The 64,427-nt window shown below is 39.8% G+C and overlaps 1 protein-coding gene and 1 pseudogene across 4 annotated transcripts; one reads left to right on the forward strand and one right to left on the reverse strand.

Moving 5' to 3' along the window:
- Window positions 1-824: 824 nt before the first annotated feature.
- RALBP1 (ralA binding protein 1) lies at window positions 825-55,520 on the reverse strand. 4 transcript variants are annotated; one of them, XM_077899967.1, is made up of 10 exons: window positions 55,380-55,520; window positions 24,095-24,393; window positions 21,748-22,206; window positions 18,185-18,534; window positions 15,704-15,865; window positions 14,566-14,697; window positions 9,627-9,734; window positions 3,508-3,629; window positions 2,939-3,062; window positions 825-2,714 (listed from the first exon to the last, which is right to left on the reverse strand). In XM_077899967.1, the coding sequence occupies exons 2-10, from the start codon at window positions 24,336-24,338 to the stop codon at window positions 2,475-2,477; spliced, it is 1,941 nt and encodes a 646-aa protein (XP_077756093.1). In that variant the 5' UTR covers window positions 24,339-24,393; window positions 55,380-55,520; the 3' UTR covers window positions 825-2,474. The 4 variants fall into 4 exon arrangements, with proteins under 4 accessions (XP_077756093.1, XP_077756095.1, XP_077756092.1 ...); XM_077899969.1 differs by having other exon boundaries at window positions 55,384-55,508; XM_077899966.1 differs by lacking the exon at window positions 55,380-55,520 and adding an exon at window positions 54,923-55,077.
- LOC144315100 (glyceraldehyde-3-phosphate dehydrogenase pseudogene) lies at window positions 38,155-39,485 on the forward strand (annotated as a pseudogene).
- Window positions 55,521-64,427: the final 8,907 nt, after the last annotated feature.

Here is a 64,427-nt window from a genome sequence, read left to right on the forward strand (position 1 = left end):
AACAGGGTCTTTGTTCACTGATTTGGGTCTTGGGGACATGGCTCCAAAGTACACTTCAAATACTGGGAATTCTCCTGCTTATGATCCCCGTAGCTCCTGGTGCACTCCAAAGCTTTAAATCCACATCTGCACCACGGGCCACCATGCAAATGATCTCCCCAGGAATATAACCTCAGGAAGGGAACAGTGAAAGGCTAACTTGAAGAATATGAACCCAACACTGTGCTCTGTGGATGCCACACACAGACTGGGCGAGAGCTGCAAGAATGCCAGAATGGTGGCAGAGTGTTAGCCTTAAATCCTAATCCCAGCTCTCAAGGCGGAGCGTCTCATCAAAAGGGGGGTTACTGTCAGAAATCAGATGCCCAAACAGAGTCACTTATGCTAAGCCCCATGTGGGCAAACACAACGTGATGATAGGTTCAGCTCTCCCAGCAGTGGCGTCATAACCAATGCTAGTTAGATGATCAGACGCCCCTGCCAGCCCCTAAAGGAAAAGGACTTTGCAATAACCGACCTGCTATATTGCCAAGTTGGGCTGACTGCCCCGTGCATGGTTTCGAAGGGCACTTTCCACTGTAGGCAGGACGTCGCTCGCAGAGCCAGCCACAGCCCCGATCCTGGTCAGCAGCCGGCACCCACTCGAAGCACAGCGAACCCTAGCAATGGGCAAGGGGCATCCGGTCCGAGTGAGCAGCAGGCAGCGAGTTAAACCAAAGGTTAGTATATGCTTGGACCTTCAAGAAGGTAGCCCACCAACTCCTTGCCAGCCGTGGGACACTAACTCCTACAAAGAGAGAATGTGTACAAAAAAGACACTGCTGTTTTTTTCCTCAAATGGCTGTTGAATTTATTTGCTTGATCAATAATGGTCCTGGCAAAAATTAGTTAACCAATGCTGAGACAACTGTAATGAAATACTAATTTTAAAAATCCATGACACCTTGATAGAAATTAAGAGTTTACACAAACAAAAAAGAAACCTTCAATATTGCCAGCAAATATGAAATGAATGTAATATGACCGACAGGACAGCAAGAAGGCTTTTATACGTTTATATTTGACACCTGACCATATCTGCAGTCACCATAATATCTTCTCTCCAGATTTAAAAAAATAGTATGCTGATTTCTATAACAAAGCTTTTTCTCGTACAAAAATCAAACAATGGCCAACAAGTCACAACAGTGCAATAGGTAGAGAATAAAAAAACCGCATCAAACAGGTGCTGAAAATAAATAGTAACTAGGAGAGGACAGAGCCCTCGTGGGGGTTTGTTTCCATCACCTTGAGTGTGTGGGGTATGTCTTCACAGCCATGAGAGCTCACCTACCTCATGGGTGCCGTTTACTCAGACAGGGTGACCGATCCCAGGTGCCTGAGAGCTGACCTCCCAGATGCCTCAGTCACCAGACAAGCTGTAGAAGCAAGAGGACGGGGTCAGGGATCACAGCTATCACTTAAAGGGAAAGTGTTTTTCTATTGCTCAATCTCGTCAATCGGGAGTCCATCAGCAGGTTCGCGGAGATGATACAGGGAACTGAAGACTTGTGTTTAAGAGCATATATGGCTTATTCAGGCAAAGAGACTTTTACATTCTAGCCCAAGCAAGCAATCTACGTCCTTCTGTGTTTAATGGCAGGTCAGTCAGACAGATTTCTGGGTTAAGCAACAGATCCTCTGCATGGACGTCTTAGGTCAGGCAGCTACCTTCGACCGACCCAGTGAAAAGCACGCGCTGATCACCAGCAGCGAGAAGCCGGCAGGAGGCGGCGGCCACGCGAGCCACGCTGCCTGGGGCGGGCAGGCAGGCTCCCCTGGCAGTTCTGTCTGTGACTGGCTGGGCCATCCCGTGACTCAGGCCCATGGACTGTGGTTTAGGACTGTCAGAGGAGAGGGTGACAGGGTGGGTAAAGGTAACCTCCATAAGAGCCATTGTGGCCAGTCAGGAAATATGAGGCAGCTCCCCATTATATAATCTGCACCGGAAAGGTGTAAAAGGCACAAGCAGGAGTGACTAGTAAGCAGAGATCCCGGACGGTGAGGCTATGGGGCAATCCACAAGGCGGAAACAGTATTTACCTTGTTTGGCTCTCCCCCACCCCCACCCCGAACGAGAGGAAGAGATCCTGATTCTGCTATAATAAAAAAGCAAAGAAAGACAATTTTTGGTTTAAAAAGAAGCCACTCAAGGGTTAAAATAGTTTTAGTTAACAAAATTAATCTTCAAATAAGCTGACACTATCTGGAAATCTCATCTGTCCCCTACAAGCCCACAATGCGTGCACTGCTCTGTCCTCCTGTGTAACCTGAGCCTGACGCGGAGAAGTCATACGTGTGAGAGAAGGAAGAGTCTGAGAAGGAAAGACATCTTTACAGAATGTACAGCGGAGAGTTGTGCACTCTGACTCTCGGGATTACAGTAAGATGCACAGGTCTCGTCGGGTCTGGAGGTTCCGTGACGCTCGGGCCGCTCAGATGGGTGTCTCCTTTCTGTCTCTGCTTGGTGACGGCTTGGCCTGCTCCTTGCCTGCCTTCGGCTGCTCCTTAGCTGCCTTCACCTCCAGGGCGCTGTCTCTGGGCAGCTCGTCATCGTCCTGTCCCTGCGGCTCGGGCCTGGCTCGCTGCAGCTGCAACAGGCGGAGCTGTACCCGCAGTTCGATGATGGCCTCCCGCTCCTCGTGAACCGCCTGATTCAAGTGATTGTTCTTTATCTGGAGGGGTGACAAGAGAACAGCTGTCACTTAAGAAGGTCAAGATGACAATGATTCAGGAACAGAGAACGGCTAGTGGGGGCCTCCTACACAGGAATCTGTTCTCTGGGGAAAGGTCCCCTAAATTCCTCTCTACTCAGCTGCCTCACTGTTTCCCAAGGAAAGGAAGACCACTTCCAAGGGGAAGAGGTGGCCTCTAGGAGTTTCTGGAAGCTGGTACTTACTTCTAGCTCTTCATTCTGCCTCTGTAAGTCCTCCAGGATGATCTGCAGCTCCTCTTCATCCTCACTCTCACTCTCACTGTCGGAGGAGTACTCCTCGGTCTCACTGCGGCCATGCTGCTGACGGCTGCCAAGAGAAAAGGACCAGTGATCAGAGGAAGGAATGCTGCTCCCTCCCCACCCTTCCTTTAGATTCACCAGGTTTCCTTGAATTTGCTTAATACAGCACCATTCTTAAGACTTAAGAAGAAACTCAGGGCCACCTGGGTGGCTCAGTCGAGTGAGCTTCTGACTCTTGGTTTCAGCTCAGGTCATGAGCTTGGGGTCATGGGATGGAGCCCAAGGGCTCTGTGCTCAGCAGAGAGTCTGCTTCGGATTCTGTCTCCCCTGCAACTGCATGCACACACTCTCTCAAATAAATAGATTTTTTAAAAAGAGAGAAAAGAAGAAACTTAAAAATGACTGATACAGATGCCTAGTTCTTGCATATGAAAGTCTGAGAGCTGAAACAATTTTATGTTTATATTTCAGTAAACATTCTTGCAAACTCAAAACCTTCTGCTTTCCTTTACCTCTGAATTTCAGCAATCTCAGCTCTGAGGCGTTCAATCTCTTCTTTTTCTGAGGCAATCTGACGGCGCAGAAACTGCTCCATGGCTAGAAGCTCTTCCTGTTCAGTCAGGATCTCATTCTCCTGAAATAACAGTTACTGGATGAACACCTTTGAGAGTATGAGTCTAAGAAATGTCACTTTTCTGGGGTCCCCTATGTTCCCTTGAATCCTTTAGCCCCATACATACATAACACAAGTTATGAGAAAGCTTGTACAGCAAAGCCTGTCTCCTGTTTCCTTAATGTGAAGAAAAGGTTCTCTGAGAAAAGATAAGACTAAGTTACTTGGGAGGAATGTCTAGATTTTTCTCAAGACATAAAATGCCAACCAGGAATCCCTCATTTTGCAAAGGCTCTCTATGAGGCCATCACAATGGGCCAAAGGTCAAGTGTGTGTGTTTTTGACTCCCAGTCCCCCCTGAACGTCTTCCCACCTCTCAGTAAAGGGAGTGTCTCAGGGTCAAGATGGCCCCTGACCGTGCCACTGGGAAAAGGACCCAGGAGATACACAACTGATGTCAATATCACCTTAAAGCAGATCTAGTAAAGATGTTCCCAGAAGAAAACCTTTCTCCTCCTCAACCCATATCCCCAGGGATAAATAGTAAATGAACAATACATATTCTGCTTTCACAGATTATGCATTTCTAAAACTGGATCACCAAAGGGGGGGCGGGGGGGGGGACACAAACCCTCTCTGTCCAAGATCTACCTAGCCCCTCCAACCTATAGAAAAGAACCAAAGCAGATTTTCAGAGACAGAAATGTATGGCTATGAAAACGAGGAGTTGGAGGCAAGGCCCTACAGCACGTTCTTCCCAACTCCAGGTATCCAGAGGATAAGCACCTGTGATTGAACCTGAAAGACTTGGTCAAGTTCTAGACTTGGCAGGCACGAGCAAGCCCTTGGAGAGGGAATATGCAGTGTTCCTTCCCCAGGGGTTTCTGAACACAGATGTTCCCTTTACCCCAATACACCTAGTAAAGCTAATATGCCGAGGAATATCAGATTGAAAAACTGAAATAGATATGATCTGGGACTTGATCCTGTCTGCTATGTGTCCCTGCTGGACAAATCAAGGTGAGAAAAGGACTGGAACTCGTCCAGCTTTAGGTATCCCACATCCATGAATTTCTGGGAGTGCAGACTCTGCCGTCAGAGCCTAGAACTTCATTCTTTAAAAAAAAAAAAAGATTTTATTTATTCATGAGACACACAGAGAGAGAAGCAGAGACGTAAGCAGAGGGAGAAGCAGGCTCCCTGCAGGGAGCCCCACGTGGGACTTGATCGCAGGACTGTGCGATCATGCAGCAGCTCACCTGCTGAGCCACCCAGGCGCCCCTAAAACTTCATTCATTTCTGGTTAAGCTCTAGGAAATTCCAGAACATAGTAAGGCTGAGAGAAAGAAAGGAATTCATCTTCAGCTCCATGCTTGGAATACAGTAGATACTCAAGAGCCATTTGTCAAATCAATGAGTGAATAATAAAACAATTCCAACAACTTGCACTCATAAAAAATTAAAAATCAAAATATCTAAACAGGTGTTATCAGTAACAACAATCAGATAAAATCTGTATGGTTACATTTCAAGATAAAATCTGTATGGTTACATTTCCCAAACTCTGTGGTCAGAAAGAATATGTTTTAAAATCTTTATTAAAGTCCAATCTCATTAATATGGAACAGGTACAACTAATCTAAAGTTAGTGAAAACACCTATACTCAAACCTGTATGTGGATAAAATGAGGTCAAGTAAAGCATCTGGAATAGTGTCTAGTAAAAAGTAATCAGTAGAAGGTAGTTTCTTTCTCCAGCTGAACACTTAAGCAAACACCACATACAGGTAAGACCTGTATGATTCCTCTAAGGCTGTTAAATCAGCTTATAAGTTTCTTTAAAGAATTCACACCTCTGTAGTTGAGCTTCTCAAATTTAATAAATGATGACCATTAAGAGTCTTGCAACACGCTGAACAACCAACAGGTCAAAGAAGAAATCAAATTTCTAGGGATGAATAAAGTGGAAAGACAAAAATATCTGAAACAACCTATCTCTACACTTCAAGGTGTTAGAAAAAGAACAAATTAAACTTAAAATTAGAAGAGAGGAAATGATACAGAGCAGAGCAAAAATAAACAGAGGGATCCATGGGTGGCTCAGCATTGAGCATTTGCCTTTGGCCCAGGGCGTGATCCCAGAGTTCCGGGATCGAGTCCCACATCGGGCTCCCTGCATGGAGACTGCTTCTCCCTCTGCCTATGTCTCTGCCTCTCTCTCTGTGCCTCTCATAAATAAATAAAATCTGGGCAGCCCCAGTGGCTCAGCGGTTTAGCGCCACCTTTGAAAGCCCAGGGTGATCCTGGAGACCCGGGATCAAGTCCCACGTCGAGCTCCCTGCATGGAGCCTGCTTCTCCCTCTGCCTGTGTGCCTCTGCCTGCCTCTCTGTGTGTCTCTCATGAATAAATAAAATCTTAAAAAAAAAAACTATAAATGAAAAAGGAAACATAATAATTGATACCACAGAAATACAAAGCATTATAAGATACTACTATAAGCATTTATATACCAACAAACTGGATAACCTAGAGGAAATGGATACGTTCTTAGAAACATACTACCTACACCAACACTGAATCATGAAGACAGAAAATCTGAACAGAGCAGTACAAAGATTCAATCAGTACATCAAAAATCGCTTAACCAAGCAAAAACCAGGACCAATTAGCTTCACAAGTGAATTCTACCAAACATTTATAATAATGCCAATCCTTTTCAAATTCTTCTAAGAAAACTTCTAAGAAAATGCTGCCAAACTTCATTCTACAAGGCCAGCATTACCCTCACCCCAAAGCCAGAGAAAGATACTGCAAGAAAATTACAGGATAATATTTCTGATGAACACAGATGTAAAAATCTTCAACAACATACAAGCAAACCAAATTCAACACATTAAAAAGATCATATAACATGATGTAGTGGAATTTATCTCTGGAGTGCAAGGATAGTTCAACACATGCAAATCAATAAATGTGATATACCGCATTGACAGAATGAAATATAAAAATCCTATGATCATCTCAATAGATGCAAAAAAGCATTTGGAAAAATTCTAATTTTTCCTTACATGATAAAAAGTCTTAACAAAGTGGGTTTAGAAGGAACATACATCAAATAGCCTTTTATTAAAAAGGCTCATAGGTAACATCATACTTAACAATTAAAGGTTAAAAACATTTCCTCTAAGGTCAGGAACAAGACAATCATGCCACTTCTATTCACTATTCAGTACTAAAAGTCCTAGCCAGAGTAATTAGACAAGGAAAAGAAATAAAAGGTATCCAAACTGGAAAGAAGTAAAATTGTTTCTGTTTGCAGACATGATCTTATATATAGAAAAGCCTAAAGACTCTACCAAAAACAACAAAAAACAAGAAACCTGTTAGAATAAACCAATTCAGTAAAATTGCAGCATCTAAAAATCAACATAGAAAAATCAGTTGTTTTTATACACTAGCAAACTATTTGAAAATTCAGAAAATTCCATTTACAATAGTATCAAAAAATAAAATACTTAGAGTAAATTTAACCAAAGAAGTAAAAGAACTACTCAAACTAAAACACTGATGAAAAATACTGAAGACACAAATAAATGGAAAAATATCCCATGTTTATGGATCAGAAGAAATAATATTGTTAAAATGTCCATACTACCCAAAGAGAGCTAAAGATTCAAAATTCCAATGGTGCTTTTCACAGAAACAGGAAAAACAATCTTAGAATTTATAAAGAACCAAAAAAGACTGCTAATAGTCAAAGCAATCTTGAACAAAAGGAACAAAGTTAGAGGTATCACACTACCTGATATCAAAGTATACTGATTTCAAAAGCTATAATAAAACAGTATGGTACTGGCAGAAAAAGACACAGACCATTAGAGTGGAGCACAGTCCCAAAAATAAATCCACACATTTATGGCCAACTGATCTTTGCAAAGGTGCCAAGAACACATAGGGAAAGGACCATCCCTTCAATAAATGGTGTAGGGAAACTTGTCTTCCACATGCAAAAGAATAAAACTGGACCCTTATCTCACTCACTCTATATATACAGATAAACTTATAATGAGTTAAAGATTTAAATAGAAGACCTAAACCACACAACTATTAGAAAAAGAAAACTCATGGAAAAGGTCTGTTGACACTGGTCTGGGCAATGAATTTTTTTTTATTTATTATTTATTTATTCATTCATTCATTCATTCATTCATTCATTTTAAATATGACCCCAAAAGCAGGCAACTAAAGCAAAACACAGACAAATGGGATGGCATCAAACTAAAAAGCTTCTGTACAGCAAAGGAAGAAGTCAACAGAGTGAAGAGACAACCCATAGAATGGAAGAAAATATTTGCAAACCACACATCAGATGAAGAGTTAACATCCAAACTATAAAAGGAATGCAACGGATTCAATGGGTTGAAAACAACCAACCCAATTCAAAAATGAGCAAAGGATCTGAATAGGCAGTTCTTTCTTTCTTTCTTCCTTCCTTCCTTCCTTCCTTCCCTCCCTTCTTTCTCTCTTTCTTTCTTTCTTTCTTTCTTTCTTTCTTTCTTTCTTTCTTTTTCTTTCTTTCTTCCTTCCTTCCTTCCTTTCTTTCTTTCTTTCTTTCTTTCTTTCTTTCTTTCTTTCTTTCTTTCTTTCAAGATTTTATTTATTTATTCATGAGAGACACACAGAGAGGCAGAGGGAGAAGCAGGCTCCATGCAGGGAACCCAAGGCAGGACTCGATTCCAGGACTCCAAGATCACACCCTGAGCCGAAGGCAGATGCCCAACTGCTGAGCCACCCAGGTGTCCCTGAATAGGCATCTCTATTTTTTTTTTTTTTTTAATAGGCATTTCTAAACAGACCTACAAATGACCAGCAGATCTATCAAAAGATGCCCAACATCACTAATTATCAGGAAAATGCAAATCAAAACAATGATGAGATATTACCTCACAACTGTTAGGATCGCTATTATAAAAAAAAACAACAACAACAACACAAAAGAGAACAACTGCCAGCAAGGATGTAGAGAAAACAGACTTCTTGTACACTCCTGATGGGAATGTAAACTGTATACAGCCATTATGGGAAACAGAATGGAGGTTCCTCAAAAAACAAAAAATAGAAGTACCATATGAGGGACACCTGGGAGGCTCAGTGGTTGAGTGTGTGCCTTCAGCTCAGGGCGTGATCCCGGGTCCGGGGAACGAGTCCTACATCAGGCTCCCAGCAAGAAGCCTGCTTCTCCCTCTGCCTATGTCTCTGCCTCTTTCTCCGTGTCTCTCATGAATAAGTAAATAAAATCTTGGGAAAAAAAACAACTACCATATGATCCAGCAATTCTACCTCTGGGTATATACCCAAAGGAAATGAAAAGGATACTGAAGAGATACCTGCACTGCCATGTTTACTGGAGAATTATTCACAATAGTCAAAATATGAAAACAACCCAATGGTCAATGCATGAATGGATAAAGAAGATGTGGGGTGTGTATAAACACACACATACACAGGAGTATTATTCAGCCATGAGAAAGAAGGAAATATTGCCATGTATGGCAACACGGATAAACCTAGAGGACATTACACAAAGTGAAATAAGCCAGAGAAAGACAGTGTATGATCTCACTTCTAGGTAGAATCTTAAAAAAAAAAAAAAAGTAGAACTCAAAGAAGTACAGAGCAGAATAGTGGTTACCAGAGAGAGGCGGGGGGATAGGGAAAATGGGGAGATGTTGGTAAAAAAATACAAAGTTGCAATTACAAAGGATGAAAAAGTCTAGAGATCTGGAATTACAGGCATGATGACTATGGTTGATAATACTGTACTGAATACTAGAAATACACTACAAAAATGGATTTCAGGTGTTCCCATCACAAAAGAAAAAGGTAACTAGATGAGGAGACTGTTTATTAGTTTCACTGTAGTAATCATTTCAAATCACCATGCTGTACACTTTAAATTTGTACAATTTTTATTTTTAAAAAAGGATCTTATAATATAGAGAAAAAAGTTTAGCTTACCTGAGCAAGGAGAATATTTATAACTTCTTCATTTTCATTCATTTCTTCTTTGGAAACATCCTCTTTTGAAAGACTGGCGATCTCTTGTGCAATCTTTGTTTCACACTCCTGTCAAGAAAGAAATGAAAAAGCACTGGTCAGCCCAAATATAACACATATTCAACAATTTCACACCATCACCATTTAGACGTTTCCTTTTCATTTCCTAGAATTGAAAAAGGAACAGTAACAGTCAGATGAACTATCTGGATAGATGAGCATTTGTTAACTGGGCTTGGAAAATAAAATATGGATCTTAGTTTGTGGCTGCACCATGAAAAATGTTCAATTCTGATTAGTTACTGTGCTCATCATTTCTAAACCCATCCATATAAAATTACTTTCTGTGATACTTTCTTTTTTGGAGGGTGTCCACTTTAAGTATACAATTCAATTAATTCTGACAAATGAATACAGTTGAGTAACCACCACCACAAACATGACACATGTTTCCCTCACCAAAGTACCGTTGGGTTCCTTCACCATTTGCTGATCCCTGGCAACCACTGACCTGTTTTCTATTCCTATAGTTTTGACTCTTCTTAAGTTTCATATAGATTGAATCAATCAGTAAGAAATATTTTTTAAAAGATTTTACTTATTTATTTGAGAGAGGAGAAAGAGAGCATGAGCAAAGGAGGGGCAAAGGGAAAACCAGACTCCCCGCCAAGCAGGGAGCCAGATATGGGGATCAATCTCAGGACTCTGAGATCATGACCTGAGCCAAAGGCAGATGCTTAACCAACTGAGCCACCCAGGCGCCCAGTAAAAAAATCTTCTTTCACGTAGCATAATGCTTTTACTATTCATCTATTTTGTTGTTTGTATTAGTAGTTTGCTGAGTAATATGCCATGATACAAACGTACACCAATTTGTTCATCCATTCACCAGCTGATGGGACACCTGGATCCTTCCTGGATCTGAGCTATTATAACTAGACCTGTTACAAACATTTCATACATATCTGCTTTATGTGGATATATGCTTTCTTCTTTTAAATACCTAAAAGTGGGACTGCTTGGTCATATGGTAACCATATGTTTAACTTTATAAGAAACTGCCAAATTGTTTTCCAAAATTACTGTTGTCATTTTGCATTATCAAGGGCAACAATGAGATTTCCAGTTGCCCCATGTTCTTGTCAACACCTGGTATTTTTATTTTTACTTTTTTTTTTAGAGAGGGAGAGTGTGGGGGACAGTGGGAGGGAGAATCCCAGGCAGGCTAGATGCTCCACACAGAGCCCAAATGCAGGGCTCAATCTCACGACGCCAAGACCATGACCTGAGCCAAAATCAAGAGTCAGATGCTTAACCAACTGAGCTAGCTCATACCCAGGTACCCCCACACCTGGTATTTTAATTTGAGTCATTCTTATTGGTGTGTAGTGTATTTATTTATTCATGAAAGACAGAAAGAGAGAGAGGCAGAGACACAGGCAGAGAGAGAAGCAGGCTCCATGCAGGGAGCCCGATGCGGGGACTCGATCCCAGGACTCCAGGACCATGCCCTGGAGTGCCTGGTCGAAGGCAGGCACCAAACCGCTGAGCCACCTAGGCATCCCCCATCAATTTGTATTTCTTTAATGACTAATGATATTGAGCATCTTTGCATGTTATCTGCCATCTGTACATGTTAAAGTGCCTATTCAACTTTTTTGCCCTTTTTTTTTTTAATTTTTATTTATTTATGATAGTCACACAGAGAGAGAGAGAGAGGCAGAGACACAGGCAGAGGGAGAAGCAGGCTCCATGCACCGGGAGCCCGACGTGGGACTCGATCCTGGGTGTCCAGGATCGCGCCCTGGGCCAAAGGCAGGCGCTAAACCGCTGCACCACCCAGGGATTCCCCCTTTTTTGCCTTTTTAAAACTGAATTGTTATTGCAATAAATGTACTATACTGTGATGGGAGAGCAGAGTTTATACAGGAAATCTCTGTACCTTCCAATTTTGCTGTGAACCTACATCTGCTTCAGAAAAAAAAAAAAAAAAAAACTCCGGGACACCTGGGTGGCTCAGTGGTTGAGCACCTGCCTTCAGCTCAGGGCGTGATCCTGGGGTCCCAGGATCAAGTCCAGCATCAGGTTTCACACAGGGAGCCTGCTTCTCCCTCTGCCTATGTCTCTGCCTCTCTCATAAATAAATAACATCTTTAAAAAATAGTCTAAAAAAAAAAACCTTAAATTGTCTTCTTCTTAAGAGTTTTTTACATACTCAAATCTTTTATCAGGTATGTGTTTTTGCAAATATTTTGTCACAGCCTCTGACTTGTATATTCATTTTATTAACAGTGTCTTTTGAAGGGCATGTTTTTAGCACACTGATGAAATGTAATCTAACAAATTTTTCTCTTACGGTCCATGGTGTCCTATTTAAGAAATCACTGCCTAAGCCAAAGTCAATAAGAACTTCCAGCTTTTTCTTCTGGAATTTTTTTTTAAACGTCTTAATGTATGGTTCATCTTGAATTAATTTTTAGGTATGCTACATAGAAAGAGTCAAGGTTTTGTTTTGGTTATTCTTTTTTGGCATACAGATATCCAGTTGTTCCAGCATCATTTGTTGAAAAGAAAATCCTTCCCCAATGAATTGTCTTATCAGCTTTGTTGAAAACTAACTGCCCATGTATGTGTGGGGTCCACTTCTGAACTTTCTATTCTATATGTCTACCTTTATCCAATACCTACCGTCTTAGTTACTGTAGCTTCATAGAAAGTCTTAAAATCAGGTAGTGTGAATCCTCCAATGTTGTTCTTTTTCCACAATCATTTAGATCATTTGTATTTCCACATAAATTTTAGAGGAGCTTGTTATTTTCAAAAAAACAAAAACAAAAAAAGCCCACTTGTTTAGATTTTGATTGGGATTGATGCCACAGATGAAATTGAAAACACCTAACATCTTAACAATATTAAGAGATAGCACTCCATTTATTTAGGTCTTCATTTTTCTTTTTAGGCTAATATCTAACTGCTCATTGCTAATATAAAGAAATACAACAGACTTCTGTGTGTGTATCTGATCTTGTATGCTACAACTTTGCTAAATGGACTTCTAGGGTTGTTTTTTTTTTATAGATTCATTAGGATTTTATATGCAGATAGTCATGTTGTCTGCATAGAAAAACTTCTCTCCAATTTGTTTTCTTGCTTTATCGTACTAGCTAACATGAACATCCAGTACAATGTTGAAGAGTGGTGAAAGCAGAAATCCTTGCCTTGTACACCCAATCTTAGGAGAAAGCATTCAGACTTTCACCATTAAGTACAATATTAATCGCTGATTTTTTTCATAGACACCCTTTATCAGGCTGAAAATGACATTTGCTGAGAGCTTTTATTATGAGTGTTGAATTCTGCTAAATGCTTTTCTGCATTTATTGACATGATCTTGTGGTTTTTTTTATTCTTTGGTTTTGTTAATACAATGAGCTATATTACTTCTATCTTTAAAAATAATTTATTTCTGGATGGGCAAGGTGGGGGATTAAAAAATAAAAGTAATTTATTCCTCAAAGTTGAAGTCAACTTGACAGCACCTTTGGAAAATTTATGAATTAAGGAACAGGTATAAAAAGCATAAAGAAAACTAGTAAAGTAAAAGTGATCTATCCCCTTCTCTAATGGCTCTGGCTGCTCTGTCACAACTCCTTTATGCAAGAGAGAAGCATGAGTAGCACTGAGACGCGACTGTCACAGGTCAGAGACCTTCATTTAAAGTCTGATGGGCAAAGCCACACGGTCAGCAATTATAACCATGATGGCTGATCAGTCAGTCACTGATTCCAGGCTGACGCATGAAAGGAACAATAATGACAACAGGCACAGGAAGCAAAAGATAGATAATCTGGTAAGCAGTAGGAAAGGAGGAAAAATACACAAAGGGCTTTTGCTGGTCTGCCAGTCCTGGAGTACACGTGTAAAAATCCCATGAATGCTTCCTTTCTGACGAAGCCAACCTCCACATAAATGCAAACCTCTGGGCAGCCCAGGTGGCTCAGCGGTTTAATGCCACCTTCAGCCCAGGGCCTGATCCTGGGGGTCCCAGGATCAAGTTCCACATCAGGCTCCCTGCAGGGAGCCTGCTTCTCCCTCTGCCTGTGTCTCTTTCCCTCTCCCTCTGTGTCTCTCATGAATAAAATCAACCAATCAATCAATGCAAACCTCTACCATCAAAGCAACGTAAGTACATGGGCTGATTTTGCCTGTTAGCACAACCACAATGGCGACCCACCACTGATCACACTCTCTCAGTCTGATAAATGCTAACGTTCCATGGAAGTACTATTTGGGGCGTGGCGTTGAACCTGCATGTGGGTTGTAAGAGGGTCCAATGATCTGAGATCTTAGCCTTGGTGTGGCTAGGCAATTCACAGTCCCAGAGCCAAGCAACACAGGCTAAGCTAGAGGACAGCAAAAGCCTGACTCATATACCCCAAACTTATCAGGAGTTACATGCTGCTCTTCCTATTAAGTGACTAAAACTCCTCCTTATCTTCAGGACCTCCTTATGTTTCCTAAGAGCTGACTCAAAGGCCTCAGATTCCCCAGCCATCTCTGAAATGTCTCACTATCCGACTGCTTCTGTTGTTCACAAATACAACTAAGCAGGAAATGACAAAACATCTTTCAGTAAAATCATCTCTTAAATTAAAAAAAAAAAAAAAAAACAGCTTTCTACACTAAACATTTCCCTGATACCAAACTGAAGGACCAATAATGATTAGCTGGGAACATTTAAGCAAATAGATTTCCCATAAGGGAACTTCACTTCAGAAAACATGTATATATTGTGTTTTTAAAAGAAAACTAACTTAAAATAGTATGTAAGAAAAATTCCAGCACATATAGTTTATATTCCATTATAAACATGATGTACCAAAATAACAAATTTACTCACTTGTCTTTTAGCTTCTCTCAGTTTCCTTTTGAGGGCTGTCAAAATTCTTTGTACTTCCCATAATCTTTCTTCTTTAGATAAATCCTTTATCCCAGCCTGCAGATCTCGATGTAAACAATTCAAAAGAAACTCCTAGAAAATAATATGCCACACTGAGTGGTAACTCATGTCTTACCATCTTAAAATAAAACCACATGCAATTTCTAAAGATGTACAACCAACTCTTTCTCAATTATCATTAAGGGAATGAAATAATGGCATGAACTATTTTTTCAAGGATATGACTGAAAAATCCTTTTTTGCCTTGGGCACTGAGTTCTTGTCATTAATTTACATTGGCTCAGTAACAGTTCATTCATATCCTTTCCCACAACACATCGACAACTAATAGTGGGAGTTCAGAGTAGACAAAAGGAAAAGAAACTAAGCAGGAATTTGATAACATGTATGCCAATAATCATCATCAAATATAAGTAGATTTCTTTGTCTTGAATTTCTTAATCAGTTTTGCTAAACACACACACACACCACCAAATGAACTATTTCTTCTATCAATATAGCATAGAAGAAAAGTACAGGATTTGGGGTCAAATCCTGGTCCTATAATTTAGTAACCATATAACACAGAGTCAGTTATTTAATTTCCCTAAATTTATTTTTGTCTGTAAAATATGGCTGATAACAGCAAAGTTGTCCCGATAAGCTAACATTTTTTTACTCCTTACAACGTGCCTGGCAGCATTATCTCATTCATGGTAGTAATCTTCACATCAAACCATGAGATGACCCATTTTAAAATGGGATCACCAAGGCTTACAGAGGTTGAACAATTTGCCTAAAAATCAATCAGCTAATTAGAAACCAAGGAAGAATTTAAAGCCAGGTCTTTTGATTTCAAAACCTGTGTTCTTTCTACTACAATATTCTGACTTCACTGGCATGAAAGAGTGCCAGACAGAAATTTCTGCCTTTGGCATACCATTAACAATGTGTCTAACATAGTTCCAGACACACACAAAGTACTCAGTGAACAAAAGCTCCTCCTCTTAATCATCACTGTCAATCATCATAATCACCCAAAAGGAGCAGAGCAAAGGGAGGCTCTTCAGGGCTGAAGCATGGGGCTGAGAGCACACACCTGTCTTCTGATCTCCTCCTTGATGTTCTCCTGGGTCTCTGGCAGTGTGGGCATAGTGGCCATGTTAGACCATCGAAGAGGTTTTGTCACTTGCTTTAGTACCACATTTCCAAAGAGCTCTTCCACATGTGTGAAAAACACATATAGGACACGATTGCTAATCTAAGAAAAAAATAAATAAAAAGATTTGCAAAAAAAAAAAAAAACAAAAACTATTCAAATTAGCATTTTATTTCATTTAACTTGTGTCTGGTGCAGAGTATATCCTTTATATCCTTTAACCCTAGACATGGGAATGACCGTTCTCCTCAGTAGGGACCAGACATGCTTTGCTACTTAGTGGCCAATTCAAAGAAGAAAATGGAAAAGTAGGAGGAGTTCAGTCATGAATTCAAGCGCCATAAGGAACTGAGTGAGAAAGGACAGGAAAAAGGTTGCAGAGGTCGCTGACCATCAATCTGTTCCTTTTAGCAATATAATATTAACTGATTTTAAAACTCCTATGTTCTTTATTCTCAAGTTATTTTGAGACCTTGGCACACACACATATGGATACGCTGAGGAATATGAAGGAAGAGCACTTGGAGTTGTCAAGCTGGGCTGAGAATAGAAGAACCCTCACTCCAGAAACAAATGCCTTCAGGGCACATCTGCACAGCCAGTGTTTAAATATGATGTTCATGTGCTAGGAGCTAAGGACAGTAACTACTTTCTTTTTTTTTTTTTTTTTTCCATTAACTACTTTCTACCTAAGCCTTATAATATACTTGCACTTTCTATGAAACTATCATCTCTATTATAGTAATATTAAGTAACAATGTAATATTTACCAAATTCTGAAATCCTGACTAATCCGAATGATCAAATTGAAATCTGAGAAACATTTTACTTCCAAAACACAATCAATGAACAATGCAAGTATAAGAAAATGCACTCTTATAACAGTGCATTATAACAATGGCTGACAATAATCTAGTATACTGGCCAAAAAGAGAGCTTAAAATAAAAATACAGGGCAGCCTGAGGCAGCCGGAGTGGCTCAGTGGTTTAGCGCCACCTTCAGCCCGGGGCCTGATTCTGGAGACCCAGGATCGAGTCCCACATCCAATTCCCTGCATGGAGCCTGCTTCTCCCTCTGCCTGTCTCTCTGCCTCTCTCTCTCTCTCTCTGTCAATCATGAATAAATAAAATCTTAAAAAAAAAAAAAAAAAGCACAGGGCTGCCTGGGTGGCTTAGCAATTTAGCACCGCCTTCAGCCCAGGGCATGATCCTGGGGTCCCGGGATCGAGTCCCACATCCGGCTCCCTGCATAGAGCCTGCTTCTCTCTCTGCTTGTGTCTCTGCCTCTCTCTGTTTCTCATGAATAAATAAATAAAATCTTTAAAAAAATTTTTCTCATAAAAAAAATACAACTGTCACTTCATTTTTTTGTCTTTTGTGTCTAGCCTTAATAAAGTATTAATAATTCTGTCAAGGACTTTTGTTTTTTAAAGATTTTGTTTATTTATTGAGACACAGAGAGAGAGAGAGAGGCAAAGTCACAGGCAGAGGAAGAAGCAGGCTCCACACAGGGAGCCCGACGCGGGACTCGATCCCAGGTCTCCAGGATCACACCCCAGGCGCAGGCGGCGCTAAACCGCTGCGCTACCAGGGCTGCCCAATAATTCTAATTAAAGGAAAAGATACACTCTGTGCCAGCATCAAGTGAGCAGTAATAAACAAAGACCAAGTATTTATACTGTAAATTTATATTATATTAACACATTACCCAATTCCCTGAAATGCCTCCTCAGATTAAATTTCTATAATTTCCTTCTCTAGGATCTTTATGAATGAAATGACCAGGTTAAATTTCTGACCAAACTAATGTTGTTGGGCTCCTTTGTGCCTGAGTCTGGTATGTGGATGTGATATAATTAAGCAATAATGCTATTTGAAGAAATAAATGAAATCTTTAAAATTCTATAGATGAACTTTATAATTGTGGGTACCACAGGCTGCTTCTCTCCTCATGACAGACAGATCACTGTCATCAGAAACTGGTTTAGAAACCCACACCAGGGATACCTGGGTGGCTCAGCGGTTTGGCGCCTGCCTTCAGCCCAGGGCGTTATCCTGGAGACCCGGGATCGAGTCCCACATCAGGCTCCCTGCATGGAGCCTGTTTCTTTCTCTCTGCCTGTGTCTCTGCCTCTCTCTCTCTCTGTATCTCTCATTAAAAATAAATAAAATCTAAAAAAAAAAAAAAAAAAAAAAAGAGGAACCCACACCAAAGACTGCATGCAATAGTCAAATTACACAGCTACATGCAGCCATATGACGACACTGTCCATATTCTGAAAGAAAAAGACCAATATTCAGGCTTATCTACCGCCTACTTTTGCTGGTTAACTGCTTTGTATGTGACTCAGCAACAGAAAATGGCTCCAACACTCCCCGCGATCAGCATCAAAGGACATGTGTGCAGAGAAGGCCATATACCTGAACGGTTGGGCTGAGCACTATAGAAATGTTCTGTATATTCATTTTTGTTTCCAGTTCCTTCGAGATAACATGGTCCATGTGCACGATCAGCCAAGAAATCAGAAGATAGTTACATTCTGGCAGTTCTTTGAGCAAGCGCTGGAATTCCTGCACCTTCTCGCTCTCTGTGCTCCTCCCACAAGCCTCCTCAAAGCGGGGCATCAGCTCTTTGGTAAGCAGATTCTCCGGAAGGTCTCGCAAATATTGCTTCAACAAACTGGCTACAGTGTTAGGCTCATATTCTTCCAAATTTGGAGACTCCTCTCTGTCATAGGCTGCTTTCAGCTCATCCACCTTTGATTTAATTCCTAAAAACATTCAAATACCGAATAGAAAGAAGAGTATCAAGAAAACAAACACACAGCTTTTCTCACCATGGCACCTGCCCCTGGGGGGAGATCTAAAGGGTTAATCTGACAGTAACAAACCTCTAGTTATTAAGTATTTATCTGCTCAAAGGGCACAGAATTCCTCTGTAAAAAAAAAATAATAATAATAATAATATAAAAGACTACACCGTGAGGGTGAACTCAACCAAAAGCTAAATAATAATGGGAAAACTCAGTATTTAGAAAAGAAGTCAGAGCAATCTTGGAATATCTTAGGTTTCAAACACAATAATTTAAATCTACGTAGTTAAAAATTCAGGCAAAACTTCAACTACAATCCAAGTGTAAATCTTGTTCCACATGAGCAGCCAACTGCCTTTTTCTAATGAGTCACAAGACTGATAACACAACACACAACTCAGTATTTATAAGTGTGTCCAAAAAGTTGTGGGTAATTACTTTTTTATTGCAAACATTGTATCATAAATGCAAAAGGGGGGTTTGCTATCTAAACACACTCTGAAAAATCTTGTCCATTAAATAATCCCCATCTAATTTCTATTTTAACCTTAAACTATGATATGTTTTCTTAATCTGGAACACAGCAGGAACAACCAAAAAAAAAAAAAAAAAAAAAAAAGAAAGAAAGAAACTTAAGGTTCCTAAAATCAATTTGTTTTGCTTTTCTTATAGGACAGAAACAGTGACACACAAAACTGTTTTCCAAACATTCTATAAGTTTTTAAATCTAGTCCAATCTGCATTTAAGTGATAAGGATTCAGTGTTAGTGACTGCTCATTAAAGTACAAGGTAGCTTTCTGTTGTGTTTGATACTTAATACTTTAGGCCAACATTTGAAACAAGCCACATTATTAAGACTGAGAGACTATAATGGTTGATGCAAATATTCAAGTGTCATCTAATCTTAATAGCATTTTATAATCAATAGTGCTTACATCCGGGCTTTGGTGTTCCTTATCTTATGTGAAACCCTTACAATGGCATTACAATAATTCTGTCAATCATCACTTACCCAGCACTGGCAAAATAAAATCAATAACACCAAATGTGAAAGTAAGAACATAAAGCTTATTTTGTATAATCTTTATTTTGAGGCAGGAAAAGTTAGAAAATAATTCCCATTTTCTTTTTAAGATTTTATTATTTATTTTAGAAAGAATGAGCAACCAGGCCGAGGGGGAGGAGGTGGCAGAAAGGAAGAGAAGCAGACTCTGCACTGAGCATGGAGCCTGATGTGGGGTTCCATCCTTAACCAAAGGATCAACCAAGGATCATCACCTGAACCAAAATCAAGAGTTAAAGACACTTAACCAACTGAGCCACACATGCATCTAAATAATTCCCATTTTCTTATTTTTATGACAATGAGTAAAACACAGTGAGTGAGAACTTCAATTGAAATTCTTAACAAAGACTTTCTCTTTCTTTTATGTATCTAATTTTTCTCCCCAATAGTGTCAACCCAGAAACCTGCACAAATAAACAATTAAAATATGTGTTTGGTTTGTTGTTACTCTGAAATTATCCATTTTTTTTTAATTGGACACTTCAAATAAAATGTCTTAGGTAAAAAAAGAGCATACACAAAATGATATGTATTTAACAGTGGAACTTACATATGAATAAGTAAAAGCCAAAAATTTCCAGCAGAAAACAGTATTATGGGCATTCAAAGAAAGAAAAGTCACAGCCATAAACTTAATCCACAGTGTGCTGAATACAGCACACTGTCAGAGCTTAAAAAATAATAAAAAATTGATCAAAGCAAGAGCTCAGCCTCCAGGAGTCAATGATCAGGGGAACAGCTCCGTTTGAATGCTCTGACACACAAATAGAGGAGTTCTGCAACTCTGACTCTCCAAAAGAATGCAAACATCAAAAATAGGTCAAAGACAAAGGAATCCTTTGAACAAAGCTACAGAAACTCTTCAGAGAAACTTTCACCTAAAACAAAGTTCCTTCGTGCCTATCAAACTCATGTGAGAGAAGCAGCTGTGTTAGTACTGTTTAAATCTTTAAAAACCAATTCATCATTAGTTTTAAAAGCCAAATTTGCAAATTCATTTAAATGTGTTTATTTTCGTGTTATTAAACGGTTATAAATTCAATACCTAATTTGTGGATTTTATTTTCTACAAAATGGTACTATGTTACCAAAACAGTTAAGAGTCTAAATGACGGCATGGTATCTATGGAACTATGTAAAAGGTTCCTCAATTATCAAAGATGCCTGTCCCTTCTCAAAAAATCAAAAATATCAAATCTGCCCTCTAAAAATGTGTATGAACCAAATAAATGGAAAAGCTCAACATAATCTCTATATTCTAAATATGTATGATTTGACATATCATGAAAATGTGTTACCAACAAGTTTTATAAAATACATCTCCAGTATTAAGAAACTGAATTAAAGGAAAGTAATGATTTGGAACACAGATGTTACACAGGGCAAGACTTCCATACTACACAATAAAAAAGTCCTACTACTTTGCAAGAAATAAAATCTTTTTCCTTTTACATTTTGCTTGATTCTAGACACCCACATGAGATATTCTTGCCAAATATGAAATTTAAATTTTCACACAAAGGGAACATAAATAAATGGAAAATCAATTTCATTAATCTATGTAATAGCTGCACATGGCTGACAAAAGCATTCACATTTGGGCCTAAACATTTAACAAAGAACATTTCATGTCCCTCAGCTTAACTCAGGAAATACGATTATGCTAATAAAAGTGTCTCTGAAGCGTCCTTTACCCAGATATCTCCTCTCCTTCACAACACAGAGCTCTGCTCAGAGAGGAAAGAGGTGAGAAGAATACAGCACAGTCTGAGCACACCAGAGCGAAGGGACACTACTCCTATGCTTTGCTTATACTCAGCCGGGCGGCTGCAAACTATGAAAGACTCATGCATAAAGCCTCTAAAGCCTCCTAATGGAAGGTAGTATCATAAGAAAAAAGCAAACTATCAAAACACACACAAACACATACACACACGCACGCGCGCGTGCAGTGAGGGATTTTTGTTCAACTGCAAGGATCAAGGAAATGAATAAGGCTCAGGACCCATGCTACAATTTTCCTCACAAGCTAATCATTTTCCTTTCTTTAAAAAATGAAGGTGAATTTCTTAAAACCCCCAAGAGAAGCACATGTCCTCAATACCTGAAACTCTGTAGATGCCTTCACACTTCATGCCATACTTCTCCACGTAATCTACACACTCACGGAAAACCGCTGGCAGCCGAATGCCATCGTACAGCATGGTCCTCTCAGCTGCATCAGTCAAAGGGACTCCAAAGATGGGTTTGAGGTTCGGAACATCAATCTGAGGCACCTCTGGCTCCTGGATTGGCTTCTTCTTTTTCTTCTTCTCCTTCCACTGTTTAACAACATCAGCTGCTGTCAAGTCTTTTGACTTCTTCTCTTTATGTTTCTCTTCTTTGTGCTTTTCTTCTTTATGTTTTTCCTCTTTGGGTTTCTCTTTAATTTTAAAATCCTTCTCTTTCTTTTTAGAAAAGCTGGGCTTCTTGAAAACATGAATTCCCTTGGACCTCTTCATTTTGGAAGGACTTTCAGCTTCATCTCCAGAGCTGTCTTCCTGAAAGGCAGCATAGCCTTCAGCTGCCAAAGAAACACAGGAAACAGAAGTCATAGATCTGTTAAATGTCAAACCATGCCTAAACTCTCTAAAAACAGGACCAAAAAAACAGCGCTACCTGGCACTGGCTACCTTGCTTTTCATTTTCACTTCATGGTCAATCCCTCCTGGGTACTCCCAGTAAAGGAACAGGTTTCTTCTCAGGTAAAATGAGATGTGGCAGTGACATCTCCTGGCCACAAGAGGGGAAATGCAGAGTGCCAGTTACCATCACAACTGGTTTTAGGTGGAAGTTTGGCAAACCAAATACTATGAATACACAACAAAGGATCTACAGAGAGAGGGCTAAGTAAGAGTCCTATAATATAGAGCGTTCTTTCTGGAAACTGCAGCAGGGACTGAAGCTTCATTTGGGTGGAAGACAGAACCAGGAAATTTCCGAATCTCTGGATGGTGGCCAAATGCACCGGCCCACTTATGCATCATGAGCCTTGGTGTACACACACCGACACTTGTTTTATATCATATTAGAGCTATCCTAGCTTGCTTCTGTTATCTCAAAATATAATTCTCCTATTCTTTTCTTTAGCCAGCTACCTTGCAAGCTATTTCATAACAAAGATTAAAAATATTTCACAAATTACCTTCCATTTAAAATACCACAAACTCCACACCAACCAGAAGGGCAGAAACCTTAAGGGCATTATACCATGATCTAAAACAAATGCGGTTCTCAGACACTGCTGGTGTGAGTGTAAACCACTCTGGAAAATTGTTTTTGCAGGATCTATGAGACTAATGCTAAGATGAGTATGGCCTATAATACAGCAATTCCACATCCAGGCATATACACAACAGAAATATGTATAAACACCTACAATGACACTCACAGAAGCCCTATTCATAACAGTCAAAAATGGAAAACAACCCAAAAGACCAAGAATAGAAAAAAATTCTAGTATATTAATGAAATGAAACAAAATCCAGCAATAAAAATGAACAGATTACTGCCACATAGAATAACATGGATGAATCTAATGAATACAACTTTGGGCAAAAGAAACTAGATGCAAAAGGAAATCTGGTATCAGTTAGATAAATTCAAAATCAGGGAGTTTCAAGCTATATTGAAAGCAGTTTACCTTTGGGAAGGGTGGAAGATTCCCTTTGAAGGGATAATGGAAAGGAATTTCTAAGCTGCTGATAATGCTCTATTCCCAGAGGCTTATAATTTCAGGACATACACCCTTTTTGTAATAACTCATTCAAGTTATATACAATTTGTGCATTCTTAGTGCTATGCTTCAAAAAACAAATTAACTTAAAAATACCATAAAACTCCAAATAAAGCAATACTGAAAATAACTCACCTGATCTGCTTTTAACATACTAAGGTGCTATGCTTAAAAAATTCATCTTTCCAAAATAAAAAATAAAAAAAATATAAATAAAATAAATTAAATTAAATTTTAAAAAATTCATCTTTCCTACTGAATAGGAACTATAAATAGAATGCATTATAGCATTTGCTTAAGACAAACAAATAACTACTTTTTTTTTTTACAGTTCCAATAAAGTATAGTACTGCAACTGGCTTACACAACCTAGCCAAGAAAGTAATATTCTATATAAGGGTGAAACTCCAGTATCTACTTTTTATGCATTATTTAAAATAATCAATATAAGAAACTTTCATCATAAAACTTTACCATTTCTGGAAATTTGGTATTTTTATTTGCAAGAGTAAGACCCTAAAATACAGCTCTACTAAACAAAAATTGAGATCCAGAAAAGAACAGACAATGTCAAACAAGAGTCTTTGAACACTGTCTCAGAAAATAGCAGGTGCATGTAATTTGAGTAAAAGTTTATCTGAAATATATCAAAAGCACATATAAAAATGGCACTTACTCCTTTTTTCTTTTTTCTTAAATTTTCCTTTTTTCTTCCCATGGTCTTTCTCATCATCAGATACTATGTCAGGAGGTTCATGGAGGCTGTCATGGGGAGGAGAGGGCTCGCCGGTGCGGTACAATCCAGGAAACTTAGTAGGGCTGATCTCCTCAGAGCTGGGGGTTCGGGTAAGACCACTGCCATGCTCCACCCTGCGGTGTTCACTGGGGCTGCTGGTGGGGGGCAGGAAGCACTCAGTCATTCTGCCTCCCTGATGAGACAGTGAAGAGGGTTTCTCTGTTACCTATCCATTACACCTGCACATAGGAAAAAAAGGTCATCAACACCAGTCAAAATACAAAAGCACCTCCCCACACACAAAACATATTGAGTACTCTTGCATTTACAAATCAAAAATATTTTTCTTCATGACCCCTCTTTAAAAATATTCATTTTATCATCTCAAGTTATACTCATTACACATTTCAGTTTTCAGAGCTTTCAAAGAAAGCACTAGCATCTTTAAGTATTAGAAAAATAAACTAAATGAAAATCAGAGTTCTCAAAGTAGCACACAGAGCTCCTTTTACAAAGAAGTCCCCACAGTAAGAAGCTTCATTTTGTTTTTTGGGTTTTTTTTAAAGATTTATTTATTTATTTATTTATTCATGAGAAACACACACAGAGAGATAGGCAGAGACACAGGCAGAGGGAGAAGCAGGTTCCATGCAAGGAGCCCGACGTGGCTGCAGGCAGCGCTAAACCGCTGCGCCACTGGGGCTGTCCCAAGAAGTTTCATTTTGATTGCTCTAATCAACATAAAATCTTACTATTTTCCTTTATGAACAAATTACAAGTAATAAATTATATAAAGACAACTTATATAGCTACAGATGAATAGTTCAGAATCATAATTAAAATTTACAATAGTTGTGATATATTTGATGATTCATACAATGACAGATCCTTAATTATAGTTATATACTGTATTATATTAGGTAGTTTTTGTGTTGATAATAACTTTAATTTTATACTCCAATTATGTCAAAAGAAACAAGGGAGCCCTTATTTGTTCAATCTTAAAATACACACAAAGCACACTGACTAGAATGGACACTGCAAAGGCCAACCATAGTAAGAACTCAAGATCTGTTCACTTCTTTCTTTCTTAGAGGTTACACAATCTATATACAGTCAAAAGTTACTTGGATCAGTTCTTATTCCTCTTTAATATCCTTATAATACTCATTTGGAAAACTATTAGAATCACTCATTTTCTCTTTGCACTAACTTTTAAGGTTATCTTACAATTTAAAAACCCCACAAGCCCTAAATGACAAGATCAATAAATCTGACCATGAACAGTCAAAAAACAAGCAAACATTAAAAAAAAATAAATTGGCAATCTGCAATAACTAAGTTCTTTAAAGAGCAAAGAGTTCTTAGAAATCAGTAAAAATATGAACAAATCAGGATACCTACACAAAGCACATGATGCAACTTATAGAAAAATGACTAATATCCATATGAAAATAATGTTCAAGTACAATTCTAATTTTTAAAGCATAAACTTAAAAAGTTACCATTTTTCTAACATCAGACTGGCAAAGAACAAAAAAGTACATAATACCCAATGTTGGTAAAGATATAAGCAAAGAGGGACTCATGAGACTATGTACTGATAACATAAGTATAAATTAGCACAATCTTTTTTGAAAAGCAATTTGGCAATATCTATCAAAATATAAAACGTACTCTCTGATCCAGGCATTCCTTTTAGGAAATTATTCTTCAGATACACTTTCACAAGAATTCATGGATGTGCACATGAAAATATTCATTTCAGAACTCTAAGAGCAAAACTATAATAATCTAAATGGCTATCCATAAAAGATCAATTATGATTTACCCACATAATGGAATATAAATTAATACACACAATTTCTGAAAGCTTATAAGAAACAACTACTGTTAACTCTTGAAAGTGGTAAAATGGGAGAGAGAGAAAGATTTTTTTTTTATTCCTTCAACATAGTTTGAACCTTACCATATCCTTTTATTACTTTCATTACTACTGTTGTTTTTAAAAATGTACAGGGCATATTTTTTTAATTTCATAAAAATCATACAGCATTTAAAATCATGTTTTTAATACTATTTAATAATACAGAGAAAAGGCTTTCTTTATAGCACAATATCAATATTTAAGTATATGAACATACATGCAAAAAATGGTAAGAACAGGGGCACCTAAGTGGGCTCACTCAGTTGGTTAAATGTCCGACTTTTAATTTCGGCTTAGGTCATGATCTCTCAGGCTTGTGAGATTGAGCCCTGCATCAGGCTCTGCACTGAGCATTCTAGCCTGCCTTGGGATTCTCTCTCCCTCTCCCCCTTCTCTCCCCTGCTCTCATATACACACATTCTCTCTCTCTCTCTCTCTCTAAAAAAAAAAAAAAAAAAAAAAAAAACTTAAGTACAAGAGAATGTTAATAACAATTCTCTGAATCCTAATATCATAAGTGACCTATGTTTTCTTCCTACCTTCCTGCATTTCATAAATTTTCTACCCAGTATGTATTATTGCTCATATAATCAGGAAAACATAAAAAAAAATCAGAAAGTTCCATTTAAGATCTCTAAGGATCAAAAAAAAAAAAAAAAAAAGATCTGTAAGGATCAGTCTAATTCAATTTTCTGTTTGGCTACTGTTTTTTAGAAGTACAGGCCATTTTCTCTTCAATCAAAGGCATCGTAAGTTTTAACAATTACGGGATTTGAGGGTTTACGCAAAGCTAGAGCCCAACAGCATAAGTTACGTATTACAGGTGAGGAAACTGAGCTCCAAAGAGGAAGCCAAAACACAGCTTCAGGAAGGAGCACAGCTGTAAACTACACAAATAAACCTGCTTATAAGCATCCCTTCCACACTGAGCCATTTTGTCTTAAGCTCCCCTGGCTTTGCACACGATGTCTTCACTCCTGGAAAGCCAGCCCCCCTTCTAGCACCTCTAGCACACCCATCCTTCACCATGACTCCTGAAAATGGGAATGAGGGATCTGTTTGAAGTGATGGAAGTAGCCTAGATTTAGACAGTGGTGACAGCTCACAAACTAGTTGATTTACTAAAAATCACCACATTATACACTTAAAGTGGGTAGATCTTATGGTATGTAAATTATACCTAAATAAAGCTGTTTAAAAAAAAAACAACAACAACAACAACAGGATCAATTACCAGCAACACTTTTTCCAGGAATCCTCCCTCACCACTCCTTTTCTGTGCTCTCCAAATCTCCAGAACACACCTCCAGCACTGCATGCACTATGCTGTGTTTTAATTGCCTGGGCACCCGTCTGTCCTGTCCAGCAAATTTGTGAGCTCCAGCATTTAACACAACACAGGGCATTATAGGAAGTACTCAAATTACTCAAATTAAGTTTACTTAATGAACTAATTAGTTTCTCCCATGTCCTCAACATATTGTATATTGATGATGAGACAAAGACTAGAAGACATGAACCTAACCCTTAGCCTCACATTTGAATTAAGGAAACAAAGCAATGGAGCCCAAATTTTGAGTTCCTGTGGCTTCAGTAACATTCACATACATTAACCTTAGTACATCCTGTGAGAAAAGAAGTACTTTGCCAGGTTCACAAAGGGGGAGCCCAAGGCTCAGAGGCCTGCAGTAACTTACCCTAAGTCACACAGCAAGCAGTAAAACTGGGATCTACCCTGAAGTATCATTTTTTCCACTGCACTGCCCTTCATGTATCACACCCAGAAGAGCACATTCACGCCAGGAGGAACAGCGCAGTTAAATTAAGACACAAGCAGAAACACAGGGCTTATCTGTGGGATGGCAGCAAGCCTGGTCTGATGGAACAGCTCTTGGGAAGGATAGGAGAGGCATGGAAAGACAGGTGGGTTCTGAACCGAATGCCAACTGAATGCCCAGCTGAGGACTTCGGCCTTGATGTGGGAGCCGAGTCATCACCAATCACAAAGCCAGGAAGTGATAAAACGGGGACCTAGAGGAGTAAGGGTAGGAATATGTACCAATGACACATGGATCTGGGTGCTCCTCCTGTCTTCCTGCAGCATTTTGTAACGTTCTCTCTGTTCACACACTAGCATTACTCAGTTTCCATCCTAGACTGACAAAGAGGACAGGTTTGTTCAGAAAGTGTTCAAGAGATAATCTTACAAAAACTACTCTAGATGATTATGTGTTGACTTGCTTCCACTACAGTTGGGAATGAGTAGAAGGAAGGGCAGATCTAAGAGCATACATGAAGGGTGAAGGCCTGAATGCAGGATGATTTAAAAGCAACAGGTCTCCATTAGGACACACTGTTCTGAGCACTGGGGAGCCACAGCAAACCTAAGCTTCAACAAATAAAAATGGGCAGACACAGCCTCAAGGATCCATGGTAAATTTGAGTAGAAATAGCTAAAGGTAAGGAAAAAAAACACAAAAATTAAAAATTTCTACTTCTAACGGAAAAGAAGAATGGGTGTAAATTTGTAAACATTTGAAGAAAGAATACTTACCCTACTCCTCTTGGTGAAGTACAACTAAAAATCCTGGCTATTAGATTTAAAAAAAAAAGGACAACCGACTGATAGAGAAGAAGGTTAGTAGGTTAGGGACCTCAGGATTCTAAGAACAGAGTTGGAAGTTCCCTGAGTTTTCTTTTTGCCTCTACATCCCAGACTTGGAATTCAGTCCAAAACCCAGAAACACTGATGGGCACAGATGAAACAACAAATGCCTGCTCTCTCTAGCCAAAGGACTAGGAAAGGAGCTGCCCTACAAGAGGAAACCTTTTAGATAATAATGGTCTACCCCAGGCAAACACCACGAAAAATCTGTAGCCCTCCCTGAACCACACCAGTAAGAGGGAGATTAGATTTGCACCCTCATGGGGTGCCCCAAGTAGGGAGCTGGGCCTTTCACACCGGCCAATTGGTAAGAGTACTCTGCTCTTGCAAGGGTATCAATGGAGATTCTTCCAGTGAAGAATCTGGACTTCTACCCCCAAACTGTAAGTAACTAAGCATCCTGCTCCATTCCTGCTAGGTAGTCTCAGAGGCCTATCAGAGAGTTAGGATTTTCACCACCACCCAGTGGTAATGAGGCCACCCCACTTCAGTGTCAATAGAGCCCACATGGGAAGCCAGAAGCAAAAGAGGAAAAAAGAAAACCTCCAAAGAAAAGATTAATTACACAGAAGACAAATCGTAATATAGAATTAAAACCAATAATTACATTACGGGCAATCGAATATACATTCCAATAAAAAGGCAGAGAAATCAGGGTGCACAAAGAAGCAAGATTCAGTGATCTGCTGTTTACAAGAGATGCACTTTAAAAATAATTACTACACAGAAAGGTTAAAAGCAAATGAATGGAAAAGATATACCATACAAACATATAAATAACATCAGAAAGGTGGAGTGACTATAATATCAGACAAAATAGACTGCAAGACAAGTACTGCAGAAATAAAGGACATCCCCACAATCATAAATGATGTAATTCTACACATGTACACGTCTAATAACAGCTTCAAATACATGAAGCAAAACTGACAAAATTAAAGAGAGAAATAGACAAATCCCCAATTATCATTATCACAGAACTCTCTCAGTAAATGATGAAACAAGCAATCTAGACAATATCTCAGCTGGGGGGATCCCAGGGTGGCTTAGCGGTTTAGCGCCGCCTTCAGCCCAGGGCCTGATCCTGGAGACCCGGGATCAAGTCCCACATCAGGCTCCCTGCATGGAGCCTGCTTCTCTCTCTGCCTGTGTCTCTGCCTCTGTGTGTGTGTGTCTCTCATGAGTAAATAAATAAAATCTTTTTTAAAATTAATTAATTAATTAAACTAAAACTGTAAAGAGAAAAATGGGCATGAGATGGCAAAACCTTAGCAGCACAGTGGTTAAACAAATCAAAAATACTAATCCACAAACATTAAAATATTAAGTATGTATGTTGCATATAAAATACAGTACAGATGCAGGAGTTGCACTATACTAAAGGTAAAAAATGTTACTTCTGCAGTATCTGACAAAAAAGTACTAAATTAACTTTTATGACAGTTATAATTGAGGTAAAGCAAAAAAAAAAGTTTCATAAAACTACATTCAAACTTAACTAACAGTAGCTTAAAACCATTCACTTTTTCTCCAAAGAACTAGGATACACATTATTCTTAAAATAGTTTTTCTGCTCAGGAACTAGAATTAATCAGCACATGTAGTAATAATCACTCACCCATGCAAAAGGACAAAGTAATCTAAATAGGGAAGAAAGAAAGATCACAGCGTTAAAGTCTCCCGAAATGAGCTTCTGAGAATTACTCTAGTGGTTTATTAAACTTGATAATGTCAACAGAGGAAAAGACCTATTCCAGAAAACCAATAACCTGCTTAACTAGTTTACAAGTCAAACAAATTCAGGGACGCCTGGGTGGCTCAGCAGTTGAGCGTCTGCCTTCGGCCAAGGGCGTAATCCTGGAGACCCGAGATCGAGTCCCACATTGGGCTCCTTGTATGGAGCCTGCTTTTCCCTCTGCCTGTGTCTCTCTTCCTCTCTCTCTCTCTTCCTCTCTCTCTCTCTCTGTCTCTCATGAATAAATAAATAAAATCTTTAAAAAAAAAGTCAAATTCTGTATTTTATAATCGTTCTTTATTGATAAATACCAGGCTAAAATTCAGTAGAAGCAGCTTTCTGTTGTTTCTATAGTTAATACACTACATACTGAAACTCTACCCAGTATTAACCTATTATTTGGGAATGCCGAATTTTGTAAACAGTATCTGCACACATAATACATTTTGTTCTTCAAATGACATAGAAAGAAGTTTTCTCAGAATTAAAGGACAAGAGTGCTCAGATCACAAGAGACCACTAAGCACCCCACACAATAAAAGAAGAGACCCACACTGAAGCACATTATGAAGTTTCAGAGCACAATGGGATAGAAAGATGATACTAAAATAGATTCCAACCAGGAAGAGCACTTACAAAGGATCAGTGCCAATTTGCCAACAGGAACACTGGAAATTTAAAGACAGTAAAGAAATAGTTTCAAAACTCTAAAAGGAAACTAGCTCCAACAACCATTCAAGCATAATGGTAGAAATAAAGAGATTTTCAGACACACTGTCAAGGAAGGTACTTCCCATACATTTTCTCAAGAATGCCAACAACTTGAGCATAACCTTGGAAAGCAGCAATGGAAGCACCAGGAAAACAAGCCTGTGACCAACTAGTGACACAGTCCACAGTGACATAAGAGGAAGAGCTCCTGGGGACAATGGGGTTTACAGACCTCTGACCACATGGAAAAGAACAGTAAGATCTGGTAAAGAGCTGCTTTGGGCTTTTGGAATAAATCTGTCATAAGAACAGAATAGAAAAGCAAATAAAAATAAGAAATAACCATTAACTGCTAGGAAAAGAAAAAAGTAGACGAGAAAATGAAATTGTAGTCTACTGCCTAGCTCCGCATTACACAATATTTGTCCAGTCATCATAATGAAAACAATGAACACTGATTCAATCAAACATTGTGAAAGGGATGATTATATCAGAAGGCTAAAGGGAATTCAGGAAAAGGGCATGAAACCTAAATAGTCATCTACCATAATACCCAGTTAATATGCCACACCTAAAACTAGTATCTGGAAAAAATAGCAGTTTAAGTATATTATTTAGAAACAAAGAAATAAATACCAAAAGAATTAGCTGAGAGGAAAAAAGTAAGACTGGGGGGTGGGGATGGGGGGGTGCAAGAATGAGACTGGGAATAGAACTTACAATGGAAAATTGTAAGTCTTTCAGTACTGCTTTTGGGAGGGTCCCCAAGGTCACCCACATAACTCAGCATATATCATACTCTCGGATGATATCTATTTCGTGAAAGGATACAAAGCAAAAACAGCAAAGGAAAAGGCAAGCAGAGAAAAATCCAGAGGACACCAGGCTCAAGCTTCCAATCCTCCTGCAGGGCGTTCACAGCAACAAACTGAACTCTTCTAGCAACAGTAACACGTGAAGTGTCTGCCAGGCAGCTCCTCAGACTGAGCCAGGGTCTCCATGGAGCCTAACATCAACCAGAATTCCAGACTCCCAGAAAGAAAGCAGGTCATCAGCAGATACCGCACTGCTTTTATCAACAGTTGAGACACAGTGAGCCACTATTCTCATTTAGGAAAAGTTTTATGTACCATAGGGAACTTAACAGTCAAGTTCTTGGCTGCCAGCCAAGGATCCACCTTGCAGGCAGGTCTTCCTGTGGACAATAGCCTCAGTCTGCTATAGTAACTCTGCACAGGTATTATTTGGTATCTTAAACTATCTTATGAATTATTCTGAAACAATTTTAAAACAAAAAAAGTCAGGGACGCCTAGGTGGCTCAGTAGTTGAGTGTCTGCCTTTGGCTCAGGATGTGATCCTGGAGACCCGGGATCGAGTCCCGTGTCAGGCTCCCTGCATGGAGACTGCTTCTCCCTCTGCCTGTGTCTCTGCCTCCTCTCTCTGTGTCTCTCATGAATAAATAAATAAAATCTTTAAAAATAAATAAAACAAAAAAATATATAACTTACAAAAAAAGAATACTGCCAATCTTATTTTAAAATCAAATAAAAGGAGCAGCCCAGGTGGCTCAGCAGTTTAACACTGCCTTCAACCCAGGGCGTGATCCCTGAGTCCCGGGATCGAGTCCTGCATCAGGCTCCCAGCATGGAGCCTGCTTCTCCCTCTGCCTGTGTCTCTGCCTCTCTCTGTGTGTCTCTCATGAATAAATAAGATCTTAAAAAAAATAAAAAATGAAATGAAATGAAATAAAATAAAATAAAATTAATAAAATAAAACAAAACAAAACAAAACAAAACAAAATAAAATAAAAGGAGTGCCTGAGTGGCTCAGTTACTTAAGTGTCCAACTCCTAATTTCGGCTCAGGTCATGATCTCAAGGCCCTGAGATTGAGCCCCACGTCAGGCTCCTCACTCAGTGGGGAGTCTGAGATTCTCTCCTGCCCTTCCCCCAACTCATACACACACTCTCTCAAATAAATAAATCTTTAATAAATTAAAAAGAAATAAGTAAAAGAAAAAGAGATTTCCCTTAAAATAGGAATATTACCATAAAATTGTTTAAGCTTATAATAGGATAGCTATAATCCTTCAGATGAAGCAGATAAAGTTTAGAGAGGTTCATATCAACAGTGAATGATATTATCAACAACCCATGATAGTATGTTTGAAGTTTACGATCTGTGTCCAGTAAATGCAAACTAGCATTCACATTTACAGGCTTGACAATAATTTATCATGCACATCCCCACAGACCAACTGCCATCCAACTCAGATTGTTATATAATCAGTTCTTTCAAATTTACTAATATTTGTTTATAGCTGTACTTTAATAGAAATTTTACTCTTTACAAGAGTTATTGTTTCTTTTCTGTACTTTTCTTGTATATTACCACCAGGCTTAATCTTTAGTTTCTCTTCTATCCCCAGATGCTTATCTAAACAAATATACATTTAGAGTCCCCCATGTCACTCACAGAAATTCACTAAATGACATGGTGATTTCATGTTTCTCACTCAGCTTCTCAACATTCTCAGTGTCACTGATTAGAGCAATATACCTAAGACAAGACATATGTGTAAAATAAAATTTTATTTATTTTTTTTAAAGATTTTGTTTATTTATTCATGAGACAGAGAGAGAAGCAGAGACATAGGCAGAGAGACAAGTAGGCTCCTCATGGGGAGCCCAATACAGGACTTGATCCCAGGACCCCGGGATCATGTCCTGTGCAAAAGGGAGACACTCAACCGCTGAACCACCAGGTGCCCCAAAATAAAATTTTAAAATGTAAAATTCTGAAGTTCATTGTAATGAAAATTAATGCATGAATGCCTTTTCAATGCCAACGTCCACCATATAACTAATGACAAGAAAACAAAAAACTAATGTTAGTTCAAGAAATTGATTTAACTCAATCTGTAAAATCAACCTCCAGATGAGACCAAAATTTGAAGAGCATAAGAAACAGATTCATAAATACAGAGAACAAAACTAATGACTGCCAAAGGGGAGGGGGGCGGGCAGTTGAGCAAAATGGGTAAAGAGGAGTAGGAGGTACAGGCTTCCAGTTGCGGAGCGAATAAATCACCGGCAAGAAAGGTACAGCAGCACAGGGAATATAGTAGATGGTATTGTAATACCATTGTGTGGTAACAGATGGTAGCCACACTTGTGAGCATCATATAACATATAGACTTGTGGAATCACTATACTATACACCCGAAACTAATGTAACCTTGTGTATCAACTGGATTTCAATATCAAAAATAATAATAAAATAAAGAGCAAAGCTTTAAAGTGAAAGTTCAGACTCTGAGGATTAGAAGGTCAGGTGTTGTTGAGGCACCTGGGTGGCACAGTTAAGTGTCCAGCTCTTGGTTTTAGCTCAGGTCATGACCTCAGAGTTCTGAGACCCAGCCCCATGTTCAACTCCCCACTCAGGGAGGAGGGTGCTCCCTCTCCCCTCTTTCCTTTTGCTCCTCCCCCCACTCATGTGCAAGCACGCACACATGCACACACACACTCTCTCAAACAAATAGATAAATCTTTAAAAAAAAAATGTCATTTGTTAGAAAATGAGCATCCAAAACACACAGGAAATAATTCCACCTTCCGCCTACAAAGTGAAAGACTGGGAAGGACACAATTCAGTCTTACATACAGCTGTCCAAATCAAAGAATATATACATTTATTAAGTATCAGGGGAAAATGCACACTGGACATTTAAACAAAACCTTTAAAGAAAAACCTTTAAACAAAACCTTTAAACAAAAGCCTTTAAACAAAACCAAAAGTGCTATCACTAGCTGTCACTCTAATACAAAGAAAAAAAAAGTTTTCTCATTTAAAAAATTATAATAAATATCATTCAGTAAGGGGCAGCCTGGGTGGCTCAGCGGTTTAGCGCTACCTTCAATCCAGGGCATGATCCCGGATGGAGCCTGCTTCTCCCTCTACCTGTGTCTCTGCCTCTCTCTCTCTCTCTCTCTCTCCGTGTCAATATAAATAAATAAATAAATCTTTAAAAAATATATCCTTCAGTAATTAATAAACAAACCATTTTTAAAGGAATGGTATATTCCTTGGGGGATGGAGGGAGATGGGTTCCTGTCACATTTCATAATCACATAATCTATTCTCAAGTAAATCTTAAATGAGAAACTAACTGGAGAATGGAACAATCAAAAAACCTTAACAATAACTTTTAAACAGTACACCATGGGACACCTGGGGACGCTCAACAGTTGAGCGTCTGCCTTCGGCTCAGGGCGTGATTCTGGGGTCTGAGGATCAAGTCCCACATTAAGCCTCTGCAGGGAGCCTGCTTCTCCCTCTGCCTATGTCTCTGCTTCTCTCTGTCTCTCATGAATAAATAAATAAAATCTTTAAAAAAATAAAATAAAATAAAATGCACACCACTGGGGGCACCTGGGAGGCTCAGTCAGTCAGAAGAGCATGCAACTCTTGATCTCGGGGTTTTGAATTCAAGCCGCAGGTTGGTATAGAGATTAGTAAACAAAACAAAAACTTAAAATGCACACCACTAGTTACAACAGAAACTGGGCAGTATCTAGTCTATGGTTCCCAAGCAGTGCACTGAGACACCCAGAGCATCATAAGCCAAGTCATATACAGCCATGGGGTATCTTCAATTTGAGACAAAGAGAGTACCCAACATCTGTCAGACGCTGTACAAACTACTAGCTAAAAGAAGTTCAATTTCAACATTAGGTTGAGCTACATTCCTTTCAATGACATATCTTTGTGAAGTGGGATTTTGGGGAGTAATAGTCATAATTTTCTTTTAAAGTACCGAGAGAAAATCAACATGAGACAAGAAATAAGAGTGGCTACGTCCAATCTGATTACAAAGTATTTATATATACAGTATCCAGCAGGCAAACCATTAGTTAAGAGTGAAATAAAAATATTATTCTCTTTCAATTTATGTGTATTTTTTCAAATGTCTACTGAATGTCATGACGTAAGTACACATGAAGTTATGCGACCCTACCAATAAAACATATGGAACTATTAGGTATTTCCATTAGGCTGACACCAGGTCTAAGAGCAGGATATGTACAAGATGAAGCTGAAATACCATGTCATAAAAGAAAGTAAAAAGTTATGCAAGATGCTTGGAATCAAGTCAAAAGGACTCCAAAGCTAACTAGAAGATGCTCCCACTGGCCAAAAATTAATAAAATAATTGCAATTAACTAAAAAGTATCAAGTATATTTAAATCTATGAGTTCAAAAAAAAATAAAAATAAAAAAAATAAAAAAATAAAAATCTATGAGTTCATAATGGCAGTGAAAAATTAAACTCATTGGTCACTTTGGAGGATGCTAGACTACCATCTCATTATTTAGGATAGCTGGTAAATAAAGGGGGGGAAAACATTTATTCTAAATTTCCTATACAAAATGTTGATGCAACAAGTTTCTTTGATCTTTCACTTAATAAATGAAGAAATGGACTATTGCCACTTAATCAGCAATTTAAAAATAAATACTGGCAATGATTACCAATGGTTCATAAGATCTCACACAAAAAAGAAAGAAACCAAGCCTTAATGTGTTTTCTGATGGACACACACAGCAGTCTTGCAAAAATAAGCAAACAAAACCTTAATCTGATTAAGACTCAATATCTGTAGGGTATAAAATTTAGTTTCCTTAGTTAATATTCGCAAAAAAAAAGGGGGGGGGAGGAAGAGTGGGAGAGTGAACATAAAAATTAAGAGACTTAAGACCAAGAATGAGAAGACAAGCCACAGACTAGAAGAAAATATTCATAAGACTATTAATGTAATAAACAACTGTTATGTACAAATAGTTATGTAAAAGAACTCTTGAAACTCAACAAGAAAACCAATTTAAAAACAGGCAAAAGATGACAACAGACACCAAAGAAGACGTACAAATGACAAACATGAAAATTCTCCATATATGTCACGAGAAAAAGTGATGAACCTAGACAAAACAAAGCTAGATTTTTTAAAATTATTTTTCTTTAAAAAATGTTTTGTAACTGCGTATGGTGATGGATGTTAATTAGACTTCTTGTGATCATTACACTATATTCTTGAAATAAATGTAACATTATATGTCAGTTATACCTCCCTAAAAAAGATGTTTATGGCAGCTAACTCAGAGAATTATATTTATTCATAATTGCCAAAACTTAAAAGAAACTAGGATGCCCTCTGGTAAAGTGAAAGGATAAACTATGCTATACCCAGACTACAGAATATTATTCAGTGCTAAAAATAAATAAGCAGAATCCTAAATAGAGAAGAATTGTTAAGTGCCTATTACAAAGTGAAAGCCAATCTAAGAAGGCCACATACTATACTGATTCCTATTATATGACATTCTGGAAAAGGCAAAACTACAGAAACTCCTAAAAGATCGATGGTTGCTGTGGCTGAGGGAGGTGGCAGGGAACAACAGGCAGAGCACACGGGGTATGTGAAAACACTGTGATACCATAATGATGGGTACATGTCATGTCGTTATGTATTTGTCCAAACCCACCAAGAATGATCTTTGATGTAAACTATGGACTGGGGGATTATGATGTGTCAATACAGGGTCATCAGGTGTAACATGTACGACTCCAGTGGGGGGGGGCGGTGCTGATCATGGGGGAGGCTATGCATGCTTGGGGGTGGAGGGTATATGGGAATTTCCATATCTTGCACTCAATTTTGCATCTAAAAATGTTTTTAAAAATAGTCTTTTAATTTAAAAAAATTACCTGAGGAAGCTAAATATAATGTCATAATATACTCATTTTCTTAAAATGCTAAACTTAAGTTGAAAACTTAGATGGCATCTGCTGCTTTTCAATTGTGTTACCATAGAAATGGGATAATAAAATGAGCTTCAATGAGCCTTTTCTCCAGTTTTATATCCATACTTTTGTTTCCTAGAATTTTCCTAGGCAGAAAGTCAACGTTCTTGATTCACTACTTCAACTTTGGAACAAACTACTTAATATCACCAACATCTAAAATTACAGGTATAGGGGCTCTCTGCTCTTCCCCGTTCGACAGACAGTTGCATCTTCTGATGCGGTGCCAGCCGCGTCCCTGAGACACAATGGTGAAGGTCGGAGTGAACGGATTTGGCTGTATTGGGCGCCTGGTCACCAGAGCTGCTTTTAATTCTGGCAAAGTGGATATTGTCGCCATCAATGACCCCTTCATTGATCTCAACTACATGGTGTACATGTTCCAGTATGATTCTACCCACGGCACAGTCAAGGCTGAGAACGGGAAACTTATCATCAATGGGAAGTCCATCTCCATCTTCCAGGAGCGAGATCCCGCCAACATCAAATGGGGTGATGCTGGTGCTCAGTATGTTGTGGAGTCCACTGGGGTCTTCACCACCATGGAGATGGCTGGAGCTCACTTGAAGGGCGGGGCCAAGAGGGTCATCATCTCTGCTCCTTCTGCTGATGCCCCCATGTTTGTGATGGGCACGAACCACGAGAAGTATGAGAACTCCCCCAAGATTGTCAGCAATGCCTCCTGCACCACCAACTGCTTGGCTCCTCTAGCCAAAGTCATCCATGACCACTTCGGCATCATGGAAGGCCTCATGACCACTGTCCATGCCATCACTGCCACCCAGAAGACCGTGGACAGCCCCTCTGGGAAGCTGTGGACGGCCGAGGGGCTGCCCAGAACATCAGCCCTGCTTCCACTGGTGCCGCCGGGGCTGTGGGCAAGGTCATCCCTGAGTTGAACGGGAAGTTCACTGGCATGGCCTTCCGTGTCCCCACCCCCAACGTGTCAGTTGTGGATCTGACCTGCTGCCTGGCGAAACCTGCCAAATATGACAACATCAAGAAGGTGGTAAAGCAGGCATCGGAGGGCCCCCTCAAGGGTATCGTGGGCTACACTGAGGACCACGTTGTCTCATGAGACTTCAACAGTGACACCCACTCTTCCACCTTCGACGCCGGGGCTGGCATTGCCCTCAATGACCTTTTTGTCAAGCTCATTTCCTGGTATGACAATGAATTCAGCTACAGCAACCGGGTGGTGGACCTCATGGTCCACATGGCCTCCAAGGAGTAAGAGCTTCCTGGACCACCAGCCCCAGCAAGAACAAGAGGAAGAGAGAGGCCCTCAGCTGCTGGGGAGTCCCTGCCCCAACTTAATCCCCCAACACACTGAGAATCTCCTGACCTCCAATTTACATCCTAGACCCCGAGAAAGGGGAGAGGCTTGGAGAGCCCTACCTTGTCATGTACCATCAATAAAGTATACTGTACCCAGCAAAAATGAATGGATGAATGAATGAATGAATGAATGAATGAATGAATGAATAAATAAATAAATAAATAAATAAATAAATAAATAAATAAATAAATAAATTTACAGGTATAGGGACACCCGAGAGGCTCAGCAGTTGAGCATCTGCTTTTGGCTCAGGGCATGATCCTGGTCCTGGGATTGAGTCCCACATCCAGCTCCTTGCAAGGAGCCTGCTTCTCCCTCTGCCTGTGTCTCTACCTCTCTCTGTTGTCTCTCATGAATAAATAAAATCTTTAAAAAAATAAAAAATAAAATTACAGCTATAATTTATGAATCTTCCTTACAAAGTCTTTCTTCCCTCATCTTCCCTGGCTCTCTTTCTTTTCTTTAGTAGCTCCGTATCCAACTGCATTTATCTAAAGGCACCCACCGCTGGCAGGTTGGTGAAGATTCTTATCTATAAAAAGGTTAAGAGGAAAACCCTGGTCACACAAAACTAGCTTCTACAACTGACAATCATACCTCATTTTTGAGGCAACAGTATGCAGTTTTATTCTCAACCTGTCACAATATCTGCTTCTCAATTTTCAGTGTTTTTAAATTAATCTAACATTCAATTCATAATGAACTGTGATGCTTCATCATACCATGATATTAACTCTGAAAACAATTATAAATGAGTTTTACTAGTATTTTTAACATTTTTATGTAAAAGCTTCATTTTTAAATCTTTGTACAACTTTTCAACGTAACCAGTTTTAAGAACTTTCCTCAAATATAAATAGGCCTAGTAGAACCTGGCATACAACAAGTACTCAACAAATACATATTCCCTCATTTCATGTATTACAACTGTTTAGAATAGTGGGATGCTTGGGTGGTTCAGTTGGTTGGTCAGCTACCTCTTGATTTTGGCTCAGGTCATGATCTCAGTGTCATGAGATCGAGCCCTGCATCTGGCTCCTCCCTTGCAGGGAATCTGCTTGGGATTCTTTCCCTTGCCTTCTGCCTCTCCCCACTGCATGCTATCTCTAAAATAAGTAAACACATCTTTTCTTTAAAAAAAAAAAAAAAGCTGGGCAGTCCTGGTGGCTCAGCGGTTTAGCACCACCTTCAGTCCAGGGCGTGATCCTGGAGATCCAGGATCGAGTCCCACGTCGGGCTCCCTGCATGAAGCCTGCTTCTCCCTCTGCCTGTGTCTCTGCCTCTCTCTCTCTGTCTCTCATGAATAAATAAAAAATCTTAAAAAAAAAAAAAAAGCTGCGTAGAAATAGAAAGTATACATATTTAGGGGCACCTGCAGGTCTCAGTTGATTGGGCAACCGACTCTTCAGTTTGGCTCAGGCTGTGATCAGGGTTGTGGAATCAAGCCCTGCGTCAGGCTCCAGGTTCAGTGGGGAGTTTGCTTGAGATTCTCTTTCTCCCTCTACCTCTCCTCTTACTCATCTGCGCAAACGCACACACTCTCTAAAATAAATCCTTTTCAAAAAGTATACACATTTAGGGACACCTGGGTGGCTCTGCGATTAAGCGTCTGCCTTAGGCTCAGGTTGTGATCCTGGAGTCCCGGGATTAAGTCCCGTATTGGGCTCCCTGCATGGAGCCTGCTTCTCCCTCTGCCTGTGTCTCTGTCTCTCTCTATGTCTCTCATGAATAAATAAATGAAATCTTTAAAAAAAATTATACACATTTATACAAACATCTTTCTTTGTGTATAAAACATCTCTGCAAGAACATACAAGAAATACTATTCCTTTGGTAGTATTTTTAGTGGCTGAGAAAAACACAATTGTATTATTTGTCTGACCCAGCTCCCCTTCCCTCTGCAAGGAAACTGGGAAATACCTTATGGAGAGATAATTTGGTAAATAGGAAGTATATGGGCTCTAGAGCCTCAGAGACAATCTGGATTCAAATCTTAGCTCTATCTGGAACATAATTATGGGTTCTGACTAAATGCCATCACCTTTCAGGGACCAAATATCCTTATCTGTACAAAAGAATGTTGACATCTGGCAAGACATAGCCAAGATTTAATAAAATGAAATTCCTCAGACAGGAGGTACTCAGTAAGTAGTAATATTAGCCAATATTTAACTGTGCTATTAACTATAAAAAAGCAAGAGCATAAACATGTCTGGGCAAAACTTGAGATTTTCTAAACTATATTTCTACCCCGTACAAGAATATGAAAAAAGGAAGCTTTTCTTACCTTCTTTTTGACTGTCAATTTGAAAACACTTCAAAAAATCTTAAGTACATTTTCATTTTTTATTTCTTTCTACAGATTTTATTTATTTATTCATGAAAGACACAGAGGGAGAGGCAGAGACACAGAGGGAGAAGCAGGCTCCCCACAGGGAGCCCAATGTGGGATTTGATGATGGGATCATGCCCTGAGCCAAAGACAGACGCTTAACCGCTAAAGCAACCCAGGCGTCCCCTTAAGTACATTTTTAAAACATCATAAACAAATTCTTTAAAGTTTTTATTATAAATTGTTAACATTTTTAAAAGATTTGGAGAGACAGCAAGAGAACATTTGCCAGCAGGGGGCAGCAGGGGGCGAGAGGGAGGGAGAGGGAGAGAGAAAATCTCCAGCCTGACTCCACACTGAGCACTAGCCAGACACAACTCGATCTCACAACCTAAGATCATGACCTGAGCTGAAAGCAAGAGTTGGATGCTTAACCAACTGAACCACTCAGGTGCCCCATCATATACTAATTTAAAAAGCCACAAAGAAACTTGGAAAAAATACTGGTACTAGACATGGCAATTTTTTTTAAATAAATTTTTATTTATTTATGATAGTCACACAGAGAGAGAGAGAGAGAGAGAGAGAGAGAGGCAGAGACACAGGCAGAGGGAGAAGCAGGCTCCATGCACCGGGAGCCCGACGTGGGATTCGATCCCGGGTCTTCAGGATCGCGCCCTGGGCCAAAGGCAGGCGCCAAACCACTGCGCTACCCAGGGATCCCCATGGCAAATATTTTTTTAAGATTTATTTTAGAGAGAGAAACCGTGCTCGCACATGTCCAGAAGCAGGGGGAGGGAGAGAAGTGGACGGAGGAAATATCTCCAGTAGACTCCCCACTGAGGGCAGAGCCTGACACAGGACTCAGATCTCATGACCCTGAGATACAACATGAGCTAAAATCGAGAGTCTGATGCCCAATCGACTGAGCCACCCAGGCACCCCTTAGACATGGCAAATATTTTATAAAATTTTCTTAACAAGAAAAACAAGGGATGCCTCGGTGGCTCAGCAGTTGAGCGTCAGCCTTTGGCTCAGGACATGGTCCCCAGATCAGGTCCCCGGATTGAGTTCCTCATCAGGCTTCTGCATGGAGCCTGCTTCTCCCTCTGCCTGTGTCTCTGCACCTCCCACCCCCTGCTCTCTCTGTCTCATGAATAAATAAGAATTTTTTAAAAATTAAAGAATTAAGAATTAAAGAATTAAAAAAAAAAACATGGTAGAAGGTATGTACAAAAAAGGTATTTTTTTTTAAAGATTTTATTTATTTATTCATGACAGAACACAGAGAGAGAGAGAGAGGCAGAGACGCAGGCAGAGGGAGAAGCAGGCTCCATGCAGGGACTCCATCCCGGGACTCCAGGATCATGCCCTGAGCTGAAGGCAGCGCTAAACCGCTGAGCCACCGGGGCTGCCCCCAAAACGATATTTTAAACATGAAGGCAGGGTGCCTGGATGGCTCAGTCAGTTAAGTGTCTGCCTTCAACTCAGGTCATGTTCCCAGGGTCCTGAGATCAAGCCCCACATGGCACACTCTGCTCAGCAGGGAGCCTGCTTCTCCCTCTCCCTCTGACTCACTCTCTTCTTCTGCTCATGCTCATTCTGCCAAAAAAATAAAATCTTAAATTAAGGGTTAAGCGTCTGACTCTTGATCTCAGGGTTGTGAGACCAAGCCCTGTGTCAGGCTCCACACTCAGCAAGGAGTCTGCTTGAGATTCTCCCTCTCTCACTGTCCCTCCCCCTCTCACCCACTCTAAAATAAATCTTTTTTAAAAAGATATTTTGAAAATAAAGGAATAGGGGTGCCTGGGTGACTCAACCATTATGTGTCTTCCTTTGGCTCAGATCATGATCCCAGGATCCTGAGATAAAGCCCCACATGGGGCTCTCTGATCAGTAAGGAGTCTGCTTCTCCGTCTCCCTATGCCCCACCTCCCAGCTTGTTCTCTCTCTCTCTCAAATAAATTAAAATCTTTAGGAAAAAAAAAAGAAAATAAAGATGGGATGAGCACTGGGTATTATACTATATGTTGGCAAACTGAACTTCAATAGAAAAAAAAGTAAAATAATACAAAAATGAAGGAATAAGAAATTAAAGAGATGCTCTTTTCAACCACAAATTTTCTTAAGATAAATCTGATACCCAATAATGGAAAGATAATGGAAAGGTGTAAAGAGATATCCCCATATACTACTGGTTAAAGTATAAACTGGAGTGTTTTGAGTATTTGTTCCTTGAGCACTAGCCACTTTACAACTCTAGTTAGCCTTAATTTCCTGGGAAATTTAAAGGGAAATCTAGAAAAATCTATCAAAAATGAATATTCTCACCTAGCAATTCCACCATCAAAATCTTAGCCTCAAATACACAAAGTAACCAAAAATCTAAGTAAAAGGATGCTTATTATAGTGTTTATAATGGCCAGAAAGCCTTTATTTATATTGCATCTAAGTACCTAAAATCCTTAAAAAATAAAGCACTGAAAAAGAGAATATACTGACCCTCTGTATGCTCCATGAAACATAAAATTCACTTGATTTATACTAATACATATAGCCCAAAAATAAGTATAGTATAATAAACAAATGGGGAGTAATGTTCACAAAACGCTGGAATAATAAATGGCAAACGCAACTAAAAACTGTCAGAATCAACTTTTCCAGAACACCAGAAACTAACCAAAAACTTATAGCAATCCAGAGAGTACTTATTCCAGGAAAACAGCTAAATCTGGGTAAGAACATAGAGCTTTATAGCATTTAACTTACTCTTCTCCTATCCTGGACTCTGCAGATCAGCGGTGACCATGAAAACAACAGCCCACATTCCTGGTACTGGGATGGCGAAACAAACCTCATTCACATACAAACTGGAATTGTTTTGACCGATCTAGTGGTTCCCTGGAAGATGTGCTGAAAAGTCTTGCTTTAACTCACCTAATGCTGCTAACTCAGACTTCCTCCAGAGCTAACGCCACTACAGAACACAAAGGATGTTTGTCAAAAACATAAGCAGGCAGACAATTTCAGTACCTGCTGCCTGACACAATGACTAACAGTTGGGGCAAACAAACTGACCAAACACCTTGAGAAGAAAGCTTGGGCAATGAGATATTTTGAGAAATAAGAACCTTGAACAGCTTCAACAGATTTCCTGTTGAATCTAGGACACAACGTGTATGCCCAGGGCTGTGCACATGCTGAGAAATTTTGCCAGCTCTTGGTTGACAGTTTTTTTCTTTCAGTACTTTGACTACGTCATCTCACCACTTCCTGGCCTCTATAGTTTCCGGTAAGAAGTCAGAACAGTCAGCTGTTAAATATGAGGATTCCTTGTATGTAAGGAGTCACTTCACTCTTGCTTCTTTTAAGATTCTCTCTCTTTGTTTTCGATTATTTGGTTAAGATTCTCAGTATGGCTCTCCCTGAGTTCATCCTATCCAAGGAGTCCCTATACTCTCATTTCTGAATGACCTTCACCTCTAGACAAACAGGAAATTAAGGCTAACTAGAGTTGTAAAGTGGCCAGTGCTCAAGGAACAAATACTCCAACAAAACCACAAGACCCTTCTGAAGACACTAGGGGATATTGTTGGTACTAAATGTTTAAGGATATACCTGTTCAATCATTAGCTGACAGAACACAGACATAAACTTCAGTGGGCACACATGACAAAGATTATATACGCTACAAAATTAGTTCAGAAAAGTTCCTAAACAAACTAACAACAGCTACAAGTAGCAACATCTCTGGGGGGAAAGGAGAATCTAATTTCCTAGAACATGCCATATTATAATGCTCAAAATGTCCAATTTCAACAACAAAAAAATGCATACATGTAAAGAAAAAAGACAGGCCCATAACACAGGGAAAAAAGGAAATCACTAAAAATTCTTCCTAAGGAATCCCAGACATTAGACTTACTGGACAAAGACTTCAAATAAATATGTTCAAAAGCAAAAGGAAATTATGTCTGAAGAATTAAAGGAAAACATAAGAACTCTGTCTCACCAGATAAAGAATATTAACAAAGAGAAATTTTTAAAAGAATCAAATAGAAATTCTGGAATTGAAAAGTATAATAACTGAAATGAAAAATTCACTATATGGGCTTAACAGCAGATTTGAAAAAGCAGGATAAAGAACAAGTAATCTTAAAGATATATCAGCCTTGGAATCAGAAAGAAAAAATGAATGAAGAAAATATAACAAAGTCTAAAAGATCTGTGGGACACCATCTGGCACATCAAAAGCAAAATGGCAGTACCAAAAAGAGAGGAGAGAAAGAAAAGACCAGAAATAATATTTGAAGAAACAGTGGCTAAAAACTTCTCAAATTTAATGAAATACATTAATCTACAAATCCAAGAAGCTTACCAAACTCTAAGCAGGAGAAATTCAGTGAAATTCACACCGAGGCACACTATATTTATCAAATAGTTCAAAGACAAAAAGAGAATCTTGAAAAAAGCTACAGTGAAGTGACTCATCACATACAAGGGATCCTCACTATCATTATCAGCTGACTTCTCATCAGAAACCATAAAAGCAGAAGGCAGTGGGATGACATAATCAAAATACTAAAAGGAAAAAAAAAAAAAACCTGTCAACTGAGAATCTTTACCTTGTAAAATTATCTTTCAAAATTAAAAGAAAAAATAATATATTCTCAGAGGAAGAAAATCTGAAAGAATTCATTGCTAATGGATCTATCCTACAAGAAATGCTAAATGACGTCCTTCATGCTGAAATGAAAGAAAACCAGAAAGTAACTTGAATCCACATGAAGAAATAAAGAACAGGGCAGCCCAGGTGGCTCAGCAGTTTAGCACCGCCTTCAGCCCAGGATGTGATCCTGGGGTCCCGGGATCGAGTCCCCCATCAGGCTCCCTGCATGGAGCCTCCTTCTCCCTCTGCCTGTGTCTGCCTCTCTCTCTGTCTCTCTCATGAGTAAATAAATAAAACCTTTAAAAAAAAAAAAAAAAGAACAATGGTAAAAGTAACTACATAGGTAAATATAAAAGACATGCCAATTTCAAAAGACAGTATAAATGTATTTCTCAGGATTCCTGGGTGGCTCAGACAGTTAAGCATCTGATTTCAGGTCAGGTCATGATCTCAGGATCCTGGGATCAAGCCCCACATAAGGCTCTCTGCTCCCCCCACCTGTGTACTCACTCTCTCTCTCAAATAAGTAAATAAAATCTTTAGAAAATATAAAAAATAAATGTATTTTTCTTTTGTATCTCTTACCTCTCCTTTTTGATTTGAATGACACCGGCATAAAGCAACAATTTCACATGAGATGGGCATACAATGTATAAAGATACAACTTGTGGGAAGCCTGGGTGGCTCAGCAGTTGAGCATCTGCCTTTGGCTCAGGTCATGATCCCGGGGTCCTGAGATGGGAGTCCCACAGCGGGCTCCCTACATGGAGCCTGCTTCTCCCTCTGCCTGTGTCTCTGCCTCTTCCTCTCTCTCTCTGTGTCTCTCTTGAATACACAGATTAAAAAAAAAAAAAAAAAAAAAGATACAACTTGTGACAAAAGTACCATTGGGGGGGGAATGGAGCTATAGGAATAGCTTTTATACACTGTTGAAATTAAACTGGTATTAATCTGAACTACACTATTACAAATTAAAATGTTCCTTGGAATCCCAGGGCAACCACTAAGAAATAATTCAAAAATATATAGTAAATTAAATGTAAAGAATTAAAATAGTACACTGCAAAGAAACATAGAAAGCAATAATGAAAGAATTGAAAAATAAAAAAGATTTAAAATATATAAAAGATAAACAGCAATAGGGCAGAACTTCCTCCTAATCAGTAATTACTTTAAAATTAAATGGGCTAAATTCCCAAAATTAAAAGGCAGATAATGGCAAAATAGATTTAAAAAAAAAAAAAAAAGACCCAAGTAGAGCACCTGAGTGGCTCAGTGGTTGAGTGTCTGCCTTCTGCTCAAGTGGTGAACCTAGGGGTCCTGGGATCAAGTCTCACATCAGGTTCCCTGTGGGGAACCTGCTTCTCCCTCTGCCTAGGACTCTGCCTTTCTTTCTGTACCTCTCGTGAATAAATAAATATAATCTCAAAAAAAAGATCCAACTATATGTTGCCCACAAAGTTCTAAGACACAAGTTGAAATAAAAGCATGGAAACAGATATTTCATGCAATCAGTAACCAGAAGAGAACTGATATGATTGACTATACTAATACCAAACAAAATATGCTTTAAAATAAAATATAAGAGATAAAGAGTATTACATAATGATAAAATGGTAGAGCAACAAGATAACAATTATAAATGTATATGCACCTAATAACAGAACCTTAAAAGGCAAGAGGGAAAAAACTGACTAAATCAAAAGGAAAAAACAGTTCAACAATAGTTGAAGACTTCACTATCCCCCTTTCGATAGTGGACAAACCAACCAGGCAAAACATCAATAAGGAAAGAGAAAACTTGACCATTACTTCAAACAAATTAGACCTAACAGATATCTCCAAAACATGCCACTCAACAGGAGCAGAATACAGATTCATCTCAAGTGCACTTGGGACATTCTTTAAGACAGATCATATGTCAGGCTATCAACTAACCTGAATAAATTTTATAAGAGTTAAAGCACACAAAGTATGTTCTCCAACCACAATGAAAGAACAATGAAAATCAATAACAGGAAAAAAATTTAATTAAAAAATATGTAGAAATCTTAACAAACATTTAACAGAACATCTGAAAAACTAGGGACAGAGGCAACTGATAAAGGGTATCAGTGAAAAATGCAGAGTTAACATTACAGTTAATGGTGAAAGACTGGAAGCTGTCCTAAGACCAGGAACAAGACCAAGACAAAGAGGTTTGTCCTTGCCATTTCTATTCAATACTGAACTGGAACTTCTAGCCATGGCAATTAAGAAAAAATAAAAATCAATTAATAAAAGGCATTCACATTGGTAAAGAATTAAAATTGTCTCTGTTCGTTCACCAATCACATGATCTTACACAGAAAACAAGAAGCATATGCTAGAAAATTATTGGAACTAGTAAACGAGTTTAACAAAGTTACAGGATAAAAGATGAAGATAGGGCAGCCCCAGTGGCACAGTGATTTAGTGCTGCAGGGTATGATCCTGGAGACCCAGGATCGGGTCCCACGTCGGGGTCCTTGCATGGAGCCTGTTTCTCCCTCTGCCTGTGTCTCTGCCTCTGTGTGTGTGTGTGTGTGTGTGTGTGTGTGTGTATGTCTCATGAATAAATAAAATCTTAAAAAAAAAAAAAAGATGAAGATAGAAAATAAAGTACATATCCACACACCAGCAACAAACATTCCAAAAATGAAATGTTTAAAAAAATTTTGTTTGTGGGGAAAAGATGATCCTCAGTTTTGTTGTTTTGGTTTTGTTTTGTTTTGTTTTGTTTTTTGATCCTCAGTTTAATATGGAATTGCAATGGGCCCTAAATAACCACACACAAAAAATGAAAAAGAACAGACCTGGAAGACTCACATTTCCTGATTTCAAAAGGCACAACAAAACTAGAGTAATCAAAACAATGTGGAACTGACATTAGTATAAACATACAGACCTATGGAATCAGCTTGAGAGCCCAGAAGTAAACCCAAACATCTATGGTCAACTGATTATCAATAAAGGTGTCAAGACTATTCAGTGCAAAAAGAATATCCAGTCATCACAGCTAAGATTTGTTTATTCTTCAAATAATCTCTTCAACAGATGGGGATAAAACAACTGGATTTCCATATGCAAGAAAATGACCCATACTTCAGACCATACACAAAAATTCACTCAAAATGAATCAATGACTAAATATAAAAACTAAAACCAAAAAAATTTTAGAAGAGTATAGTGTAAATGTTCACAACCTTGGATTTGACAATGGATTCTTAGATATGACACTAAAATCATGAGTAACAAAAGAAGCAAATGGATAAACTGTATTTCATCAAAATTTAAAAATTTTGTATATCAGAGGGTATTATCAAGAGAGTAAAAAGACAACCTAAAGAATGGAAGAAAATATTGGCACATCATATTCTGAAAAGGTTCTAGCATCCAGATTATATAAAGGAACACTTACAACTCAACAACAAAAAGACAAACAACCCAACTGTAAAATGGGCAAAGAAACTGAATAGATATTTTTCCAAAGAAAATAGACAAATGGCCAATATGCACACGAAAACATGGCCAACATCATCAAATCAAACCCACAATGAGATACCAATTCACACAAGCTAGGACAGCTAAAATTTTAAAAGCCAGAAAATAACAAGTGTTGGTAAAGTTGTAGAGATATCAGAATCCTTACACTGCATAAATGAAATGGTGCAGCTGCTTTGGGAAACACTTTGATAGTTCCTCAAAACGTTAAACATAAGAGTAGCCATATGATCTAGCAATTCTATTCCTAGGTATACACCTAGGAGCAACATACATCCACATAAAAACATGCACATGAGTATCAGTACCAGTATTATTCACTATAGCTGTAAAGGAGAAACAACTCAAACAGTCACCAGCTGATCAACGGATAAACAAAACATGGTATAACTCAGGAATAGAAAACTAGTTGGCAATAAAAAGAAATGAAGTCCTGATATATGCTACAATATGGATAAACCTTGAAAACATTATACTGAGAAAAGGAAGCCAGTCACAAATAATCACATATGCAATTCCATTTATATAAAATGTCCAGAACAGGCAAATCCAGAGACAGCAGCAGATCAGTGGTTGCTAATGGGTGGGAGCAGAGGAAATGGTGAGTGGTTGATAATGAGTAAAAGGTTTCTTTTTTGAGGTAATTAAAACGTTCTAGAGTTGACTGTGGAAATGGCTGCATAATTCTGCAAATATACTAAAAACTACTGAATTGTACACTTTAAAAGGATGAATTTTATATGAATTACATTTCAATAAAACTGTCATAAGAAAAAAGCAGGTTGAAGTCTTTGCCATGTTAAAAATCACTCTCTTAAACCTTTTTACCATCTGCTAACACCTCTTTCCAGTCTTCCTGTCACAGCTAAGATTTGTTTATTCTTGAAATAATCCACATTTACTTTCTTCACTCTCTGATCTCCCATTAACTTCCCAATTCAAAGAAACTAGCCCCTTCCCCAAATGGTAGCATTAAGTAGAAGGTTACAAAACTGCTCTTAGTTATCAAATTCAACAGACTCCTAATAATCCTTGTTTTACTCAAGTTCTCAAAGCATTTGAAGTACAGCTTCCTATTTTAAAATTTTTTTCTTTTTTCTGGAGAGTTAGTAGTGAAGCATAGCTTCCCTTTGAAATGATTACATTTTGGCTTATATGACATTTTCTCATGACTTCCTTGCATCTCTAAATACTTAGGAATTTCCCTTTCCAAGTCTTCTTCCTCTATCTGGCTTTAAATGTTATTCTCCATTGTCTATTTCCAGAACTACACTCCACTGGTAAGCTCTTCCTACATGGTATTACAGAAATCAAAGATTTCAGCTACCACCTATAATATAGCCTGCTGACCCTCATAGCAAGACCTCTCTCTTCGACTCCAAACCCACACACCCAACTCTATAGCTGATGCTTCACCTGGATGTTTCATAGACAACTCCTCAACATATCCAAAAGCTGAAATACTGTTCCTCCCCCCAGTTGGCTCCCCTTCCGGAAGTCCCTGTGTCAGTACAGTTGACCCTTGAACAACAAGGGTTTGAGCTGTGTGGGTCTACTCAAATGTGTTTGGTTGTTTTTATATATATATATGTGTATATATATATATACACACACACACACACATATATATACAGCATTATAAATGTATTTTTTCTTCCCTATGATTTCAGTAACATTTTCTTTAGCTTTATTGTAAAAATATAGTATACAATACATAATATATAAAAATATGTGTTAATTGACCTTAAGTTATCAGTAGGGCTTCCAGTCAACAATAGGCTATTAGTAGTTAAGTTTTGGGGGAGTCAAAAGTAATATGCGGATTTTAGACTGCAAGGGGGAGGTCTGCAAGGGGAGGACTGGTGTCCCTAACCCTCACACTGTCCAAGGGTCAACTGCAGTTTACCACTGTCTATTCAATGATCCAAGTTAAAATCCAACTGTAACTGAATCCTCTGAATTCTACCTTCTAAATGTTTGTGCTATTAATCTACTGTTTCGCATCTCCACTGACTCTGCCTTGGTTTAACTGAGGACCTTACTCGTCACCTCAATTATTTTTTTTGTCTCTTTTTTTTTTGTCACCTCAATTAGTACAAAAACTCCTAACCAGTCTTTCTGCACCCTGCCGTATCTTCCCTCCATCCCTTCTGAAATCTGCACTCTACAATACCAGAATGATCTAAGATGAATATTTTATGACTCTTTCCTGATTAAAATCCATAAACTCTATTACCTATATTCTAGGGGAAAAAATTCTAGAATCCTTAGAATGTCATGCAATACTCAAGGATCTATCTGTGCAGCCTCCTCTTGTGCAACTCACCACCATAAATCCAATGCTATAGTTGCAGAGAATGGCTTCCAGCTCTCCGAAGTGTTCCACGCTCTCTAATCACATTCAGCTTTCCTTCTGCCTTAAGTTCCTCATTTTCTGCCTCAGTCATGCCTAAACCTTCAAGTTTAAGGACATAAAGCATAAAGTACCTAATGTAACACTAGACACATAGGAGGGAGTTAAAATGGGCTGAGCTGGCTTAGGCCTCTGTTTTCCCTATCCTGTCTCAGTGACTTCTATTTGCTTGTAAGACAAAAGTTGAAATTACTTCAACCGTGTATAAGACCATCCATAATTTGGCCCCTGCCCACTAGCTATACCTGCAGATCCTACAACTCACTATGGAAGCGGAGACTCCCATGCTTCTGCTCACACTGTTCCTTCTACCTAAATGTCCATTCTTACTGTTTGCATCCCCTCCTGTACACACTTTCTCCTTACAACTGCCACCTTCCTCCATCTCTCTCTTCCCTTAGGAAACTGATCACTATCTCCTTTGTACACCTCTATACCCCCATACTTTCTCTAACTAATCTTAAAAACATATTGTACTTGCTAACAGTTCAAGTAAGAGATAAAGTCTTATCACCCAGAAAGCAGGGGCACAGCCTTATCCATCTGTAAGTCCTCCTCACCTGCCATAGTACCTGCTAACACAGTAATTCCTCTAAATGATCCGCGTTCTTCTTTATTCCTTCCACATATACTAAAGTTTCTATCAGGAATTTTCTTTCAAAACAAATGAAAGAACAGGGCAGCCCGGGTGGCTCAGCAGTTTAGCGCCGCCTTCCGCCCAGATTGTGATCCTGGGGACGGGGATCGAGTCCCACGTCGGGCTCCCTGCATGGAGCCTGCTTCTCCCTCTGCCTGTGTCTCTGCCTCTCTCTCCCTCTCTGAGTTTTTCATGAATAAATGAATAAAATCTTAAAAGAAACAACAACAACAAAAAAGAACATACTTTTGAATACCTTCAAGCCCCATCTCCCCTTGCCAAGCAAACAGCTGTGCAAATATAAGGGTGCAAATTAAAGTTGGTATTGATTCTCTGATACTACTTCTAGTTTTCCAAATTAGATCTAAAATGAGAGATACTATTTTGAAAAGAGCCAAGTATGTCACATTGCTTCGAGACACTTTGTTCAAAGAATAACTTCTCGGTTGTTAGTTACTATTAAACTAGTCCACCGGGATCCCTGGGTGGCGCAGCGGTTTAGCGCCTGCCTTTGGCCCAGGGCGCGATCCTGGAGACCCGGGATGGAATCCCACGTCAGGCTCCCGGTGCATGGAGCCTGCTTCTCCCTCTGCCTGTGTCTCTGCCTCTCTCTCTCTCTCTGTGACTATCATAAATAAATAAAAATTAAAAAAAAAAAAAAAAACTAGTCCACCCACGTAAATCTATGGGTCACTCTGAAAAGTGGGAACCACTTTAACTTCCTTCCTACCTCTCCTACTGCCAGCACCGTTTACAGCAATTACTCATTTTCAGAAAGACACTCAGAAAGGAACTATCAAATCACCAAGACAACCGGAAAGGCGTCAAGGGAGGTTACTTTTCTTATTCACAGTCCCATTTGCTTGCGTTAGCAGGGCTGCCTCCATGATCACCAACCCAAAAGTCAGCGTGCTCCTTACCACCACTTAAATACTTGATGAGTAACCGCCAAGAATGATGGAAGGCTACGGAAAGTGCTGCAGCAAGCGAGCATGCCCACTCCACTCCAAAGTATTCAGTGAGAGCTCTTCTGGTGAGGCTGGATGATGTGTGAACTCCCCGTCCAGACGACTGTGCCTCTCTTACAAGGCACACGCACGCTACCTCGAGTTAACATTCTAACTATTTTCAAAGACTCAACCAGGCCTTAAAGGAAACAAGCTGCTTGGCCAAGAGGGAGGCCCTGAAGGAATGAACCCCAAAACTCAAAACAGCGTTTAATTACTTCAGGTTAAGACTGAGGTGTGGAGTATTTTGAAAAACCTGTTCCACTCCTACAACGATAAATTAAAAAAAAAAAAAAAAGTGTCCTCAATAAGAGCGTTTTGGCACAAGCATACTTGAAATTGAGTTGTAAAAGGAATTCTCAACTCCAGATCTGTCCGTCCATCCGCAGGGAAACCTGAACGCGAGAGCGCAGCACCCAAAGGAGCCCCGGTGCTTCGTGCCAGCGGAGGGAAACCCCGGGAGCCTTGTCCCGGTGCACCGGGCCGGTCCTGGGGCCGCTCAATATTCCGGGGGCGATGAGGAAAGAGTGATTATATAAAAGGCGGAGTCCCCCGTCCCGGCGCTGCCGAGGCCCGGGGACTCCGCGGGGAGCGGCCGGCTCCCGACTCCCCCCTCCGGACCCCGAGAGCACCGAATCCCAAATGCCGACGCCACGAGGGAGGCCCGGCCGGCAAGTGGGAGGAACGGCCGGCAGCCGGGCGACCCCCGGGGAGCAGCCTGCCGGGGAAGAGCCCGCACTCGGGCAGCCACGCCCCCCACCCCCACCGCCACCGCCAGCCCCGCGCGCCGCCTGACAGACGCCGCGGCGGGGCGCGCAGGAGAGGCTCCCCCGGGGCGCGGGGCCCGCCACGACCCCTGCGCGCCGCCGCTGCCCGCCACCGACCTGCGCCTGCCGCCGCGCGACCGCCCGCCCCGCCGCCGCCGCCGCCGCCGCCGCCTCGCGCTCACCGTGCCGCCGCAGCCACCGTAGGCGCCTCCTGCGCTGCGCCCCTAGCCGGCCTCGGGCGCCCCATTCCCACCCCGCCCCAGCCTCCGCCTGTTTACAATGATTGGGACAGAACGCGACGAGCCGGCCCACCGCGCAAGCGCACTCCCTCCTCCCGCCGCTGCCGGCTTCCTGGGTCCTCCTCTCTGCGCTGACGGCTAAAGCCGTCAAGGGCGAACGCCCTGTGCCCTCGCGCGCGGCACGCTGGGAGGCGTAGTTCTCGGACGCCCAGCGCCCAGTTTACAAGAGGGCCCTCCGTCGAGGAGCCACACTACAACACCCAGGAAGCAACGCGCCTACTTCGGCCCAGAGGCTCGCTGAGGAGACTGAGGGAGCGCGCGAGAGAATGCGCCGCGGAGGGCTCAGCGGGCGCGTGCGCAGTTCCCGGTCTTGGGGGACTGGGTGGGAGGCGGCACCTACCTACCACGAGCGGAGATCGCCGAGGACGGGTTGGCGGGCAGCGCCTCCGGTGGTCTGGAGAAAGGGAAGCGCTTTTCTCTGCACGCTCTGGCCGGCTGCTCCTCAGCTCCCGAAGTGCAGCCCTTCTGTGCCAGCAGGCTCCGGCCGTCCTAACCAGTTAGACCGGCCTCGGGGCCGGCCCGGCCTGCCCCTGGGTGGGGCATCCTCCCGGCCTTGGGCTGGGTGGGGACTCCGGCCGTGGGCCTCCGAGGGGAAATCTGCGTAAAACTGTGTGTGCAGACCCCGCCGAGAATTCCCGAATTGGCAAGGGCCAGCCTTCGGTTCGAGCTGGGCTGCGGGACCGTCTTCCGCCGCCCTCTTTGGCTCGACGTTTGCAGGGAACACCTGAATTAGGACTGCCCAGCCGCGTGGTTAGGTTGCGAAGAGAAATAACTTGAGTTGCAGGGAAGGCTGAAAATGACTGAATTCCCCCCCGGGAAACCTAAGCAAGGCTTGAAGAATTATTCTGCTAATGCATGGCTGGAAATCGGGTCCTTTGAGGTGTTCTTGTTTGATTAAGGTTGGCTCATTATTAGGGGAATGATTTGGGTTAAATGCTCTTCCCAATCATTTCCATTCCTACGTGCGATACTCTCGAGAGATTCATTGTATAATGTCGATTAACCTATGTAACCTGTCCTGCGCTATACCTCTCAGATAAGCTAACAGATCTGAGAACAAGTCTCCCTTGTATCCTGCGTTTTCTTTCTTTTTTTTTTTTTTTTTAATATTTATTTATTCATGAAAGACGCAGGTAGAGAGAGAGAGGCAGAGGGAGAAGCAGGCTCCACGCAGGGAGCCCGACGCGGGACTCGATCCTGGGTCTCCAGGGTCATGCCCTGGGCCAAAGGCGGCGCTAAACCGCTGAGCCACCCGGGCTGCCCATACCCTGCGTTTTCTACCCAGTGAAGTTCATCCCCCTAAGCCTGAAGGTGAAGAGTCTCCTGGAATTAGATACCGACGTGGTCTGTTTTCTGACAGTTTGAGGAGCTCTTTTTTGACCCTCTGGCGACAGAAGAGTGTCGGCTGACCACTGAGATGGGCATGTTTACGATGCCAGTTACAAGTGCTCCTTGCTCCATTAATGGGGACGAGGGATAGGCACTGGCCTGAGTTGGACATTATTGAGTCTTTGTGAAATCGCTATATGGACCTTGAAATGATAAATTGACAATTCAGTTGTGGTTGGAGGCTTCAAATTTCTCTCAGCAATAAACAAGAGAAAGGAAAGGCGGATATAGAAGACCCTCATTACAGTATCAGCCAATACTGAAATATTTGACATATGCAGAAAACTCCCAACAGCAGAATATACATCCTTTTCAGACAAATGAAACATTGTCCAGTATACATCATAAGGCAAGTCACAGAACAAATCTCTATAAATTTTAAAGGACTGAAAACATACAAGTTATTTTCTCTTTCCACAATGGAATTAGCAAAAACAAATTTGAGAAACCCCCGCCCTACATAACTGGAAATTAATATTTTTAAGTAATCCATAGGACAAAGAAGAAATCACAAGGAAAATTAGAAAATACCTGGAACTGAATGGAAACAAAAATACAACATATCAAATTTAAGGGAAGCAGCCAAAACTGTGCTTAGAGGGAAATTAGTAGCATTAAGTGCTTAAAATTAGAAGAAAGACAATAATCTAAGCTTCTATCTCAAGAAGGTAGCAAAAGAGAAGTGAATCAAACCTAAATTAAGTAGAAATCAGGAAACAGGATAAAAATAGGAATCAAAAAATCTGAAGCATAAGGAAATAGAGAAAAAGACCCAAAAGTCAGCTCTTTGAAGATATCAAATTGATAAACCTTTGGCTAGACTAAGAAAGAGACCTAAATTGCCAAAATGAGAAATGAAGAGAGAACACTATAGACCTTACAAAAATGAAAAGTATTCTAAGAGAATATTATGAGCATCATAATTCTGATAATTTTAAAAATAGTTGAAAATGGAGGCTTTCCTGGAGAGAACAAATTACTAAAACTAACTGAAGAGAAAAGGAAAAGATCCAAATAGACATATATCAGGGTAAAAAACTTGAATTAGTAAATATAAATCTTCCCACAGGGAAAAGGCCAGATCAAATGTCTTCACTGGTGAAATCTATCAAATATTTTAAGGGGAAAAAATAATACCAAATCTATCAATACCTTTTTAGAAAATAGATGAGTAAGGAACACTCCTCAATTCATTTTATGAGGACAATCACCCTTATAACAAAACCAACAACATCACAAGAAAATAGAATATCCTTCATGAATAGTACACTTTAAAAGGGTCAATTTTATGGTACAAGAATTATATTTCAATAATGCTTTTTTTTAAAATATGAGACTTGGATTAAATATTCTAAAGACTATCTCACCCTTGGATGAACAGAGTAAAAAACTCCAGTGCTTGTTGCCTGTATCCTTGGGACTGGCACCTAAACAGTTCACTGGGTCATGGCACTGTTACATAGTTGAAATGTCCTATTTTTATATTGTTAAATAAATAGATTATAATTTAATATTTAATAAATAATGAATATTAAATAAAATGTTATAGTTTTATATATCATATAAAAGATACACTATTTAGAGCTCATGACAAAAATAGGCGTCAGAACTGTAAGAGTTCACATTTGCTCTTCACAATTCACCCCACAACTCAGTGGCTTTAAGCTATTCTACTGCTCTTGCAGTTATAGTTAGTTGGTGGATTAGGTGGGAGTTGGACTCATCTGGGGCAATTGGGATGGCTAAGCTTCTCTCTGCAATGGTCTCTCATCTTCTTAAGGTTACTTGTATTCTCAGCATGCAAACATGTCATTTACTAATGTCCCATTGGCCAAGCCAAGTCATATGCCATGCTCCAGATTCAAGGGATGGAGAAATAGACTCCACCTACACGGAAGCACTGGGAAGAATTTGTGTCCATTTATTTGCAATCTATGACAAGAATTCTCGAATCTCCTTGGCTCCTGCAGGAATGATTTTATAACCTCTAAGATCTGTAAGTTAGTGTGAATTGACACCTTTTAGTTGAAACAACCATAAATCATATGTGAGTAAAAACTACATTCTAGTATCTTCCCTCCAGTTCCCTCTAATCCTAAAGATTGTCTAGGAGTAAATAAACTACAAAGCTGATTCAAATGAAAAATTTACCTTACAAGCAATCATCCAATATAGTAAAATTATTTCCATTTCTATTATATTCTGCAGAGACAGTGCTTAATTTAATCATCTCTGGGGGGAGAAATGGTAAAATTTATGTCATAATTTTGAAGTATAACACTTGCTTTTTAAAGTTATTAGTGACAATGTTGAGGTTTTTTATTTAGAAATAATAATTTGTATCATGAGTTTATGAATCATGGTTTTGGCCTAGATAAATCTAAACACATAAAAGTATTTTTCTGTTTCCTTGCCACTGGGACAGAGGACCGCCTTTCCCCCAGCTCATTGCACTCCCTACCCCACACCTACTCCTGCTTCTGGGATCTGTAAGTAGCACATCTTGTGATTTTACTTCCATTGTATGTGTTAAAACTGCACCTTCAGGGGCATCTGGGTGGCTCAGTTTCATTTCAGCTTAGGTCATGATCACAGGAGTTGGTCTCCCAGGTCAGCAGAGAATCTGCTGAAGAGTCTCTCTGTGCCCCTCCCCCCGCTCAGGAGTCTGTGCTCTCTCTTTCTCTCTAAAAATTAAAAACAAAAACAAAAACAAAAACAATAAACTGTGCCTTGGATCAAAAGGACCCCAGGTTTTTTCTTCTCAAATTGGGAGCTCAAATGCTGAGGCAGTTACCAGTCAACCCTGTGTGGGTGTCTTGTGCCTCTTCACTCAGCAGGTCATAATCTACATATTCTTAATTTAATACACCAGCTATGGGCCCTCAAACACACCTCACATAGTTTAAAGTATCTTTTTTCTATGCTGACAATTAACTGACTGGATTTGGCCAAGTACAGATTACAAATTCTTCTACCTCAAGACATTGAAGACTTTGCTATAATCCTCCTAGCTTCTAGTATTGCTGTGGGAAAATCCAATGCTATTCTGAGTTTTGATCCTTTGTAAACAATCAAAAACCTTATATTTTCTCCTTCTTTAAGAAAAAAAAATTTAGAATCCAGAGGTGGACCCTCAACTTTATGGTCAACTAATATTCAACAAGGCAGGAAAGACTATCCACTGGAAAAAAAGACAGTCTCTTCAATAAACGGTGCTGGGAAAATTGGACATCCACATTCAGAAGAATGAAACTAGACCATTCTCTCACACCATACACAAAGATACACTCAAAATGGATGAAAGATCTAAATGTGAGACAAGATTCCATCAAAATCCTAGAGGAGAACACAGGCAACACCCTTTTTGAACTTGGCCACAGCAACTTCTTGCAAGATACATCCACAAAGGCAAAAGAAACAAAAGCAAAAATGAATTATTGGGACTTCATCAAGATAAAAAGCTTCTGCACAGCAAAAGAAACAGTCAACAAAACTCAAAGACAATCTACAGAATGGGAGAAGATATTTGCAAATGACGTATCAGATAAAGGACTAATATCCAAGATCTATAAAGAACTTATTAAACTCAACAGCAAAGAAACAAACAATCCAATCATGAAATGGGCAAAAGACATGAACAGAAATCTCACAGAGGAAGACATAGGCATGGCCAACAAGCACATGAGAAAATGCTCCACATCACTTGCCATCAGGGAAATACAAATAAAAACCACAATGAGATACCACCTCACACCAGTGAGAATGGGGAAAATTAACAAGACAGGAAACAACAAATGTGGGAGAGGATGTGGAGAAAAGGGAACCCTCTTGCACTGTTGGTGGGAATGTGAACTGGTGCAGCCACTCTGGAAAACTGTGTGGAGGTTCCTCAAAGAGTTATATCTGCTGTATGACCCAGCAATTGCACTGCTGGGGATTTACCCCAAAGATACAGATGCAATGAAACGCTGGGACACCTGCACCCCGATGTTCAAAGCAGCAATGTCCACAATAGCCAAACTGTGGAAGGAGCCTTGGTGTCCATCGAAAGATGAGTGGATAAAGAAGATGTGGTCTATGTATACAATGAAATATTACTCAGCCATGAGAAACAACAAATACCCACCATTTGCTTCTATGTAGAGGGACCTGGAGGGTATTATGCTGAGTGAAATAAGTCAATCGGAGAAGGACAAACATTATATGGTCTCATTCATTTGGGGAATATAAAAATTAGTGAAAGGGAATAAAGGGAAAGGAGTGAAAATATCAGTGAGGGTGACAAACCATGAGAGACACCTTACTCTGGGAAACGAACAAGGGGTAGTGGAAGGGGAGGTGGGCGGGGGGTTGGGGTGACTGGGTGATGGGCACTGAGGGGGGCACTTGGGATGAGCACTGAGTGTTATGCTATATGTTGGCAAATTGAACTCCAATAAAAAAAATTAAAAAGAAAAAACTTTTAAATTCTCTATTTTACCCATGGTTTTATGAAATTTCAAAACGATATGTCCTGAGCTGGGATTAGTTTTATTCTTTTGTGAGTTGGACACTTTATGGGCCCTTTCAGTCTGGAAACTCATGCACTTTGGTTGTGGGATCTTTTCATGAATTATCTCATTGATGACTTTTTTCTCCATCCACTTCTCTCTTCTGGATTTCTGTAATTCCTGTAATCGGCTGTTGAATCCTTATAATGCTCCTCTAATTTTCTTTTTTTTTTTAAGGTTTTATTTATTTATTCATGAGAGACACAGATAGAAAGAGAGAGAGAGGCAGAGACACAGGCAGAGGGAGAAACAGGCTCCATGCAGGGAGCCTGATGTGGGATTCAATCCCAGGACCCCGGAATCATGCCCTGAGCCAAAGGCAAATGCTCAACCACTGAGCTGCCCAGGTGCCCATTATTTTCTTTTATCTCCTATTTTCTATCTCTTCATCTTTTTACTTAAATTTCTGGGAAAATTTCTTCAACTATATCTTCAACCTACTTATTAGGTGTTTCATTTGGTTTCATCCTTTTAATTTCTCTTAAAAAAAAAAATATATATATATATATATATATATATAAAATATATCCTGTTCTATTCTTGGTTGTGATAGCCTATTTTTTCTTCCTGAGCCTAGCAGTGAAATATACGTTTAAGTTTTCTTCTCCTTGAATAACCTCTGATTTTTCTCAGGTTGTGATTTGATGGTTTTGTGATCATTGTTTGTGTTTATTATGGTCTCTGATTTTCATAGGAGAGACTTTCTTCAAGTGTTCAGGGACTCTTGGCTAAGTATATCTGAAAGTGTGAAATAAAAAGCTTAGTTTAGTCCCCAGGGCTTGGGACTTGTGGACCTCATTCCTTGTTGGGTGGTCTAGCTGGGCTATTTTATTGAGTGTGTCAACCTGCTGATTTCTCCTCAAAGATGTTTCCCCCAGAGGAGTTAACTAACCTTATTGTGGTTATCATTTTGCCCTCATACATGTGTGAAATCATCATGTCATATACCTTAAACTTATGTATATGTCAATATCTCAATAAAGCTGGAAATAAGTAAATTCTTGTAAAAAAAAAAAAAAAGATCCCCCCTTTTCCTTTGGCATGTGAGGTATGGCAGTGGAAGCATGTACTTCTTGGATACTAATTGACTGATGGTCCCAGATCATGTACTCCAGATGTATCATTGCATTCTTCCCAAGGTCACACTTCCTACATTGGCTGCTCCCCAGCCAGTGACTAAGAGTGGTAAGAATACTAAGACAAGCCCATTCCTGCAAGATGCAGGATTCCTCTCCTGGGTGTATTTGACTTGAAGACGCCCATAGTCTTGCCAAAACTTTCTTATAACTGCAGTGTAGTCTTATACATTTCTTTGTTCTTCATTCCTCCCTTCTTTTCCCTCCTTCCCTCCTCCCCTCCTTTACAGAGGTCATGCCTGTGTCATGACTGATAGCTCTTCCAGTTCTCCTCATTTTCTCATAGTTGTTTCCCCTAATAAATTTCTAGCACATCATGTCCCATACTGGCATTTGCCTCTCAGAGGACTCAGACTGTTGCAAATTGTACAGAAATTGGAGTCTGAGAAAACAGATGAAAAGATGAGATTTGGGATTTATTGATATACTATTTGACAGGTGTTGAAAATGCTATCCTGAGTGGTCGGTGGCACAGATACTCCTGGCACAAGATTGTGACCCAGCTGCTAAAGATTTTACCCCTGGTTAGCTGGAAAGATTTCCAAGGAGAGAACATTCTTGCAAGTATAATGATTGGGGAACTTGAGACATATGAGGAGAGCCATGTCTTCCATGACCGTTGAATTAGATGGTTGCTGATAAATTGTATTAATACCCTGCAGAGGGATAATTAGAGACTAAGCATCATTAATAAGCAGTTAATGGCCAAGAGCCATAGGCCTTTTTGGTAGCATACAAAGAGGCACTTATCTCCTGTAGTAGAAGAGCCGACACAGAAGAGCACCAGTGATGTTTGAATTCTCAGCCAAAGGCAAGTCTGCTGTGCTAAGGTCAAAGTCCTGGTTAGGAAAGCCTGGGACTCTGAAATATGGGATAGAGACAAATGGATATATGCTATTGAGGATATTAATTTTGTAGACACCTCTTAACCCTATGACTTCCAAATGTTCCACCCTTCTCTAGTAAAAGCTGGTACTTGTGCCATGCTGAAATCACTACATAGTACCTGCATGCAATAGATAAACCCCTCAAGAGCTGCTCCCACCACCCATCCTGGGAGCCAGGGCAATAACCTGGATGGGGAGATGCTAGGCCCGATGAAGGAGGTAAGAGATTCCACCAAAAGATTTGCTTGAATTGGCTGGCTAAAGGAATAGGGCAAACTTGGTGCTCAGGCAGAAATTAATTAGAAGCTTGCAAAAGGGCAGCCCCGGTGGCTCAGCGGTTTAGCGCCACTTACAGCTCAGGGCGTGATCCTGGAGACCCTGGATCGAGTCCCACGTCGGGCTCCCTGCATGGAGCCTGCTTCTCCCTCTGCCTGTGTCTCTGCCTCTCTCTCTCTCCTCTCTGTGTATTCTCATGAATAAATAAATAAAATCTTAAAAAAAAAAAAAAAGAAGCTTGCAAAAAGTAATGACCAACATTCAGTGAAGCAGAAATGTCTGAGTTTCCCTGGCAGATGGTAGAGGGGAGAAGAAAAGGGTTGAGGAAAGCAGGCATGTTGGAACGGATGTAACTATGGGTGACCAGAGGACCCACCAGAGGATTATGTTCTACCAGAGGATCCCAGGACATACCACTCACCAAGGCCATTTGAAATGTGCTTGTTAGGTGGGGCACCAGCATCACTTAGGGGTTCAGCGATATTCTCTGCAGGTCATGGATGATCTTAGGAAAGTACAGAGCCAGGTTATCAATACTCATGAGCAAGACCCCCCCCCCCCACCGCCTCGCTGAGCAATAAAGGCCAGGTGGCTGCACTTAACTTCTAGCAGCCAGGAGGCTGCAGTTACTGTGGTGACCGGTAAGGTCAAAGGAGCTCAGCTGGGATGACTGTGGGATGATCTTTACCCACAGACACCGAAATAACATGTAATTGTACTATCACCCAGACCACAGCACTTTGACGTGTTTGCAAGCATAAGAAAAATACTGTCAAAATTTTGCAAAAATTCATACACACAATAAGCAGGTATAATTAGACTAAGTAATTGGACACAAATTATCTGGAATCTGACAGAACCGAGTTTGAATGTTGACTCTAATTCCTACTGTATGTCAGGGTCAGCAATTTTTTCTTAAAGAGCCAGGTATTAAGTTTGTTAGATTTCCTTGGTCTGTATGGTCTTGTTAGAACTAGTCAAGTTTGATGTTGTAATTCAAAAGCAGCCATAAGCAATATATACATAAATGAATGTGGCTATGTTCCAGAAATTCTTTATTTAGAAAAACAAATGAAGGCCTGGATTTGGTCCAGGGGCTGTACTCAGCTAACCTCCATTCTATGAACATTATTTTCTTAACTCTATTAGG

The sequence above is a fragment of the Canis aureus genome, chromosome 6, assembly GCF_053574225.1.
Source record: "Canis aureus isolate CA01 chromosome 6, VMU_Caureus_v.1.0, whole genome shotgun sequence".
In the NCBI taxonomy this organism is placed as follows: domain Eukaryota; kingdom Metazoa; phylum Chordata; class Mammalia; order Carnivora; family Canidae; genus Canis; species Canis aureus.

Coding starts and splice junctions, on each gene's coding strand:
- RALBP1 (XM_077899967.1), bottom strand. CDS start 24,338: ATGACTGAGTGCTTCCTGCCCCCCACCAGCAGCCCCAGTGAACACCGC. Junction 22,207..24,094: donor TAAGAAAAAAGAAAAAAGGA/GTAAGTGCCATT, acceptor TTTCTTTGGCAG/CTGAAGGCTATGCTGCCTTT. Junction 15,866..18,184: donor TGCTCAGCCCAACCGTTCAG/GTATATGGCCTT, acceptor TTTTTTTCTTAG/ATTAGCAATCGTGTCCTATA.